General features: G+C 31.1%; 5 protein-coding genes, 1 long non-coding RNA gene and 2 pseudogenes across 7 annotated transcripts in view; 4 read left to right on the plus strand and 4 right to left on the minus strand.

Moving 5' to 3' along the window:
* Positions 1 to 12,600: 12,600 nt before the first annotated feature.
* LOC100527507 (uncharacterized) lies at positions 12,601 to 13,498 on the minus strand. The gene is made up of 2 exons (XR_001383434.2): positions 13,134 to 13,498; positions 12,601 to 13,036 (listed from the first exon to the last, which is right to left on the minus strand). It is a non-coding gene; the product is annotated as an uncharacterized lncRNA (long non-coding RNA).
* Positions 13,499 to 14,979: 1,481 nt separating this feature from the next.
* Positions 14,980 to 25,891, minus strand: LOC100794963 (WD40 repeat-containing protein HOS15). The gene is made up of 14 exons (XM_003539277.5): positions 25,556 to 25,891; positions 23,014 to 23,159; positions 22,563 to 22,896; positions 21,543 to 21,637; positions 21,386 to 21,432; positions 20,648 to 20,798; positions 20,131 to 20,194; positions 18,182 to 18,340; positions 17,935 to 18,056; positions 17,094 to 17,168; positions 16,859 to 16,912; positions 16,673 to 16,746; positions 15,699 to 15,773; positions 14,980 to 15,374 (listed from the first exon to the last, which is right to left on the minus strand). Exons 1-14 carry the CDS (start codon positions 25,614 to 25,616, stop codon positions 15,155 to 15,157), a joined length of 1,677 nt encoding a protein of 558 aa, XP_003539325.1. The 5' UTR covers positions 25,617 to 25,891; the 3' UTR covers positions 14,980 to 15,154.
* A 5,016-nt stretch (positions 25,892 to 30,907) lies between these two features.
* On the plus strand, positions 30,908 to 32,938 carry LOC100804509 (cytochrome P450 81E8). Its single transcript, XM_006590580.4, has 2 exons — positions 30,908 to 31,870; positions 32,189 to 32,938. Exons 1-2 carry the CDS (start codon positions 30,986 to 30,988, stop codon positions 32,792 to 32,794), a joined length of 1,491 nt encoding a protein of 496 aa, XP_006590643.1. The 5' UTR covers positions 30,908 to 30,985; the 3' UTR covers positions 32,795 to 32,938.
* A 1,555-nt stretch (positions 32,939 to 34,493) lies between these two features.
* LOC112997647 (cytochrome P450 81E8-like) lies at positions 34,494 to 35,477 on the plus strand (annotated as a pseudogene).
* A 113-nt stretch (positions 35,478 to 35,590) lies between these two features.
* LOC100805044 (cytochrome P450 81Q32-like) lies at positions 35,591 to 36,329 on the plus strand (annotated as a pseudogene).
* Positions 36,330 to 37,418: 1,089 nt separating this feature from the next.
* LOC100805584 (uncharacterized) lies at positions 37,419 to 38,780 on the minus strand. 2 transcript variants are annotated; one of them, XM_003538755.5, is made up of 4 exons: positions 38,246 to 38,780; positions 38,058 to 38,156; positions 37,754 to 37,897; positions 37,419 to 37,630 (listed from the first exon to the last, which is right to left on the minus strand). In XM_003538755.5, the coding sequence occupies exons 1-4, from the start codon at positions 38,468 to 38,470 to the stop codon at positions 37,574 to 37,576; spliced, it is 525 nt and encodes a 174-aa protein (XP_003538803.1). In that variant the 5' UTR covers positions 38,471 to 38,780; the 3' UTR covers positions 37,419 to 37,573. The 2 variants fall into 2 exon arrangements, with proteins under 2 accessions (XP_003538803.1, XP_006590645.1); XM_006590582.4 differs by having other exon boundaries at positions 37,419 to 37,639; positions 38,246 to 38,756.
* A 9,425-nt stretch (positions 38,781 to 48,205) lies between these two features.
* Positions 48,206 to 49,755, minus strand: MYB50 (MYB transcription factor MYB50). Its single transcript, NM_001251158.2, has one exon. The coding sequence runs from the start codon at positions 49,665 to 49,667 to the stop codon at positions 48,774 to 48,776; it is 894 nt and encodes a 297-aa protein (NP_001238087.1). The 5' UTR covers positions 49,668 to 49,755; the 3' UTR covers positions 48,206 to 48,773.
* Positions 49,756 to 71,401: 21,646 nt separating this feature from the next.
* LOC100802923 (microtubule-associated protein RP/EB family member 1C) overlaps positions 71,402 to 72,089 on the plus strand; it is a 2,060-nt gene continuing 1,372 nt past the window's right edge. The window contains exons 1-3 of the mRNA XM_003539280.5: positions 71,402 to 71,566; positions 71,683 to 71,838; positions 71,942 to 72,048. Of these exons, the coding sequence (XP_003539328.1) occupies positions 71,459 to 71,566; positions 71,683 to 71,838; positions 71,942 to 72,048 (371 nt within the window). The 5' untranslated portion in view covers positions 71,402 to 71,458. The remainder of the gene's footprint in view (positions 71,567 to 71,682; positions 71,839 to 71,941; positions 72,049 to 72,089) is intronic.

A 72,089-nucleotide genomic window follows, 5' to 3' on the forward strand; every position in this document is an offset into this window, starting at 1 on the left:
TTGTAATAACAACTATTACAAATATTTTCAATAATGTTTTATTTTATAAATAATGCATAATTTAAAAATTAATTAATTTTTTCTATATATTTTCATATTTCTAAAGTGTTAATCTCTTATTTTAATTTTTTTTTCATATTTTAAATTCTGAAAACAAATTAACACGATTGATATTAGAATATTTACTAAATATTTAATAAATCTTAAAATTTTATTTTTTCTCTAAAAAAATATTTTTTTGTCCTTATTAAAAATCCATCATTATCAAATCACCAAACAAATATCATCCAATTATGTTATCATACATTAAATATATTTAATTTGGTAGCCTAATTAAAATTTGGATGAAGCAATTAACCAAAAATTATTATCAATTACTTAATTAAGTCCTATATATATCTATATATTTTTTTTTACTATAGTATTGATACGAACTAATCTTAAAAAAAATGACTAATCTTTATCAAAAATCATAAATACATAAATTATTATTACTTATGTGAACAACGATTGGTTAAGCCTTATACATTTTATGCATATTAATACTGGCATGCTATATTGGAGGAATATTTTCATTTATGCAACCATAAGTTCTAATGAAAGACCGCATGGGTCATACTTTGAATAGGATGAAATATTGTCACTTCAGCAAAATTCAATTGAAATCAAAATGTATTTATTAAAAAGTCAAATGATTTGTACGCTAGATGAATAGATCATTACAATATACCAAAAACCCGAAATAATGGAAACTATTGGCAAGGGATAATTACATTAATTTCTCTACAAGTATTGTTACTTATATTTATATTCTTGTTAAAAACAATTAAACATGTTCCATCAATTTTTTTATTTTACTAATTTACTTTTAGGGTCCATTTAGTAGTATGGAAATTTTTTATGTTCTCGAATCATAATTCCAATAAATGATTAAAATAAATGTGGCTGATCATAAATATTTTTTAAAGATATTTATCTATATTAGTTGGAAATCAAAGATTTTCACCTTTAAGTTTAATTGAATTTTCCTAAATTATTTATCATAATAAATCATTTAATAAGAATAAACATGATATTTTTTATAATAATAGACTTTTTCCTAACTCAAAGAAAATTAGATTTCCACTTCTTTCGAGAACAATTTCATAAGAAACAAAGATAGAAAAATATTTTCAAAAAATATTATTTATGGAAAATGATAATTTTTAAATAATAAACCAAACATTCCTAATTTCATTTTTTTAAAATTGTATCAAACGGCCCCAAAGGGACTTTGTGTATGTTTTTTTAGGGGTGTATGTGCTTAATACAAAGATTTGTTTTTTATTAGTAAATTAAAAATAAGTTAAAGTTTTGGACTCCATTAAGGTTCATCTACACTCTAGGTGTCAGTATGGTTTCACAAAAGCTTCTTGGGATTCTTTCGATAACGACGTAAACAATATTAGATTGCCTTCATTTTATAATCCATAGTCATTGTAACTTATATATACAGGCGATGATGCACTTATTTTAAAAGTAATTTTTTAAAAATTATTTATCATATTTATTTTCTTAAGATCACAAATAATGATTCATCATATCACAAAGAACTAGTTGTAACCATAAATATAAGAAAATGAATATATATATATATATATATATATATATATATATATATATATATATGATACTATGCTAATTAATTAATGATTCCTCAAAGATGGCTAAGAGAACAACGTCATCATATGTCATGATATTGAAAAGGGAAATAATCCAAATCATTCACCTAACCTTTGTTTGAACTTGTATTTATTAAATTTTTGTTTGAACTTATTCTTAATAAAATATACATAACTCGTCTCATAATTGAGTTATAAATAATTGCTTTTTTCCACTTTTTAATAAAATTTTGTTTATTAATTTAATATATAACATGCACTTTCATGTCAGAAATTGAAGTAAAAATGCCTAAGTAATATTTGCAGTCTGTGTTAAAATAATATTTCTAGATTATTTGACACCATAATCACTTTTTTATTTGTAATAAACTGACTCGTGATAATATAACTATTTGTAAGTGTATTATAAGAAACACACATGATTTATTATTTTACTATAAAGTATTTTGACTAATATTGTCATATAAAATGTTATATATATATATATATATATATATATATATATATATATATATATATATATATATATATATATATATATGAGTGAAAGGATTAAAAAAGTCATGCGACATTCTCACATTAAATCTCAACTTTTTATATATGATTATACGATTTAGATTTAATTATTTCATTTTAATATAAAATAAAATAATTATTTTATATGAGTAAAAAGATTAAATCTAAATCATATGATTAAATATGAATGCTCAGGATTTAATGTTATGTGAGTTTTTTAAAAAATCATGTAACTTTTTAACATTAAATTTAAATCCTTCATGTATGATTATATAATTTAGATTTAATATCCTCTCATTTTCATATAAGATATTTTTTCTTATAAAATATGTTATATATATATATAGTTATCGTATATGAGAATAAGATGATTAAATCTTTATCGTATAATAAAATTTGGACAACCAAAATTTAATGTCATGTGACCATTTAAAATGAGTTTTTTAAAAAATTATTTGACTTTTTAATATTAAATCTCAATCATGTATACATGATTATACAATATAGATTTAATACTCTCACCCTCATATAAGATGTTTTATCTTATAAAATATGTTATATATACATATATTCACTAAATAAATTTATTTTAAATATTTTTTAATATTTTTTAAAATGATAGTTGAATTAACATTTTTAAAATGCTAGCTTTTAATTTTTTATATTTTTTACTAAATAATTATGATTTAATAAGTTATTTTAAAAGCTTTCGATTATTAATTTTCAGCTTTTAGCAATAAGTTTTCCCGACTTCTGATTACCTTTTTAACTTTCAAGATAGTTTTTTCAAACATAATTAATATATTTACAATGCAGCTGGTAAGTGGTAGTCATATGTTGTCATTGTAAAATAAATGTCTACTCTTTGTATTATGGAAGTATTCATGCTTGTTAGCTATACTTACAGAGATCCGGCGAAAAAAAAGCTATGCTTGCATAGATGGTTTTCTAGCTTGCTAAACTTCAAAAGACGTACAGTGGCAATGCTGTGAAGACAGCTGCGGTGTATTCTCGTACTGGCACTGCCACATTATTCAATATCCCATTTCTATTGTTGAAACTTAAAAGCTACCTGCCTCGATCTGCAGTCTGCACAATTAAATAAAGCTTTATATAAAACAATTTTTATAAATATAATTTATAACGGTTATACTTAAAATGTTTTTTATTCTAAGGTGTGTAATTTTTGGGAAACCTTAACATTTATTATTATTTTGACAATTCTCATGATACTTTATACAAAAAATTAAATAAGGAAACACAACATTCTATGGTAAATGGTTGAAGATAAACCCTTTGATTTGGTTGTGTTCAAATTGAAAAAAAAAAAAAATGAAGTTTTCAAAAATCACGTGAGTTTCACACTTTTATTACTTTTATTATAATTCAAATATTTATTCTTGATTCTATTATTTTCGATTCCATATATTCCACTCAACCAAATCCTCCCTAAGAGTCGTTTGTTTGAGTTTTTCTTTATGTAGAAAAGTACTTTTTAATTAAAATAATGTTTAGAATATAATTACGAAAACATTTGTTAAATTTTTTTAAAACTATTTTAATACTTTTACATAAGAGAAAACTAACAGTTTTTTTTTAAAATGTTTGAAAAAAAAAACCACAGAAGCACTTATTAAAAAAAATATATACTGCCCTAATTCGAATGAAATATTGTGCCTTTCTTGGGCTTTTTGATTTGCCTTTTTGGGAGAGATCATGGGCCTTTTCAAATTATATGATGTTCGAGTTTTTAATTTAAGGATTATCAGTACATTTATTCCCCTTCCAAAAAAAAATCAGTACATTTATTCCAAACATGATTATCTCATGCTTTTATGAGTGAACAATGCCCTACATTTTCTTATCAAAACAATCTCCAAGTGCATGCATGCATGTCATAATGATTAGGAATTAATAGAAAGAAAATTTCTTGGACATTGGCCGCACAACAACTTTGCAATTCGTACATGTTTGAATACTTGCACACAGAATGGGAAATACCGATTACACTTCCCGGCCTCACCAACATGCGATTGCGGTTGAAGGATATGATGAGTCATAAAATCTTTATGTTAACGGCAATTGCAAAAAAAAAATCGACTGATACGACAGCAATTGTGATCATTATGCAGAGTGTTCAAAAACCTTTACGTTATACCGAAATTACGACTGCAACTACTATTTAAAACCATGCGGCAACATCTTATCCTATCCCTAATTGCTCTTAGGAAGTCACCTACCGAAGCTTTTGATCCAATAATTTAAACACATTCCACCTAGTTTGTGGGAAACTTCGCGGAAAGATTTAGAAGGGTATAACAGAAACATGCAATTAGCATCTAGTGAAATAAATAGGGAAGGTATGGGTCGTATGGCAAAAGATAAGATGCCATACATGCGCCAATTTTGAATGCACCCTTTTCTGCTGCAATTTCTAACGTTGATTTGGAAAGTTTCATCTTAGAATACCACTGAACATAACGTGATCATTCTCATTAGCATAACTACCTGTCATTGTCCTCAGTCTCAATCGGAGAATTTTTTAGGGTAGCAAATAATTTGAGTTGCACCCGTGCAAGGTGCAGCAACCACCCAGATGTTACAAAAAAATCAGCATAAACAAATAAGAACTAATAAATAATTAACCAATTAATTAATTAATCCTACCAAGTTTCCACCCTGGGAAACCTCTTGTCTTACAATTCTGAAACATTAACCGGACTTAACTTCCCTTTGAGCAACAAAAGAATTAAAGAAACATGGTTTCTTTAATATATAGAAAAATGGTCAAACCCAACTGGCTCTAGAATATTGTTGACTGGATTTTTACGTGAAACAATAATTACGTAGTACTACAGAGTACAGAGTGTGGTGCCGTCAAGAAACCTATTTTGGATAAACTTCTCTGTCATAAAATACATTAATTAGACCAGTCCTTCCACACGACCATTTCCATAACCATAATTGTGTCTCTCTTTGACAAATGATGAGTTGTTACGCTAGACCATTCAAACTTCACTCACACACATTCACCTGTTGCAGAGTCTTGAAATTTTGGAAGCAAATTTGATGGGCTACGTACATATATTCAATGATGTGACTTTCTCATGCAAATATGCAATTAATTAAAGGGCATAATATGTAGCTCTTGCATAAAGTCTTCAGCTAGCATATATAGCAAAGTAAGTGCGTGCAAGATCATCACTTACCATTATCAGAAAGCAGAAGCCTCACATGCATTGAACAAATGAAAACGTACAATTAAATAAGTTTAGAAACAAAGGAAAAACATAAATAATTTAAAAAACGAAGAAGAATGAACAATTGCAAGCTGTTAAAAAAAAAGGAGGAACAAATCTATATATGTACGACATACGAATCACTATTAAATATATGCAGTATAAAAAGTTTGATATGGGTATGAATCACTATTAAATGTGCAATATAGAAAATTTGACCTAGCATGTTTAAGGTTTAGACCATTAGGATAGTTGGCTCATGATATATAAATCGTATAATAGACTATATACACACGATATAGTTTAGAGTTTGATCTCTTCATTAATTAAGGATTTTTACATGATGAGAAGGCATAATAGATATGTGATATAATATCATTCATATAGTTTCTTCAAAAATTTAAGCATTAGTTAATGTGGTTCACGAATTGTGCCTTTGGGCATGTAATGGGCCAAGTTGATGGATTCCGTGCATGGTAAATATGATAGTGGGGGTGGTCCTGCGTTAAAGAAGTGAGAGAGGGAACCAACAACACATCTTTATGTCCGTGACAACTAATGTATGTTTTGCCAAATTTGTCAAACTTCGAAGCCTCGCGTCTAGGTAGACAAGGGTTTGAATTAGTGAAGCAAAACAACTTGGCGAAAACAGAGAGTCAAGGACAGATGCACGCGTGATGATGGTGGGGGCATTATTAGCTTTATCATCAAGAATAGTGACAGAAAAGATACAGGGATTATTGCATCAGTAAATTTTGTCTGTTAGTTCTAGGAATTGGCTTTTCACAAGTTGAATCAAAACGTAACATATATACACTGTATTGGGTCGTGGTAAAGGAGAATCGATCAGCTAGCTAGCTAGCCTGAGTTAAACTTCAATATATAATAATAAACGGGAGAAAAAGGTTTTTTAAATAATATTGATTATTCCTTATATATTATGTGACATAGCTATGGGGGAAGGAACCAATTGATTCATTAAGAGGGTTTTATCAATTAATTCTTTGATCTTACTAGCCAAGTTGCCAAGTTGTAAATGAGGAATTTTTTTTTATCCATAATAATTAAACACAATACCACAAAATTTACAATACTAATACAGTTAATCAATTGATGAACTAGACCCCTTAATAATGAGGATGCAATTTGAGTAAAGATCACATGTTTATTCTCCTTGTTAATAAAAATGAATAATACTTATACTGTTGTTTTCTTATATTTTTCAAATCCACTACAGTATTAACTTTAATGTAATAAATTTCACATGAATATGTTCGTTTGTTTTTTTCCTTGATTCTTTTATATGTGTGTATAATATTGATCAGTAAAAATAGAATATTTTAAAAAGGAACATATTGCACGATTAATTTCCTCATAACAATTGTCACATAATAGTTGACTACCTAGGGTTATAAAATATTTATGTATTCAATTATGCATAAGTATTGTGTAAAAATTTGGTTGATTTCCTTTGTTTTTTATCTTTGTATATAGGTTTGGTTACCTTTGTACTTGTACCCTTTTTAATGAAATTTCATAATCTTTGTCTATTAAAAAAAAATATCAATGGATAAAGCTCATATTGAGGACAATGCTTTCTCAAATAGAGCAAACTATCTAATTTTTATATTGTATTGAATGCGAAATGAAGAATTAATATTTAAACTCGCAAGTGATTGATCATGAATTCTGATAATATATATTATCATACCTGTGTATGGTTAGGATTCTTTGCAATGGACGAAAAAAAAACTGCAGAGCGTGCAGTGTGTTTAATCAGGTAAATGTCAAATATTATTACTCAATGTATATTTCGTATTGCAGCAAGCAAGGGAGAGAAAAATATTAACAACATGTAACACTGTATGCAATGCTTTGAGCATGATTGGCCGTTAAATAAAATTTGTCAATGTCATTGTCATTAGTTTTATTTAAAAGAATAAAAACTAATTAAGATCACTTTCAAGAAAGAATTTTAATTATCATTGCCCTTGGTTTTATCAAATATCCATAAGAGATTCCGTGAAGAATCAAATCCATGTGCTTAGTTAGGTCCAGCAAAACATTTCGTAAAGCTAATAAAAAATTGGAGCTAGAGAATTGTACGTTGAGGAGATAATCACTTTGAAAAGTAAGCTCTATCTGTTGCGTTTTTTCAATGTCATTTGGTATAATCATGTGTTTTTTATTGGAGCCGCAGTTACTTCTTTCTTTCCAAAGTGTGGTCCACACCGCGAATGACGCTCACTAATTTAAAATCATAAGCCATGTTTTATATATACTATATATTCTAACATAAAATTTATCTTTAAAATTGATTTAAATCCACATATGAATTACGTTTAATTAGTAATTTAAAATATCCTAAAAAAATTAATTTAAATTGATTTAATTCCACTCAACTTTAAAACAACCATATCTTTAAATGCTTCACATGCAGCACAATACACACACAGGAATTATAGGGGGGCTTGTTATTCCCGTGACCGTGAGATTTCACTTGCCAATGCCTCATCTAGTCATCTACATGCATTGCTTAATAATTGTGTCATGATTTCTACAAAAATATTAATTATAGTTTTTGATAATTAAATAGAAATCAAAGCCAGACAGGTGAAATATTTATTATTACATGTCAACATGCAACAAATATCTTTCTATTATATTTTTTAAAAATCTATATTCCCCATTAAATGCATGCTCTCCCAACCAGAACAAATTAAATTTATATATGGTCAGTCTTGCAATTTTATTCTTGTGGATCATATGGGCATTTCTTTACTTTCCATCAATCAAAAAACACTCCTATCATGCATATGAGCTGATGTAGTAGTGACTGTTGGGGAAAACTTGTTTGTATAAAATGTTTACATATGTTTAAATTAGTTTTAATACATACCTAGTTTTAATTACATATATATATTCTAATTTTTATTGGAATGCTTTTCCAGTATTAATAAATTTTAAGTAATTTTTTAATATTTTAGCTTTCGTATCTCAACCTTTGTCTACATTTACGGTACAGCAGTCCCATATATGCTTGCTAGGACACATGAAATGAATATTGAAACAATGATAAATGCATTCACAAAAAAAAAAAACATGAAAAATGTTTAGTAACACCTCCTTTAACATGTCAATTAATTAGGCCGTATGAAATCATGATAGTCTTCACTGACATTCACATTTTTTTTGAGAGGCCTCACTAATATTCACATAACACATACTTAATTAGTTTTTTATTTTTATTTTTTTAAAATGAGAAGGATCATATCATTTCATTAACACCAAGCGAGTCTAAATCAGTTAATTGAATAAAAAATGTAAATATTGTGAATCACTTCATACTGTATTTAATTTTTAAAGATAAAAAAATATTATTTCGTTACCAATCAAAGGATGAATACATGATGGAATATAGTCAAGCACTTATATGATTACTAGCATAACATCATGTTGGAACCACAAGATTTGCTTAACTCCCAGCATAAATCACTTCACAAATTATTGACTTTCCAAGACAAATTATATTTCAATATTCACATATAGGTTAGGGATGAATATTCTTGTTAGCCCCTAAGATTTACTGCGCCACTTAATTTGTCCCCATTAATTTTCTCTCCAACATATGTCAATTTTTTGTCGAAAACAATGAAAGGAATATAAGCCATGAATATACAGAAAACACGTCCTATATGGGGATATAATTATACAATTGTCTCTTTCATTTAAATTTAAATTAAGTATACATTTTATTATTTATTTATATAATGCAATGCAATTTCAAGTGACGCTTCGAAATCTTAGGTAAATTGGATACGAGCTTATCCGGCATCACAATTTAATAAGATAATTATATAAAAAAAACAATGATTAGATTAGAAGTCATTAAAAATTTTAAAAACTTTATAGCATATGTCAATCCCAGTATTGTGGGCTTGTATAATAAAACAAAACATCAACGCTATCCAATAAAATAAAATAAAAATCGTAGAACTCATCATGTATTTAGGCAGTAGTGAAATAAGAGAGAGAAAAAAGTATTGCTCGATGACAAAAATACTGTAGCAGAAATACAGAGAGGAAAACAATTACTTCTAGGGAGTCCAACAGGCAGGATTGTATTATGTGAAAAAGGCATAAGGAATCTGGAATCCGATGGAGGCCGAATAAAAATAGCCTGTCAGGGAGGTTAAGTCCTCCTCCAATCAAACTTTATTTACCATATTTTTGTTAATTTTAAATAAAAATAGTTTTTTTTGTCAAAATTTTTATATTTCTATTTTTTTAATCAATTTAATTAAGTACATCCTTACATTAGAATGCAAAGACATTGCCAAGGAATCACTTGTGCCTCAAAGTGGTAACTAAATTCCAACTTTTCCTGTCGATATTTTATGAATTAAACGTATTTTATATTTACATTGCTTGAGATTTCAGAGCCTCTTAAAATCCCTCTTGGAAAAATTGGAATGTATAATAATGCCAGTGCATTTAACTTGCATTTTTACCCTTATATTGTATACAAAGAAGAAAATACCGGACTGGTTCAGATTGTTTCACAAAAAATAGTGAATAATTGGTCAAGTAAAATCTAAATCCTTAATTAAAAACACGAGAAAGAATTTATATAATATTTTTTTTCCAAGGCATTGATTTCCATGTTGGAAAGTTCATGGTTTTGGGAAAAGTTTGTTAGAAACTTTTGTCCGAATCACGTTTTCAAAAGATTCCAAACGAACAAAAAGGCCATTCTATTCCATAATTTGTTCAAACTTCCAACTTCAAAGATTCAAACCTGTCGGCTAACCTAACAAGTAATCCTGACTAACTGTAAGCCAACATCTGCAAGCAACGATAACGAGTTCTTCTTTTTTCTTCTTTGATCATCAACAGTGACGAGTTCTAAAATGGTCATGAGGAATCTCCTATGTGCCATGGTTAGCATCTGTCCGTTTGATTTAGACTATTGAAACTTAAGAATAAAAATAAACTAAAAGGTGGAAAGGAAAAGAAAAGCGAAAAAGGGATGACTATTTACACCTTTTTTTTAACCCCTGACATCCCTCAATTTTTTAGACATTTTGAAATACCTAAAATACCCTCCTCTCCACCATTGTACCATCCACCATCTGAAGAAGATTCACCATCCCCACGAAGCTTGTTGTTATGTCGCACATTCCTGGAAAAAAAGTGAACGGGGGCAGCACAGCAGCTGCACGAGGCCATATATGATCACTCCAGTGAAGAAGAGCGAGCAAGAGAATGGGAAATAAGGTGAAGAATGAGAAAGAGAAAAACAAAAATGAGGAAAGCAGTGGGTGGTGATACGTGGGGGGAAAAAAAGAGGTGAGAAAAGAATGACAAAAAAAAAAAAAAAAGATGTAGGAATTTACAGGGACAGATTTCCGTATTGTAAAATTTACACCACGCATTTTTTCAATATAAAAACTAGTTTTCATAAGATTTGAGGAGGGGGGGAATTACATTTACAGAAACTTTCGGTAATGTATTCCTACATGATCGAACCAAATAACTGTTCAAAGTGGTTTTTGATAGGTCATCCACCGATTTTGTGATTAGCCAATTTTTCGGAGTTAAATGGACCAAACACCTTCACAGTTCACTGATTTTCAAGTTAAAACACCTGCCATGGATTTTTATCAGTGTAAGCTGGCTTAGATTAATCTTTGACTAAGGTTATGTTAATAAAGAGTGACTCTCCCATTAAAAATTGAAAAATGTCAATGCATACTTTTTAAGACTTTGTTTTTTTTATTATATTCTCTTCTACCGACTCAAATTTATTAAAAATCACAATTTTGTGAATCAAATTTTTTATTGAACAAGTGCCATTTATAACTAACACAGGGCTGGTTATGTTAATAAAGAATGGGCCCTTCAAGAAATCTCTACGCATACATTTAACTCGACTGGAAACTGCACAGAATCTGCACCGTAATAAATTGAACCGAAAATACGATTCAACCTCTTGTACTTTGGCAAAACCAAACAAAACTGATTATTTGTTTCGGCAAACTAAATTTTACAGACTGCAGTTAAATAGCACAAGTTCTTGTTTCCTCGTGACGTATGCATTATCAATAAAAGACAAGACTAAATTGACAGTATCACCACTCACCAATAAGTTGAGGGAGCATCACTAACCCAAACCAAAAATGCCACTAATTATGTAAATTGTAATCATTCAAAGAAACCTAACCCAAAAATAGATTGTGAAATTTTTTATTTCAATAATTAATATGAGCTAATATTATAATATAATTATATTAACTATTTATCATTAATGAATTAGTGAATTTTATTTTATGTGATCAAATTAAATAAGTTAATTAAACAACTAAATCAGATAATATGAACTTAAATGAACAGATGACAATGTTGGTTCACTGGGGTATATATCGAGCCATAAAGAACCATAAAATCACCGATTACGCTATTAGCCAATTATTTATTGTCTCTACAACATCTTGTAATAGATCCTAAGAAGAACATATAGATGAGAAATCACCTAAGAATTCAGATTTCATTGCATTTGTTTGATCAATCATTATGAAACTAGATATTCTTAAAACTCTTCCTGATAATCTATAGTCTAACATAATTTTGGTGATTATTGATATTTTATACAAATCCCTTAAAATTCTAACATCTCTAACTAGTAACTAGGTGATCGCTCAATTCACTAATTGAGAAATTGAGACTAGTCATATCATCAAATCAATATCATAACTGGAACTGAGTATTGCAGAAAAGGTAGAAAAAATGTAGTAGTTAAGATGCATTGAATTAACCCCTGTTTGGAAAAAGCCATGTGGTTACACTACAAGTGCAACCTCCACTAGCCATGCTTCATAGGGTCCAAAAATATATGGTTGGGTATTATAATAGTATTATATACTATATACGTGGAATGGACCTGTATGTAGGTGACAACCTGATAATATTAACCAGTAACACTGATTCGACTAGCGTCATAAAATAATAACAAAACAAAACCATTGATAGCAACTACTTAAACGAAAGAGCATCCATGCTACCAGCTATCACCTATACAACACTTAATTTTAACATAAATTTAAGTCTTGAACACTGTTATTGTTATTACTATCTGATACAAAGTAAAACAACGTCGATGCCGTTCAATTAGCCTGAAAAGTTTCTAACAGAAGAATACATATACTTATTTCTCTTTTATAAAAATGATAAAACACTTATAATCACAACTGCATATAACATTTATCATTATCAAATACACAACAAAACCTCCTCCACAGGCCTCCTGCTACAAAGCATTAGCCACAATTTTCACATCGAGCCAAACGTAAAATCACAACTGATGCTGATTGTAAAGTCTATTCAAGTACCAGTTAAACACACAAAAACATTTAAAATAAATATAATAATGAAAATACATCATAATGACAGAAAGCATGCCTAATTAGGGCAAGAGAGATAGAAATTTAGAAGGAACAAGTACCCTGCGAGAATTTGCAGCAAGCGCGCGATTCGATGGAAATGTGAGAAGTGAGACGAGCGGAGGCGTCAGCGCTGTGTAGAGGAATCAGCGACTACGTGCACCCGAGAATTCCCACAGTCCTTGTAAAATAAAAATTTCGATTCAGATAGTAAAAAGAAAAAAGAATAATTATGAAAAAAAAAAGTTAAGAAAGAGAATAAAAACAAGTCACCATACCTAAGGAGTGTAATGAGGGGACGGCGAGGGTGGAGAAGATGAGAGCGTAGGGAAGGCGAAGAAGGACAGTGAAGGAGAGAAATGGAGGAACGATTTGGAGTGGTTCTCGCGGCGGAGAGCAACGACCGAGAGAGAGATCCGCAGCGCCACACCGTGTTTTTGGTTTTGCTCCGTGCGAAAATGGAACCCACTGATTAGGGGTTTAGGCAGCGTGTGAGGAAAAAGCTAAACCCTAGTGTGGTTATTGTCAGAGCACCCAGCCCACATTGGACTGGACTGTGGCCCAGGCATATTGTTCAAACTGCAAAGGCCCTTTTGGACACCATGTGTTTAATTACACGGACTTTCTTTCTGCACCCCATACATCTCAGCTTACACCCACTTTAAGTAGAGGCCCTTTTTATTAGTGTGTTTGGATGAACATTGACAAAATTAATTTTAAAGAACTGTTATTTATATTTGAATGTTTTTATTATAAAAACAAGTTAGAAGTAAAACTCACTTCAAAATTTTAGATCCACCATAGAAACTATTTAAAGTTGTTTCATCTAATAATCAATTCAAAACTCTTTTCTAATGTGAAATTAAACATGTGAATATGTATTCAAAATTAATTTTGGACTCAGAATTAATTCTCTAACATGAAATCAAACACTAAGAAGATTCATGATTCATAAAAGAATACTATATGAATCATTTTTACAATAATAGTTCTCTGAATAAACTTGGGGACAACTACGGATTATGACAAGCTCGGATTCATAAGTTGTAAATATTCTTGATTATAACTAGTTACAGGAAGAGAAGTTCTTAAGTAGATAACTGTGGTGATTTATACTGACGGAGATATTGACAAAAAAAAAATCAACGGAGACATAGCTAAGTTCAATCCAAATGCTATATAAATTCACCCCAAAAAAAATAAAATCAAAATGCTATATAACCCTTCGAGTTTGGAGCTATGACGTTGATGAGTAATAAAGCCTGTAGGAGTAGGATGCGTCATGCGTCCCACTTTAATCCAGGCGAGCGACAAAACTTGTAGTTGAAGGATGATTGAGTGTAACGATGTCGAAAGTTCTTAGCATATGTACAATCCATTGATTGATATTACAACGGGAAAAAATATTCCAATTTTATGTGGAACGTTTACATTATTATTTAGTAACACAATAAGTGTAAATATTAAATACTTCAATATTAAGAATGTTTTCATCTTTGCTTCATCAAATCAAATAATATTATCTCAATGATTATGTAAACAAACTATTGCACAATTTTGACTTTCAAAACTATGTAATGTAATAGTAGTTATTTACTCATATTTTGCACCACATTTTACATATTAAATTATATTAAATTTTGACACTAACATCATTTTTTATTAGATAAAATTCGTGTAAATTCTATTAAACCTGTGAATCTCATTCTCTGTTTGCCAAGTCTCATTTCCTAATTAATTAAACTTATATAAATTTCAACTAATATGAAGGATGTGTTAGAGTATATTCTTTAACACTCCCCCAATGCTTTTCGCCAAAGGCTGAAAAGCATTGACTGCATTGCATTACAAGATAAGATAGGGAGTACATAGTTAAACAACTTAACATTTAATCATACAATAACTTGTCATAAAAACTGACTTTATAAACTTATTTAGATAAAATTTCACCATATTTTTTTTAAGAAAAGAAGATATACGAAAGTCATAAGTTCCTTTCTCGTGTTTAACTAAACACTTCAAAATGTTAATTTAAATACTTGTATAAGATAAACTCAAATAAACCATATAAAGTTATTTGGCCACCCTCGTAGTCAAGAATAGAGAGAATACCCAGGGGCAATCTAGCAGCTGGCAGAGGATGCTGCCAGTAGGATTGTTTTAACGATGTAGGCCAATTAAATCTATACATTTTTAAATCAAGAATATACTCCTACCAGCTACCTCTTACTAATGATTCATAGCAAAAGTAAGGAGGGAAAAACAATTAAATAGTCAAAATAACTTGGTGCTTCTCAGGTTACATTCTGAAATCCAAAACACAAACTGTATTATTGGCAAAACAGGCAGCGATCTTGTCACCCTCCTTATTCCAACAGACCTCAAAAATGCCTCCATCACCAGTGTAGGTTTTAACGATCTTGCCTTCCTTCAAGGACCATATGAGCATCGATCTGTCAGGAGACCCACTGGCTATGTACTCACCATTGGGACTGAATGCAACAGAATATACACGATCTCTGTAGGAACAAATAAACAAATTGGAATAAAAGGGATAGGCTATATTAAGAAAAACAGCCTCTTAGCAGTCTCCTTTACTGCATAAAAAATGTTTTCCACAAAAAGAATCCATTTTCCAGGAAAAGAATCCATTAAAAAAGTTTAGAACGTAACAAAATTCAATAAAAAGTTCTGAAATACAAAACAGAAGTTACAAGCTTCAAGTTAAGGAGTGCCGTATCACACTGTTAATCACTTTCAAATAAAAAGGAAAGAGGCTGGGAGGGGGAATTTTATGCTTTCTTCCATACATAAACAAAGCAAAGCTAAAAAAACAACTATACCTGTGTCCATTCAAGCTGTATAAAAGTTTCCCAAGTTCCACATCCCATAGCTTTACCGTTGAATCAAATGATGCACTGCACAAAAAGATGAGTAAGTAGCTTAAAATAAACAAAACAAACTTTTCATCTGGTATTAAGAAAAATATAAAAACACAAGCAAGCATGATTGCATGTATATGCACTTGCACATGGGACATTGGTCAACATAAAACTGCATGACAACAATATTTTACCAAAGACAAACAGCAACAATTTAATAGAAACCTTGCCATATACAGTATGTAAAATGGGTTTGACTTTTCATATAATAAACATGCTAGAGGAGCAGTCACTTGGCAAGACCTCCAGTCCTAGGTCCAAGCAAACCACCTGTGTTACAGGTTTAATCTAGGAGGCGCATGAATTGGAGCAACTCCAATGTAGTGGCTTAATTTGATTCTTAAAACAATGTTTTGGTGACAGTTACAGGACTAGGCAGTTACGTGTACAGAATATAATGTGTAACTTCTGTGTGAATGACAGTAAACACAGCCATCATCTGTGCGTTAGATTGCAAAGAGCATCACTCTGAGCCATTGTTTAACCCTTTCAATCTGTCACTGATTGTTATTGGAGCTAATTATAGGAAAGTAAGAAATTAGTGGTCACATGCTGCATCACAGTTATCTGTATGAGTATCTGAAACTCCGACACAACATGATAAATTGCTGTATTTTTGTGTGATTTAATCAAATTTCGATCAGTTTATCACTAGTCTTCTATCATCAATCAAGAAGTCTAACAACTGAAAGCATCAACTGGAATCAGCAACAAGCCAAAGATGGCACAAGATTCTATAGTTAGCACCAAACAAGGCCATTTAGAGCATTTGCCAATTTCAGCTGAACAAATTGTTCAGCAACTAAGATTCGGGTTTCTAAATCATTAATAAATGCATGGAAAAAATCAAGAAATGGAATCTTCAAGCAACATACCTAGCCAACACCAAATTTTTATTAGGGTTATTTGTACCGGGACCAGTTGGGCTCCATCTGATAGTATATATCTCCTACAAAATAATTATTTAGTTTTTCCAAATTCCAACTATCTGCATAACACATGACAAAATCAAAAGGAAATATAAATTACATCAGACATTGAGAAATATTCATAATTGGTACCTTGGAATGCTCCCTAAACTCATGAAGATATTTATCTTGTTTCATACTCCATATCTACAAAACAAGAAACAACATACAGAGTACAAACACAATAATTTTACAAACAGTTCAGCAAAATACATATTTTACCTGATAAAAATATTTCATAAAATGTTTGATTGCAAAATCCAGCACCAACAAAAAACAAGCTATTTTATGGAATGATAAATTAAATCAAATCAGTAAGTGATATTACCTTTGCAGTCATATCATCAGAACATGAGGCTAATAATGAACCAGTGGGATCCCATTTGATACAATTAACTTCACTCTGAAATTGCAAAAGGTCATCATTAGACAGTAAAGACTTATCCAAGCATTATATTGCATTTTAATGGAATATGTCAACTTAATGCAGGACCTATAAACTAGTTAAGCAGAATTTAGTAATCAATCAGGTTACTAACTACTGACTTTGCTCTCCAAATAATTGTTGTAGTGCTGCAGATTTTTATAAGAAATCCACCTAGGTAATCAGACAACATGGAAAGTCGGGATTTCTTAGCACTACTTCTATAGATCAGAATCAGACTGGGGTCCTTCCAGTCCAGCATTTCCACCCATATTTGATAGGCCCAGGTTTATCCAAACATATTCTACAAGGTACAAGTTAGAGAAGACCTCAACCTAGACTGTAGAAACAGAGAGAGAGAGAGAGATTATGTGTGTTTGGTGAGTGGTTATATAGGTAGGGAAGTAATATGTGCGAAAGTACAATCTCTTTATATTGCGCTTTCTTGCATTTCAATTAGAGAATCCTTGTTTCTATGAGGATTCATCTTCAAAGGACCATCCCAGGGTTGTCCATAGATTCATATGGTTAACCAAGCTAGACAATCTTAACTTGTGATCAATAAAGTAGGGGATGGATTCATTGTCAAAGCACCATCCCAGGATCATCCATCAATCTGTACAGTTAACCATGCTTTCCATTTTTAACTTCCCCCCCCCCCCCCCCCCCAACAAAGGTGTACTCTCAGTATCATAAGTAACAGTGCATAGCATAATCTTCAAAAAACATGGTCAGGTGTACTAACCTGGTGCCCAACAAAAGTTCTTATGGGGAGGTTTTCCCCAATCTTGCAAACATGTATCTTAGTGTCTGTTGAGCTTGTTGCAAATGACACATTGTTGCGCCAGTCAACATCAAGAGTCCAACCTAAACAACATAACAAGCCCAAATTTTAAAAATAATTTTAAACATGGTTTAAAGTATTCTTTCCTAGAGTTCTTCTTATATAATAAAATCCCCCCTTGTAAGGAAAAATGTGTTTAAAATTTTACCTGAATGAAATTCAAATTGTTGTTTCCATTCCTCAGCTTTCACATCCCATACAATTGCAGTTTGATCACAGCTTCCAGTGAGAATATAATCACCTTTCTTATTCCATTTCAAAGAGAATATGGGTCCCTTGTGTTTGCTTAATGTACTCTTCAGTTCACCTGGTCAAAGACACCACTACATGATCAAAATAATGATTTTGATAGAAGTCATAAGAGCAATTCCAAATACACACATAATATGACCTGCTTTAAGAAATCAACAATATAGTTTTTTTGTTTTCCATTGGAAAAGAACCTAGCAATGTTTTAACCAACTCAAAGACAAACTTTTCACATTTCCTCCCCCATAACATATGCAACAGCTTTCCAACGGAAAACTAAACACAAACCATAAAATTAATGATTTTACAAATAGAAAAAATATAACTAAGATATCAACACTTATAACAAACAATGAGGGTATTCACACAAAACAGACATGCAGACAGATGGGCACACATGAAAAAATAAATTATGTAGAGATAAAAACAATATGATGTGTCAAAATTTAAATTTACAAATATAAAAATTTTTGGTATTAACATACTTGATAAATTGGGATTAACTAAATTTATGCAATAATATTTAAGAAAAATAAAATTTGAAAAACAATAAAGTGTGAGACTTGATATAATTCTGTGGCACATTGAGAGTATAAATAAGTCCTTAGTTTTAAAATGAAGACTCAAATTTAATATAGTTTATTAATTTAATTATCAAATTTTATATATTAAATTTGAGTCTTCATCTTGAAACTAAGGACCAAAAGGAATTAATAAACTATAATAAAAGGGTTATAAAAAATTTTAAGTCCCTAAAAATAAATCATCATCTTTTGGTCCCTCATTTATTGTGTCAATGTGGTCCTTATTTGCATGAATGAGGGACCAAAAGGAGACAATTTTTTGAGAAGAACAAGGACCATATCTAACACATTTCTATAAATGAGGGATCAAAGGAAACAATTTATTTTTGTGGATTAAAAACGAATATTGCCCTATTTCCTGGGACTAAAAATATATTGAGCCCATTATAAAATTGTATATTTTATATAAAAAAATTAAAAAACAATGTATATAATTTTTAAAAGAAATTTTTGGAGGGGGGTCAGGATCCGCCCCATGCCCCCTTCTATCTATCATCAAGAGTATCATTACTCATTATTAACCAGATGAAATCCATTGCTGGTTGATGACTTCTAGTTTATTTTCAAATCTCATGTCCATCATCACTACTAGCCCCTCATCAAAGCATCGACAAAAAAAAATGCATTGCAGCTTTTGGATACCAACACACATCCATCAGTTTCCTTACAGTATAATACATCTACCAAACAGGCTATGTTACAAAAGCAAAGATAGACTAGCATAGAGGCAACGGTTTCTATCTGATTGCATAAGAATTGGATGTCTACTAGGAGAAAGTGGAGGGAAGGTATATTTTCTTAAGAATTAGAAACAAGGAAGGGAAACAAGTATTCTTCATTTCCATTTCCTCTTTCAGGTAAACATAGTTACGAGTATCATGCCCCATTACTTTTTCTTGGTTCTGTCAACCAAAATATAACATAGCTAGCATGATACGAAAAGGAACATCACAAGTCATAGTAGGGACGGAGAAAGACTTGAATGATGGGAGGGACCAAGTTGATAAAACACTAAAAACATAGTTCTCCATTGGGCTGGTGCAAGAATATTAGTGTTCTAATGAAATATTATAAAATGATATTGGCAGTAAGCTGCTATGAAATATTATAAAATCAGTTCCCCATCGGAATCCCCCTCCCCCCATTCCCCACAAATACACAAGCGCCCACCTGGGTCATAGCATCTTTGAGCTCTTTTCATCTTAATCATATATAACTCCCAAAATGCATTACTGCAAGGTCGGAGATATAAGAAATGACCTACCATTGGTGGTCCAAATTCTCGCTTGCCCATCATATGAACCAGTTGCAAGTAGTGTCCCCTCCCCCTGCACAATAGCAACTAGAGGTCAAGCTTTTCAGAAAATTAAAAATATTTACAAATGAATAAACATATTAAATTACAAACAATAGCCATGAATTTGCAAGTGTTACACTAGCACAAAAAATACCTAAGCATACTTAGAGAGAGAAAGAGAAAATATTTTCAGTCAAAAGTTCAGGGAAAAAAATAAAAAGAAAATGCTAAATCTCCCATCTATTTTTTTTACTTTCACATAACAGACCTACAAAAACATCCCTTGGAAGTGGAACATATAAAATGTGCCCTAAAAACCTTGAACAATTTCCTTCTCACAAACATCCCATGCTTAAGTGAGATCAGTGGGGATTGGAAAAACATTGAGATGTATGTCAAAAATCAGAAGAAAAAAGGAGGGGAACAGGGGTGAAGTCACTATCAGTGATCTTGTGTTCAAATTAGAATATGCAATCAAACTCACATTCCAATCAAGTGTAGTGACATCGTTACTCTTTTCATTTGTTTTACCCCTAACATGCTTCAACACCAATACATTCGGAGGGCCATTCAGCAAAGCAGATTTGCATCTCCCTTCTGCTATTGTCCAAATACGAGCTGTTGAATCCCCAGACCTATAGTTGAAAAGATAGAAAGATGGAAAAGAAAATTCATAAGAAGCCATTTATATGGTCCCTATTTCTGAAACAGTTTACTATCTATGACATTGCTTTTTATGATATAATTGCCATAATGACACCATAAATACAGTTGTTCATGCAACACCAAATTCTTAAACATTTTAAAATCGTTGTAATTTTTTGTTTTATAAACAAAAATCAAAGTTAAAGTTGCAGAAACTGAATACCAAAAACACATTTTCAAACATTGTATATATTTTTCAAAAACTTACAACTTCTTTTAAGAACAGGAAGCTAATAAACCTTAAATTCCCAAAAGTATACACAGTGATACAAAATTACAAATATACAACTAATGCAGAATTCTGACTAGACTCGTAGTCATAGCAACCACTCCTACTAACATCCTCAAATTAAAGATGAACAAAACACAAAATCCAACTATAGCCAGCATCTCTTCATCAAAAAGGAAGTATAACAAATGGAGATGCAAGATGAGCAATATAGTGTACAACTATAAAATACACACATGAATACATAGTTTACGCAAAAATTAAATCAACCATGAAGAAGATACCTACCCTGATGCTAGAAGAGATCCTGTAGGACTCCATGCACAAGCACACACCTAAGTGTACATTAAACAGGGCTATTAATAGAGTTTTACAGAAGAAACAGTAGATGAAAGCAAAAGCAAGAAGTTTAAAAAACCAAAAAAACATTGATGAAATACTTTACCTCTGAAGTATGCCCTTCCAAAACTATCACATCTGACCTAGGAATTTGACATGGTTGCAATGTTGATGTTGTAGAGACATCCATTGGTTCTGTCCCTATAGAAATGAATGAAAACTTTTAATTATTTTTTTAGAAGGAAAAATATTAATTGAAACAGAAAACTAGTTTGCATTTGCTACATACTCTCACAGAGAGCAGGTGGGTTCCAGTGTTGTAAAAACTTGCAATTAAATTAAAAAATTCATTGGGATATTCCCAACGAAATATAAAGAAAACAAATAAAAAATTAAGAACTTTCTACTGGAAATAATCAGGATATTGAATAAGGAGATACAGGTAGAAATACATGATATCAAAGAGAACATTTCTAATCCTAAATCTCACAGAAGTGGCTAATAATTCATTGAAACTCATCACAACACCAACCAAGATACATAGTTTTTAGTGGATTTATAAAAACAAGTCAGATAGTCAATATTTTTAGAAGTATGGTTGATAGAGAATGAATAATAATAATTAATAAAATAAAAAGTACTTAATGAAAATAAGCTGAGGTACTATCAGGAACTCATTTTTGTATTCATCAGTCATTACACTATTCATCAACTAATCACTAAAAGGGCCACCAGAGCACAAGGCTTCCACTAGGTGGGGTATAAGGAGGGTAGATGCATGCAGCATTCCCCCTGACCTACAAGCAGAGAGGCAGCTTCCAGGATTTGACCCCATCACCTTCAAGTCACAGAGCAGCAACATTACCGTTCCACCAAAGCCCACCCTCATTCATCAGCTAATCGACTAATCACAACATGCAAGAAAATATATTACAATTCTACAAATTTTACAAGGAGCTAACCTTAACACTTGCAAAAAAACTTGTGCATGAACAAAAAATGGTAAAAGTTAACAGAAGAATATAGGATTATAAGAAATAGACATTTAGGGGAAATCATTAATAAAAATAATGCAGTTACCCTGCATGAAATGACAAACATGCAACAGAGAACAACAGGTGATTACCTCCAAATGCTTTGTTCTCTGCATGCTTTACAGTAACCAAATCTTCTTGATCTATGACCATTTCTCTACAGCTCTGATTGTAATGCTGTTGTTCTAGCTCTTTAAGATTTTCTGCCTTCTCTCCATCCCTTTCACATTCTTTCTCCCTTTCATGTCTTCCCTTTTCTTTTAACCATCCTCGCCCACCTTCATTCTCCTTTTCAGATTCCTTATTTCTATTCTTCTGTAGTATTTTCCTTCTTTCATTAACCATTTTCCTAAGTTCATGCACATCTTTTGTGATAAGATCCAAAGGTTGCAAGAATGAAAAGTCTTCATCCAGGTCTGCATCACACTGGCAAGCTAACATTGATTAGCATGCACCCTAGGGTACAAAAGCTTAAATACTATGCAAACACATGGATGTTATGCTGATAGTAAAAACTAGAGTTGAAAAATAAAGAATGCTAACATTACTCAAGTTTGCTTCCATCTCCAAGTACTGTAGCCCCTTCTGAACAAGTGTAATAAGAGCACCTGGTGGTATCAACTTTCCATCAATGGGGCTTTTGTTAATACTAGCCTCGTTTCCAAATGCAAAAGCAGCATGTGTGAAACCTGCAGTTATAACAACAATAACCAAAAACCAAATCAGTTGCTTTGAACATTATGGCCTACTCATCAATATAGAAAGCTTCATTGGAAAGAAACTAACTTTTTGGTTTTAGTAAAAAAATTTGATAATTATATCAATTATAATTATATTTCTGTCATTAATTGTATTTATTAATGGATAATATTGTTTATTAAACTTGTTATATTACAACATATTTAATTTGGTTTTATTTTTAACATTGATTATTGTATGTTATGAGTATTGAGTAATGAGTAATGGCATTTATAAGTGAAATTTAAATTTTAATATTATCAGATCATGAATATTAAGAGGGCGTGCCCTGGTGCAACAGTAAAGTTGCCCTTTGTGACCAGTTGATTTCAGGTTCTGGAAATAGCCATAAATACTATGTTTTGTTTTGTTTAATATCGCTTGACATATTATATTAAAAATTAAAATAAAATTTGTTAACTATTACAGGTTCCTTGGTTATATCATTAAACCTTAAAGTTGCCTTCACCAGTTTAATAACCAGTCCTATTTTAAAAACCTTGCACTTGCATATAATATAAGGGACTGAAGTAAGATGCTGCTTGCATTTTAGTAGATAATAATCATGACTGAAAACCTTAACACGTTTGGTTGCAGTGGAAGTAGACTGCAAACATAGGTGAAATTTGGTTGCTGTTACAGGGGTGATAGAAAGCAATTTTCTATCTACAGAAAATAACCTGAAGATTACTATTAAAGCTATAAAAGACTAAAGAGAATAAGATAAAACTTGAGATATTTCATTCACTCCTTGAAAATAATAGGTAAAGATGGATAACATAATCCAGGTGTCGACATCATATTATTCTAAAACAAGTAAAATAAAACTATAATTTATAAATTAAATATTTAACTCCAAACAATAAAGTCCTTAAACCATTTAATTTTCTTTCTTTTGGGCCTCATTTGGCCCATCCTATCATTACTCACCCCTTCACATTCAACCTTGTCCTCAAGGTTGGAAAACAATAGGAGATGGATGCATAAGTTAACTGCAACGGTTAAGTGTGGTGGGACTTGGGCATTGAATTCATGAAATGGTGGATATTTCGCATTTGGGAACAAAAAAATGAATTAAGGGTGAATTGTGGAATTGGTGACAATACGTAAAGTTGAGTGGCAAGGAGTGGTTGTAGTGGTATTGGTTTTGAGGGGTTATCTCAGTGTCACCACACAGGCTAAGCACACAACCGTCTTAGCAGCCACCATGCTCCAATATCGGCAATACTTGGCTAGGGCAACTTAGCACTACAACATATTATGGCCACGTGGCTCCCTAACAACTCTAACAGTTTTTCCCGCCAATCTATCCCTATATAAATGGTTCCACTTGACAGGTACCTAACTAACCGGCTTAGCAGCCACCATGGGCCCTATATCGGCAATACTTAGCTTGGGAAACTTAGCACTACAGCACATTGTGGTCACGTGGCTCCCTAACAACTCTAATGGTTTTTCCCGCCAATGTATCCCTGTATAAATGGTTCCACATGACAGGTACCTAACTAACCGGCTTAGCAGCCACCATGGGCCCTATATCGGCAATACTTAGCTTGGGAAACTTAGCACTACAGCACATTATGGCCACATGGCTCCCTAACAACTCTTACGGTTTTTCCCACAATGTATCCCTATATAAATGGTTCCGCTTGACAGGTACCTAACGGTTTTTCCGGCAAACGTATCTCATAATTTCACTAAGTAATTTTAGCATCAGAGTCACTGTAAGTATCACAAGCGGAGACTCCACCAGATACTTGAACCACTGCAGTAACCACCAGCCAGTCATCCAAACCTCACCGGAAATCCCATGACCAGCATACATACTCATGATTTGCTCATCACAGTTGCAAATGAGGGTGTTTGGTTACTGCTACGGTAAGAATATTACCCAACTGCAAGTCCCGTCCCAGAATCGGGTGAGCAATTGATAATACCCAAAAACTCACATCCCAAAACTAAAAAATAAACAGAGATTTCACTTAAGAACTATAAGATTGTAGTCTCAAAACCAGAGACCCGTCTTTCAGCAACAAATCTAACAACCTTCACTCTCTCTACCTTTAACCATAAAAAAAAAAAAAAAAAAAACACTCACAGGTCCATTTTGGGAACTACAATTGCCGCTAACCCTAACCTAGTTGCAACAATATGTTCAACGCTTGGTCAAACCAACCAGCTCAAAACCGTCAGCATTCCAAACCTCGAAATTCGTCGAAACTCTAAACCGTTTACATTTCAGGGACCGCAAAGGAGCAATAAAATAGCGAGCGAGCAGGACGAAAAGCATATACACCGAGGAAAATCGTAATAATGGAAAGAAAAGGATGAAGGAAATGAAAGATACCTGATTCCTGAAAGTAGCGAAAGACGAGAAGGTTGAGTTCGACGGAGGTGACGGAAGTCATGTTCCCTCCCTGACTGAGGAAACAAACGGCTTCGAGAATGAATGAATGCTTATGCAAACAGCATGGGAGCGAGTGAGAAAGAGGTAGAGCGAGTGCCAAAACAATGAATGCTTATGAATTCTGATTCACGGTGGAGGAGGAGGAGAATGAGCCTTGCGAATGCGAACGGTGGTCTGCAACCACAGCACAAAGCACCACTCTCTCTCTCTGTCTCTGCACAGCAGTGCACAAGTCGATTTGTTCCCTTCGTTTATGGGTACTTCGTAATTCTTAATTTTCGCAATTATCGAATGTATTTACATGGGTGCTTGGGGATTCTTTTTTTTTTTTTTCTTAAAGACAGTGCTTGGACATTGTATTGGATCCAATTTGAAGAAAAAATATATTTTCTTATTTTCTTGTTCAATTGATTTCGTTTAAATTTTTAATTCAATCTGATTTAATTTAAAGTTATTTGAATTTGATTATTTTTTATATTAAACATTTTTTAATCATTAAATAAATGATAGATATGTCATAAATATAATAAAAAATAATTAAAAGCATCAAATATCAAATATTATATGTCTTTTTTTAGAGGGTTATATATGTCTTTATATAACTAGTAATTAATAATTTAATAATAATATAAATTTTTAAACATGCACCATATAAAAAAAATGTGAAAGACATGAATATCAAAATATATTCATTATTTTGTCAGTGTATGATACGGAATAAGAATAAATACAATGAGAAACAGAATAAATAGATTTCTAGCCTTGCTCTTTCTGAAGGTATATAAATTAAAGAAGCATCACAAGTTTTATATAAACAAGACGAGGAATTTCTTATTAAAATTCAAAAAATGTAATTGTTGTCTTTTTTCTCTTCCATCAAAAATCAATAATGAAATAAAAATCTTTAATTCTATTTATGAGTCACATATATGTTAACAAAATGTATATAATATAATAATAAAAAATTAATAAATATAAAATTAAATATGAAATTTCGATTCAATCCAATAATATTTTTTTTTTCAAATTTTAAGTAACTTCAGTTTTTAGTTTATTCGGTTTTTTTTTTATTGATTTTTTAATTTCATTGAATTAGATTTCTTTACGAACCCCCTAATATTTATATACTTTATTCTTCCTCGATGAAGCAAAAAAAACAACTCCTTCCTTCCCCTTCATTTTTAATTAACTATTTTTTAGATAAAAATCTAATTAATATTTAAAAAAATATGAAAATTTTTATATACCATCTTTTTTATATCAACCAAATCTCCTCATTGATATTCATTTTTCTATTCTATCATTTTACAAAGAAATTAGTTAAAGATATAAATACAATTTTGATCCTGGCTTTGAGATTAAAAAAATAAACTTATTACTTTTAATTTTGTCAGATAATTTAGTCGCTATGGTTATTTTTAAACTAACTCCGTTAATAACGTGCTTATGTAGACATTATTTGTCTTGTTGCCATTCATGTATACTCACATGTACCTGTCGTCAACTTAAGATAAAAGTAATAATTTGGAGGATTAAAGAGCGCAAAGTTCTTCTACTTCTTCTACTCCTTATTCCTTTTTCATCACAATCTTCTTCTTCGCCCACTTAACCAAGACACCTTTTCTTCCCCATCACCTTTACCTGCAATGTCACTGGCAAATACATGATCGACATTGTACTGTCACCTTTAGCCAAAGGTCTTCGTTCAAAAAATTAAACAAACATATTATTCCATTTATCTTTTCTCTTTGTTTTGATTGCATGTTCTGTAACACTCGCATTCCATTTATTTATAACTTTGACTTGCTCTCCTTTGCTAAGTGTTTTTTCTCTTTTATTTCCTCTCCTCTGGTCTTTTATCGTTGTGTTTGATACAATAAAAATACCGTGAAAAAAGAAGAGAAGAGGGGGAAAAAGCGCTTAAGCTTTGAATTTCAATCGTCTGGTAGTAGGAAAATACATATGAAATATTTGAAATTTAACGTAGGACTCACGGGGTGCAGTGTTTTCACTTTGAAACGAGAAAAAAAAAAGCGCATAAGCTTTAAATTTCAATCGTCTGGTCGTAGGAAAATACATATGAAATATTTGAAATTTTGCGTGGGACTCACGGGGTGCAGTGTTTTCACTTTGAAACGAGAAAAAAAAAAAGTTGAAATTGCCATTGCTGCAATGAACTTACAATACTATTCTTCCTGTCTCGTGACTCTCATGCATATTGACGCTCCAAGAAACAAATTTTAAATGTTAAAATTATCATATAATCGATTATTTGCCATAAAATCGTTATGTGGCCATTTTTTTTAAAAAAAAAAATTACCCCTGACAAGGCCATATAAACGATTATGAGAAAATGAAATATGATATTCTTAGTACAACTCCTGTCAACCATTTTTGTAGGGATAATGGTTAAAGATTAAAGAACTAAAAACATAAAAAAGTTATAATATTTAATATTATTACTATATTCCTAATAAAACATTTTTATTTAGCAATTTCCTAAAATAATAATTAGTAAAGTTAATACTATGTGAAAGAAGATTTTGTCCATGTGAATCATATGCAGAGACGATACAAGGCATATAATCATTCATTTTTTAACATTTCAATTAGTTAGTTATATGAAATATTTTCTTTGGAGAGAGGGTGCATATTATAGAAATTTAATTGCAATACACTATTTTTCGACATGGGAAGAAAACTCGTATCTCTGGATACCCGCATGAATCCCTCTCGACTTTAACGGGTAATATCCGAGTTGATCAGGTATGGATTCGGGTTCGGATTTTTTTTTATGATAACCAAAAGTCGGGTACAAGTATGAGATTACTAAACCCGTCTCGACCCCGACCCCGAACCGAACTCGTCCCGTCACTTAAAATATTTAGAATGTTTACATAATTTAATCAAAAGACATAAAATTTTTATTACTAGTTAATTTTATTTTAGAATTTTTACATAATTTAATATTATTTTTTTAATTATTTTTGTAAACACACGTGCTATAATAAATTTATTGATATATAAGTAGTTAAAAATAAATGTTTAACCATCAATTTATTTTTTTAAAAATAAATTTTTAATATTTTTTTTTACAAAAAAAGTATTTTTTTATTTTGAATCGTGTATGAGACGGGATCAAGGATACCCAATACATGATGGGTATGGAGATGAGACTATGTTGGAGGATCGGGATAAGGGATTGGAAAGACAATGTCCATATCCGCTCCACCTATTACCATGTCTAGTCATTTATCTATATATGGGATGAATGGTAAATGCATTGGATCAAGTGCAATACACAATTTGAATATAAGCAAAATACATTTTATACTTTTGAGTTTTGACTTAATTTTCAAATTTTATTCTTTTATTGTATTTGTCTAGATTTGTAAAATCAATCAAGCTAAAGTAAGGCTGATGTTCATATGGCACGTGTCAACTTTAAGTTAAATGTTTTGATAGAAATGGCAACAAGCCTATGTTCATATTCCACGTGTCAAATTCGTGTAATCTTCTTTTTACCATGAACATCTATATATGTAGAAATTCCAAGCAAGACATGGACATTTGACAATTTGTCTACGTAATCACGTTTTTGTAAAATTCATATAAAAACACAAGCATTTTATTTGACTGGGATTTTCTGATCCATTTTCAATGATGGTGTAGAAATTTCAAGCAAGACATGGACATTTGACAATTTGTCTACGTAATCACGTTTCTGTAAATTTCATATATAAACACAACCGTTTTATTTGACTGGGATTTTCTGATCCATTTTCAATGATGGTGTAGAAATTTCAAGCAAGACATGGACATTTGACAATTTGTCTACGTAATCACGTTTCTGTAAATTTCATATATAAACACAACCGTTTTATTTGACTGGGATTTTCTGATCCATTTTCAATGATGGTATGCAAACAATGCACTGTCTCGAGCCTTCTAGAGTTTACTCACATTGACTGATCAACGTTTGTTAAACTTCCGTATCAAATCAAAATATTTTTTCCACTTTGATTAGTGTTTGATTAAACTTTTTTTTTGAATTAAAATTATATAATTAATACTAATTAATGAGTTTGACAAATCAGTACAAAAAATATTATTAATCAGACATATTAATTAAGTCAGTTAGGGGTATTTATGAATTTAATCGGATTACATTTGACAGAATTTATTATTCAACCCAAATTAAATATTAATTAAGTCAGTTAGGGGTATTTATGAATTTAATCGGATTACATTTGACTGAATTTATTATTCAACCCAAATTAAAATTAGCAGATTGGATCAGATTTGTGTAAATTTTTTTTATATATTCGATCCAATCATAAATAAGTTGGATTGATTAGGTTAATTGAGTTTAAATATTCAAAAAAATATTTTATACTTTGTAATTAAATTTTTTAGAATAATAAATTATTTTTGTCTAAAATTTGGCAAGTGTATAATAATTAAATGTACTGAAAAATTAAATTATGATATCATTTTATTAATAAAATTAATGATTTTAATTTTAATATAATATTTTCATTTTAAATAAAAATAAAGCATTATATTAGGATGAAAAAACATAATCAAAATCAATATATTTTAATTTAAATTTTTGGTATTTTGTTAGTTGATCATGATATTAATAAAAAGTATTTACTACTAAAAGCGTAATTGATCTTTTCAACAACCGTGACTACACACAAGATGATTTTTTTTTCATGTAATCTTTTTCATACTCAAAATTAGAATTTGAATCTCAAACTAATAAGTTAAAAAATACAACTCATTATCACTCTTGTAAACTAATATTGATTTTAAATTTTTGCTATTGATAGTAGCATATGCTGTCATTACATTATCAATCATACAATTTATTTTTTATTTCGTATCACATCAATAAAAATATTTAACAATAAATTATTATTACTTAAAATAATATTAGAAACTATAAAATTAAAAGTGAAAATTCACCAAATTAAGAAATGAAACCTACACAAATTTATAATTTTGAATAATTTTAATTAATACTAATAAAGATTGTATACAAAATATTATATTCCTATTATTTATGTATTATTTTACTTATTATATATCCATATATTATTTAAAATGTCTTAATTATATTCCCGTTTGATATATGCAAATGAAAGAACAAAAATATATGAAAAAGTCAAAAGTATTTTTTAAAAAAATGTCTTCATTCCTGTCCGCCATCTTTTATTTACTTTTCAAATCACCAATACCCAATAATTGTTATAGATTTTTCTGGGTTTAATTCCTTTTTCGTATCACAGTTATTCGGAAAAAATAGCATTGCTCATATATATATATACACTTGTAATCACGATCAGACTTGCATCATACTTTAACATGGAAGGCAACCTTATCAACATCCTTTACCTCTTAATTTTTCTCATCAGTTTAAAACTACTATTCTTCAGAAAAAGGTTAAAAAACCCAGCACCAAGTCCACCATCTCTTCCAATAATCGGAAACCTCCATCAGCTGAAGAAACAGCCACTTCACCGAGCCTTGTACGACCTCTCACAGAAATATGGCCCTAATAATATCCTCTCTCTGCGGTTCGGGTCCCAACCCGTCCTCGTCGTTTCGTCCGCATCCGCAGCGGAAGAATGTTTCACCAAAAACGACATCATCTTCGCGAACCGTTTTCGCTCTTCATTGACAAAGTACATCGGCTTCAACCACACCATTATTACAGCATCATCGTACGGCGACCACTGGCGCAACTTACGTCGTATAAGCTCGCTCGAGATTCTCTCCAACCACCGTCTCAACTCCTTTTTAGGGGTCCGAAAGGACGAGACCATGAAGTTGCTTCGAAAGCTGGCTAAGGGTTCTGATAAAGACTTCAGGAGAGTGGAGCTGAGGCCAATGTTTTCGGAGTTAACGTTCAACATTATCATAAAAATGGTGTGTGGCAAACGCTACTACGGCGAGGAATACGATGGGACCAACGCCGAGGAGGCTAAGAGGTTTAGAGAGATCATGAATGAGATATCGCAGTTTGGGTTGGGGTCCAACCTTGCAGATTTTGTGCCGCTTTTCAGATTGTTTAGTAGTCGCAAAAAGTTACGAAAGGTTGGAGAGAAGCTAGACGCGTTCTTCCAAGGACTCATTGATGAGCATCGGAATAAGAAGGAAAGTTCAAATACCATGATCGGCCATCTGCTTTCCTCACAAGAGTCACAGCCAGAGTATTATACTGACCAAACTATCAAGGGCCTTATAATGGTGAGTTTTTAATTTTCTTAATTTGCACTGATTCATGAAAAATTATTAGCTTGTTCGAGCCATCATTACAATTTATTTTTTTATCCACGATGTTGGTGTGGAATATTTATTATTCTTCTAATTAAAAGGAACTTAATTTGAATATTAGTACTGAAATTACTTGGGAGCATACAGAGACATTTGATAAATCAAGATTGCTTATATTTTTTTCTTGATCTGCACACAGTCTATTAATTGATATTAATATATAGAATTCATAGCTGTTATGAAATTTTGGAAAAATGCTGCAGAATTTAACCTTAAATTTTGGATTGGCAGGCGTTATATGTGGCTGGCACAGAGACTTCCGCTGTAGCATTAGAGTGGGCAATGTCCAATTTACTGAACAGTCCAGAAGTGTTGGAGAAAGCAAGGGTTGAATTGGACACTCAAGTTGGACAAGACCGTTTGATAGAGGAAGCAGATGTTACTAAATTACAGTACCTTCAGAACATTATCTCCGAGACTCTGCGATTGCATCCACCACTGTCAATGTTGTTGCCGCATTTATCATCTGAAGACTGCACCGTGGGAAGTTATGACGTGCCACGTAACACAATGTTAATGGTGAATGCATGGGCCATTCATAGGGACCCAAAAATATGGGCTGATCCAACGAGCTTTAAGCCCGAGAGGTTTGAGAATGGACCAGTAGATGCTCACAAGCTAATCTCTTTTGGATTGGGGAGGAGAGCGTGTCCTGGTGCAGGCATGGCCCAAAGAACTCTGGGCTTGACTTTAGGTTCGTTGATTCAATGTTTTGAGTGGAAAAGGATTGGTGAGGAAAAAGTAGATATGACCGAAGGGGGGGGAACTATAGTGCCCAAGGCCATTCCATTGGATGCCCAATGTAAAGCACGTCCGATCATTAGCAAGATTTTCTAAATTTCTTGCAAGTTTGAACTTTGGTCGACGTTCAAATTATCACATTAAATTAGTAGCCTTACAGCGATTTTTATTTGTTATAATTCTTAAATTTACAATGTGATTCTTTAGTGAGTATATGCTTTAATAAAAGATATTCGTGTAGATTTCTCTATAGACAACAAATTATCTAAACAAAATTAATTAGTAGAGAATATACATTATCATTTTATTTGTAAAATGCTTGTAGCTTGAAAATATAATGTGATTATTTGAAACAAGTAATTATAGATTGATGTCTGTAGAGGGGTTTTTGTCTTATTTCTATATATATATTTAAGTGAATTATAATTATAGATATACTAGCTAGTGTTCCCCCTACTAGAAGTGGCACCACTAACAATTCCTAAACAGAAAGTTCCTGGTGTTCATCGATCGTATAAAAATGGACCCCTGCGTATCTGACTCTGACAATGAGAACTGCCAACGGGATCCTTTCAACGATTGCATGAGAAGCAACAACCATAAGAGAATTGCACCATGCATGGTCCCTTCTTCCTTCTTAGTGTCCTTTGCCGTTGTGCCTATTACTCATCTACCTAAACGTGTCACAGTCTTCTTTTTTATCTTCTGTAGTTTTTTATTTTTTATTTTTAGGAAATTAGCTTCTATAGTTTAAAACATCCTATTTTAATCACTAGAGTTATATTCTATTTTATCCTTTTATTTATTGTTGCCATTTTAGATTATCCTCGTTTGAAGAAACAAAAATGACATTAGTCAAAATATGACAACGTTTAATTACACTTAAAGCTATTTTTTTTTTAATTTCATTCATGTACCTTTTTAATTGTATTAGTTGAAATTTGGTTGTGAGAATTAAAATGATAAAAAAAAATTAAAACTATAGTCTATAGGGATTGAAATAGGATATTTTAAACTATATAGAGTAGAGACCAAAGAGAAAGTTGTAATAACCACACGGTAATTAAACCTATTTGATAAACTTTAGTATCAAATCAAAATTTTATTTAATTAAACGAACATTAATTTTAAAAGTAAACTTATCTAATTAATATTAAGTAATAGGTACTATGAAATATTTATAATTTATTTTAAATAAATCTTACTAATCAAATTAGTTCTTTAGTTTTTTTAAAATTAAAATCTCAAACCCACGTATTTTATATTTTCTAATTTGTATATCTTTATTACTGTTAAAAGTATATGTTATTAATTAAATTGACACTTTTAAAATGTATTTTTAAATTTATATATTTTACATTTTATCTGATATATGAAATGATTTCTAATTATTATTTTTACATAAATTATGAGGACAAAATATAAAGAGGTGAAAAATGTAGACAAAAATATTTTGTATGTTCAAAGTTAAAGTCAAAGAAGAAGTAGTATTTTTACTTTTCTAAGTTAGAATATTATTCGAAGCCAAGGATATTGGAATAACATTCTGGGTTGTTCGACCAGGATTAGAATAATATTGAGAAACTATATACACATATGCATATTATGTATGTTCAAAGTTAAAGTCAAAGAAGAAGTAGTATTTTTACTTTTCTAAGTTAGAATATTATATTCGCAGAAATGGATATTGGAATAACATTCTGGGCTGTTCGATCAGGATTGGAATAATATTGAGAGACTATACACACATATTGGAGATTAGATTTGTATTGAATCCCATCGTCTGCCTCAAAACATGAAAGACATCATTATCAACATATTTCTCCTCCTTATTTTTCTTATCACTCTAAAATTGTTATTTTTCAGAAAAAGATTTAAAAACCCATCACCGAGTCCAGCGTCTCGGCAACCTCCACCAGCTGAAACCGCCAATTCCCCGCACCCTTCACGCCCTCTCGCAGAAACATGGCCCTATTTTCTCCCTCCGCATCCGCGGCACCAAAAACGACATCGTTTTCGCGAACCGTTTCCCCTCCATCCAGACCAAGTATCTCGGCTAGAACAACACCATGCTCTTAGCAGCATCCTACGGCGACCATTGGCGCAATCTGCGACTCGAGATCCTCTCCACTCACCGCCTCAACTTCTTTTTGGAAATCCGAAACGACGAGACACTCAAGCTACTCCGAAACCTGGCTATGGCTTCTAATAATAAAAAAGACTTAACAAAAGTGGAGTTCAGGTCTATGCTCGAGGATCTGACGTTTAACATTATCATGAGAATGGTGTGCGTTAAACGCTATTACGGCGAGGAAAACGAAGGGACCATCGCTGAGGAGGCTAACAAGTTTAGAGACATCATGAATGAGATGGCGCAGTTCGGTTTGGGATCGAACCTCGGAGATTTCGTACCGGTTTTTGAGATGGTTAGATTTGGGTGGTGGCCGCAAGAAGCTACGAAAAACTGGGGAGAAGAGGACGCGTTGTTTCAAGGGCTCATTAACGAGCATCGGAATAAGAACGAAAATTCAAATACTACCATGGTAGACCATCTGCTTTCGTTACAAGACTCATAGCCTGAGCATTACACTGACGAAATTATCAAAATCAAAGGCCTTATTATGGTATGGAGTTAATTTTATTCGTTTGCAGGATACGTAACATTTGGTTGAGAAATGGAGGGGATTAAACTATTTCTATCCAAATTTGACATAATTTAACTCAAAATTTTAAAATTCAACTTTATTTTTATATGATAATCAACTTTCTAATTTTTACTCATGGGAATTCACTCCAACACGTTTGATTGTAAATAAAAATCAAGATATATATATATATATATATATATATATATATATATATATATATATATATATATATATATTAGTATTTATTGTGACTGGAACAGAGACTTCCGCTATAACATTAGAGTGGGCGATGTCAAATTTGTTGAACAATCCAGAAGTAATGGACAAAGCAAGGGTTGAATTGGAGACCTAAATTGGGCAAGAGCGTTTGATAGAAGAAGCCGATATTATCAAATTACAGTACCTTCAGAATTTAATTAGCGAGACTCTAAGATTGCATCCACCAGCGCCGTTGCTGCAGCCCCATTTCTCCTCGGAAGATTGCACGGTGAGAGGTTTTGGCGTGGCACGTAACACGATATTATTTGTGAATGCGTGGACTATTCATGGGGACCCAGAGTTGAGGACTGACCCAAAGTGTTTTAAGCCTGAGAGGTTTGAGAATGGTCCAATTGATACCCACAAGCTAATGCCTTTTGGGTTGGGGAGGAGGGCGTGTCCTGGTGGAGGCATGGCTCCAAGAACTTTGGGATTGACTTTAGTTTCGTTGATTCAATGCTTTTGAGTGGAAAAGGATTGACGAGGAAGAAGTTGACTTGGCTGAAGGACGGGGAACTTCCCAAGGTCATTCCATTGGAGGCCCAATGCAAAGCTCGTCCAATCATCAACAAGATTTTTTGAGTTTCTTTCAACTGTCCACGTTCAAATGATTATGTTTAATTAATTAGTAGCACTATGAGTATGACAACTTGTTTATTTATACTTCAGAAACTCACAAGTTTTTTTAGTGTGCATGTGACAGGTTAATAAAAGAGACTTGTGAATTTTTTTTATGGATAATATATTATGCAAAGCAAATCAGTTAGTAGATTTGCACCCAAAAAAATCAGTTAGTAGAGAATACGTTATCATTAATTTCAATTGTAAGGATTGCGATTTAAAAAAATTATGTGATTGTTTAATACAAAACAGTGATATGTTGTTTTGTTAGTTTGACATAGATGTGTAGAAGGCTCTCTCTCTAACTCAAAAAAATATAGACATCGACTGATTGTTTCAATATATAAAATAAGGCTTACATGAGAATATTTTTTTATGTAAAATGAGAATAATTAATTACAGATGTTAAATTATGATTTAAAATAATAGGCGGTTGAGATTAAAATATTCAAAAAATTAAATTAAAATTTAATATAATCATTCAATCCTTAAAAGATTCATCAAATAAATTATTTTTTAAAATATATCAATTATTATTAATACATTACCATGATTGTTAGCACCTTCACTGACGATACAGGTGGCAGTTGATGACGACAATGGTGACAGTTAATGATGGTGATGGCCGGTGACGAGCACACTCATATGGTGACTGCAACTGTGGTTATAGTAGTGACAACGATGATGACGAAGGTCATGGACAATGGTGGTGGTGTCAACGGTGATGCGGTCGTAGTGTTGGAGGTGGTAACAATTGATGACAATGATGGTAATAGTGTAAAATCATGGTGAAAATTACAATGGTGGTTATGGTGGTAGCCGCGATAACAACGTTGAAGAATATCATAGCTGTAACAATGGTGATGATAATAACAGTGATAGTCGCGACAATGATGAATTAATTAAGATATTTTAGATAATAATAATTAATATTTTTTATATATTAAATTTTAATTTAAAATTTTAAATATTTTAATCTCAATTATTTATTATTTTTAATTTTAATTGATTAATTATTCTCATGTTCTTTAAGTAAAATATTATTTTCATGATAGTGATAGTCATATTCTTCTCATATATATATTGCGTGTATATTGGTGGTGCTTGAATGAAAGAAGTTATCCAACCGATTCCTTAACCATACAGAAGTGTTGAAAATGGAATTGAACAATGTAGAAGAAAAGTGACTTGGGTTAGGTGTTCAAAAGGCAATCATATAACGGGAAATTGTAGCATTCTGAAACTCCTTTCTCTTCTAGACTACAGTATTACAGTGTACAACAACAGTTGTACCACCCCATCTTCTGTAAAGACCAAATAAGAAAAGCTGGTATAATAAGATAAATTTTCACCTAGCAATATCATCAAGTACTCTCCTCCTATTTGGCTTGGACGAGACGAAAACCTGTCAAAACTTGCAACACAAAAAGCCATAAGGCTATTTAGTTTAACATCATGCTACACTCCATACATAATGTGTGTGTGTATATATATATGTATCTACTAAAATCTCTCTCTCTCTCTCTACCTGATATTCCTCAGAGTTAGGAACCCAGTCGTTGGTGGCAGGGTTGCTTTTATAGCCTCTGGGTTGGGTTTCAGCAGCATTAACATGAATCTCATATCCACCTTCCCCTCCTTCTCTCACCGCCTTTATGAACCCACTCCCTGTCTGTTCAACGTCGAAACACAAACCCAAAAAACAGAACCGCAAAAGAATTAGAAAAAAAAAAGAAGCACAAAATGAAACTCCCATAGTTTAATTTGATTCAATTTAATGATAAAAAGAAGCTTAAAAAAAAAGCGGATCCAGATAGGGATTGATCTCGAACCGTGTGATGCTGTTTGTCAATCGCTGCCAATTCTTTATAGTACTGCGTCTCCACAAACTCATCATGTGCATCCACAATCCCCGCCGATGAAATTATAGCCTGCCAATTTTAACGGTTATCAGAGCTGCACGGCAAAAATAATTTATTAAACAAACGAAATAGTTGAGAGGGAGAGAGTGGTTAGAGACATGAGAGCGAGATTGAAGGGATCGAAACTTGTGAAGCTCAGGTATATTATTGACGGAGGCGTCGGGGGGGTGTTGCAAAACGGCGTCGGGTTCGCTTCTGTTGGGTTTGATGGGTCGCTTTGGTTCCAAGGCATCGAATTCGGCTCTGATCTCATTAGCGATCCTCACTTGCACCTCGTCGCTCGGCCGGCTCGGCTTCGCCACCGCCAACTGTTCCACCATCATGTCGTTTCGCTCTCTCTCTCTATATACCAAACGAAACACGTAATTGGCTGGTAAGTGTGCCTTATATATATATATATATATATGCAGAGAGTGAGAGATAGGGGCAGAAAGGACAATGGATAGCAGGAAAATGAAACCATTGGCCTAGCCTAGCAACCGCGGTTTTCGTATCATATAGTTACAGCAGAATGCTTTAAATGGGCTTCAAAAATGCTCTCTTACAGGAGGACACATGACATACATGAGTGTTGTCATGTTAATTCGGTAGCAATTGCAAATTTTCTTTATAAAAGAATTTTAAATTAAATTCCCAGTTTTTTTTTTTTTTAGTTATATTTTTATGATTTTATCTTCAGCCATAAATCCCTCTATTCTCTTCAAAAGTTGCCTTTCATGAATCCCGGCTGTAATTTATCAATGCTCTTCATTCTCCAAAGTTACGATTTACCAACAAACGTGATATGGTTCAATTTTGTTTTTTTTTTCTTCTTCTTCTTCAAATTAATATGCTATGAAATATTATTTTCTGATTTATTGAAAATTAATGCCCCGTTGATATTTATTTATTTTAAAATCTTATAAAGTAGCTATATAAAAATGAAATTTGAAATATTGTGAATATTAAAAATTTAAGAAAAATATAAAAGAAATAAATGAAAGTTAATGACAGAAAGTAAATAAATAAAGTGGTAAATTAAAAAAAAAATGGGCAAGAATGTTTTATGGCAGAAGAGCTTTTCTATTACTCATAGATTAACAAGGCAGAGAATTCTACAGAGTTTATGATTTACAATGAGTCGTTTAAAACTTTCTTGAAGTATGTATGCATATATGAACTTAGGCACAAATGAATTTGAATGCAAATCTAAAAGGAGTTAGATATGTAATTTAGAGCATGCTTCTCCTGCCTCAAAATTACCTTTGTCAAAGCAACCCAGACCTTTCTTATGCGATAGAAGTGCATTAGAATGTGCCCTGCAGCAGTTTGGATGATTTTTTTTAGTGAGGAAATATCAAAAAATCACACAATGTTTTGCCAAACAACACTGCTGCTGAGTATTCACCAAAAAAAAAAAAACACTGCTGAGTGCTAAGACGTACTTGGACGCAGAGGCTTGAAATTTGCATTGGAGCTGCTACTGCTAAAGGTATTGGTTTATTAACTTCATAAAGGATCCTGTGGGAGCATCACTCACCGCGATGTAAACTCCTTAAATACAGTGCTTGATGAAAACAGCGTGGATAGAGTTGCTGACTTTGGCCTTTCAAGAACAAGTCTCTCGATCAGCAATCACATGTCACTAGTTGTTTAAGGCATATTCAATTGAACAATGACTTTTACACACTCCATTTTTTTTTAAAACTCTCTACTATATATCATCAATTCTCATTTTTTTTTTCTATTTCTCTTTTAATTTACTATCACATCATATTATCTTTCATTTGACCAAAAACTCTGCTGTCTATTTGTTTGGCTAGTCTTTCTTGAAGTGTACTATGTCTGAGATAAGCCATTCATACAAATCTTTTGCTTTCCAAGGGAGCAAATAAACTTGGCTGAACGGGGAATCCTTTGCAAGAACAAACGAGCAAATTGAATTATTTTATGACAGTTTAAATGGAATTAATTAAAAAGTATAAATAAATAAGATTTTAATTTAAAGAAATTTTTTGATATAAAAGTTTAGAATAATATACTGTGGAGATTTAAGGGAGGAAAATCTTAAAGTAAAATAATAAAAATAATGATTAATTTTAAAATTTTAAAATAATAAATAATGATGAAGTCATAATTATCACAAAGGTAAACTATAAATGTATAATAAGATATGTTCTTTTGAAATGAAAACGCGTATCTATAAGGGCTCATTACCCATTTACTTGACTTTGACAATTACAATAAACAAATTAATTAATAGGGATGGAGAAAATGAAAAGAAAGCATTCCAATATTTTATTTTCCATTTGACACGTCCCCCGCAAGAATTGAGCCAAACTATATAGTAAGGTTGTTAGGGTTATATATGTGGAGACTTATATATGATCACTAGATATTTAAATGGTGATCAAGTTGGTCATTCGTATTAATTCCTTGTTCCGTTATAAGTGAAGACTTGTAAAGCGCTTCTTCTTCTTCTTCTTCTTATATAATTGATGCGCTTATTCTTTAATGGAACTTACGCATATTGAGTCACATAAACAACTATCTTAGTCCTGTTCCGGACGTTATACACTTATACCATGCATACGGTATGATGAGTACATAAAGCACCTCATTTGGTCCATCTACGTACACAATTATTCCAAGCTTACAAGTTATTTTATGTGCAAAAAGAGAATCGAGGGTAATTCATATTTTTGCTCTAAGAAAATATCAACATCTAAATATCATACAGAAAAATTTACAGTTTTACACAATTTTCATCATTTATATGTACAAGCTGATCTGTTATATGTAAACGGGTAAAGAAATTAACAGTAGCAATCATCAAATGAAACACATAATGTTAATGACCTGAACCTCTTCTGCTTGGCCCTGAAGACATGGTGTTGACTTTGCTACTAATCAAAACTCGGGTGCTTATATTATCCTCAGTGCTGGTCTTCTCTTTCACGGGTTCATGAATGGCTTTTTCTTGTGATGCAAGGACTCTACAATTTACAAGGCTTGGCATTGTCACAGCCAAAACCATGAGGACCACTACAAGTGAAATAGAGCGTTTCATATTCTTCTTCTGTTGCCTTCAACCCTCTTCGTAAGTGTCATGCGTGTTTATACCCAAATAAAGAGCCCGTGGGGCCCAAAAGATTACTTTTGGCATCTCGAACGACCAAGCCAAACCAACGGTCTTTACGTTTTCACTTAATGAACGGTTGAGGGCTTTGTTGGGGTGGGACCTATTAAGGGATGTTTGGGTGGATGAAGAGTTTTTGAATAGAAAAGGAAAAATAACATTCAAGAGGTGTAGATATTCAAGAAGAGATAGGAAAAGAAAACAGACAAATAATTAATTAAATGGACCGTGTGATGTAATGTTAATAACAAGAAGAATGAGATAGAAAAAAAAGTAAAATGTATTTTAATTAGTTAAACTTTTTTCAAAGCTTTGTTTGGACTATTATATAAGTCTCCGGTGCCCCTAACTTAAACCTTTGACAATATCTAAAATTTGACCGGAGAATATTTCTACTTGTCTGGGAAACAAGGAGGATCTTGCGTTCCAAGATTTTAGTGCAAATGTTTAGGGTGGAAAGTGACTAAGTGAGTACCAGATGCAAAAGTGAACGTGGGATCATTGTGCTAGGGTCATTAGTAAGCAGAGAATTTGTACTTGGGTTCACATTCCCCAACTATCAAGAAAGATTGCAAGATATATTCTCAGTTATTTTTCTCACGTGGATGCCAAGTTGTAGATCAAATTTCACCGGCTCTCATGTCTTTCAATATTTAAGTGTGATTTTTTTTTTTAAGTATGATATATATTTTTGGTTTAAATATATTCAATAACTTACACTAACATCCTTTGAGGCTTTTTCCGGATTGCACGTACTATTCCTATAATAACCACCTTATAAGGGTGTACACGGTGTATGTTTTTCAGTTATTTTTTGACGTATGCAATAACCGCCATATAAGGATATACAGTGTATGTTTTTCAAATAATCAAAAAAGAGAGTTCCTATAATGTGTAAGGAATGCAAAGGTAATGCTTTCAAAAAATTAAGAGGTTTTTTAAGGTCTACAAAGAAGAGAAATATGGGGTAAAAAAACACTCATATTTTTAGTTATCAACAAATCATTAATCTCAATGAAACTCAACTTGCCACTTAATATTTTGGATTGAAACTTTATGAATGAAAAAAATAATAATTAAATGCAGAGATTTCAGTAAAGATAAACAATTAGGACGTTAATAAATATTTTATAACAATAACATATGGTAACTAAAAAAATATATTTTTAATTTTATAATATTTTTTTTGTTTTATTCTTTATAACAATATTTTTAAAAAATGACCCGTATAATATTTTTTTATTTTATTTTTATCCTTGTAATATAAAGATTGTTTTGCTTTTAGTCCTATTTTTTAAAGAAGCTAATTCAAACTTAATAAAATATTATAGAATCTAAAATAAAAAAATTGATATATTAGAAACACAAACAAAACAAAATAATAAAGAAAAAAAATCAAAGATCATAAAATTCTTATAAGGACGTGAAAAACAATATATTATAGATTCCAAAAATACATTTAACTTTTTTATTTATAAAAAGTTTTTATGAAGTGAGTTTTAGAGGTTCCAAAATTAATGCAGACTCATTCAGGCCCCAAATTTTAATATTAAATTCTGATATCTTTAGTTTCACGTATATTTTCTTTCAACTCTTCTTAAACAATCTTATTTGAAATATTACTAGTTGTTAAACCTTTTTTCTTTTTCTTGTTAAAATTTAAATAAAATTAGGTAAAAAAATGTGTCAATTTTATTTTGGTAGAACATGCAGCTACGTAAGCCACACTGACAAAAGTGTGATTGATAAGAAATGTGACAACAATATTATCTTACCTGAGAATAAAAAAATAATTAATAATAATCATAAGTGATCCAACTTAAAATGTATAAAATTTTAAATAAAAATTTAACATATTATCAAATCTCTAAAACATCAATCAAATAATAAGAAATTTACAAATATATCAATTATCATTTTCTAAAATATTTCAATTGACTCATCATCATCATAATTGTGATTATTATCATTATAACTATCATTGCAGTCATCATCATCACCATTAGCTATTGTATTATGACTTTCATTGTTATTGTCAATACTATAATTACCGTTACAGTCAATATTATGATTATCGTTACCACCATCACCATCTTCATTGTTGCGACAAAAATGTATGGTCAGATTATACAAATTGATTAAATGACGTGATTATTAAATACATGTTAACTTGTGTACTTATTATTATTAAAATTCATATTAAGAATGTATTGGAAATTACAGTAAAAAAATTACTAATGATTTTTTTTTTTGCTTTGAACTTCTTAATTCGCACTCGTTAGCATTTATCGTATTTTTCCTGTAAAAAAAGAATTTGTCATATTTAATATATTATTAAATGCACCCATCAATTAGAGTAGTTTAATAAAATAATAGCAATCAATAAAAAATAAATAGCGTTGTATAAGTTAAAATTAAATTCAAAATTAATACACGTGTTAAAGTTTATTTTATATATATATATATATCACTAACTATATGGATTAATTCATACAAAATTATTTTAACTTAAATAATGATCTTTAGTTGTTTTTTTTTCTACAGCACCAACGATCTTTAATCTGAATAATGGGAATGTAACTGTTTAAAAATTTTAAATTTATAAAAAAAAAATATTATTACAACAAAACTTATCCGAACCTATACTATGAATAAATAAATTTTAAAATTTGTCTTAATTTTCGTACAAAAAAATCAAATAAAACATTTTAACTATTATCTTACTAAAATAAATATTTTCTCAAAAATGAATTGTAAAATATAGCTATGTTGATTTTACTTTTTGTTTGGTCATCGCAAAAACTTCCTAATTTTAAAATGTTTGAACTATGACAACTTGAAATCTTTAATTTTTATAGATCATAAAAAAAAGGGTTATCAGTGATAGAGATTTATTTGTTCCTTGCTTCTTTGGTTATTGTGAGAACCCTATTTTAGAATGTTTGAATCGTGACAATTTAGTAATCTTTTTTAATGAGATGGGTGATTTAATATTTTCAAAAAATTATTTAAATTAAAATGAATAAAAGAATTTTTAAAAAGTTATGTAACTTTTATTTTTTTATTGTGCTCGAAAATATGTAGATGTAAGAAAACACCTTTGTGAAAATATATTTTCATAAATGAATACAGAAATACAAAGCAGTATTGGCTTTAATAAATAATTCTATTTATAATGAATTAACTTACAATAGATTTTTTTATATTATTACAAAAGTATATTTAATCTTAAATTATTATATATAATAATATTTCTTAATTTTGTAATAATTATATTTAAAAATATACATAAATAATTTTTAATTCGTTGATCGTGTAGAAGTTTTACACAAATATTTTATCAAAACTAAACTCTTAACAAATATCGACACATTTGCTTCCGCACTTAAATTTAGTTATTTAGCCTGGTATTTATTCATCTATAATTGCATATGCATTTATATACAGATAAATAAGAATCGTATAATTATTTGCTTATTGTTTAATATAAAATGGAATATTTTGATTATTTAAAATAAACAAAATTATTTAATTTTGACGTAAAATAAAATAAAATGTCACGTGAATAGGATTAGATTAAGAAGAATCTTCATTTTTTACTGCTTTAATATATTCTAATTAAATAAAAATATGGCATGGATAGCAATATATAATGATATGGTCTCCCTAGTAGGAATAGGATCCTCTGCGTTTGAAAAACTCTAGGTCGTGCAATTATAATCCAATAATTTAATATATTTCCATCTTATTTATGTTTATTAAATTTTAATTATAAAATGTGAAATTAAATTTTGTGCAGTTGAAAAATCAACTGGATCCAAATCGGTCTCCCTAATTTACAAATTTTGCCGTTGGGTCACGAATAGGTGCTTTTCTCATGAGACTTTCTTTGGGGGTTTGATTTCATGGGGGTTGAACTTAGGGGTTATCACTCAAATACGGGCCAAGCCCAAGTCAAAATAGACATTAGGATATAGAACAATTACTAAGGGCATCTCTACTCGCACTTCCAAATTGCTATTAAAACCCCTCAGCTTTTAAGAAAAATATTTTTTAACAAAGACACTCCTGATATTTGACACTTCTAAAAAAACATTGGAAATGTATTTCTTGGTGTATATTTTACTAAGTTTAATTAAAAATACATAATAAAAACTAAAAACTTGTTTAATTAACAAAGATACTGCCTTGCACGACCACAAACATACTTTTCATTTTCATACTCCCCTTCCGATTTACAGTTTACTTTTTTTTTTTTACTAAATTTTCATTTTGGCGGTTCAGATCTCCTCCACTCCTCTTTCTGTTTGCTCTTGTTTTTTTAGTGGAATTTCTATTTCCCGTGACTATATGTAGTTTTAGTTTTTTTTTAGGTAGATTATTTGAGTTTCTTTATTATCTAGTCAGATATATAAATACTGGCTAACTTTTACTCTAATATAGAACTAAAAAAGTCTAAAATTTAACTCAAGCTCTTAACTCTTTTTAGTAGGTTCTATTTGTTTTTTTCTGCACAAAAATCCTCATTTTAACTGAATTTTTCTTCTAGTTTCTGAATAATCTTGGTGAAATTTATTTATATAAGCGACTTATATAAGCTTCAAAAAAATTCATTTACTCTTAAAAGTATTATTTGCAAGTTGCTTAATTTTAGATAAGTCTATTACATTCTTATCTCGGTAGTTTTTTTAAAAGGATTTTGGATCCTCTCCTTTCTACTTTTAAAAGAAGAGGTCCTGATAAATCCCAACAATTTATTATGTAAAGAGGTGCTTTACTACACAATTTGTTGCATCGACGGAAATTTAGAAACTTCGATTGAGTTGTGACATCTTTTTGGCTTCAAAACGTGTTACAATACTCAAGTTTCATATTACTAACACGTTTCAAGCTTCAAAACGTCTATTTGGCATCACTCAGTAAAAGATTAGGAATCCAAAAAGAAAACTTTCAATGAATTAAAATCAAATTTTAAAAAATCACAGAGATTAATACTTATTTAAGCTTTATTGGGAAAATATGTATATTTTTTCAAACAGCATTTTCAATAAGATTTTAATTAAAAGTAATTTAATGAGATATAAAATTAAGACATTTTTTTATAGATGCTCAGGTAAAAGAAAAAAATTTATAAAATCAAAGACTAGCTCAGTCGATTGAGAAAAAAAGGAAAAAGGAACGTGGAATAAGATTGATCAATAAGAATAGTCACAAGCCAATACTTCAACAGTAAAAAAATTGATGACGTTTTATAAAAAATTTCAATATATTAGAGTAACAATCATAAGCCAATACTACATATAATTGATTTGGTTTACTGTCAAAAAGAAAACTTGATTTGATTTTGCTTGTGGATTAATCCAAATCAATAAACAGTCCCACCTAAGATTTTGGCACGTGAGAATTAAAGCGGAAACATTTAATCATTTTAGAAAAATTAGCAATTTCTTTAAGTAAAGTATTGAATCTAACTAATTATATTTTTATTAATGGATAAAATAATATATTAATAATATTTTTTTATTAAAAATTACATTAATTTTAAGTATATTAATAATATATTTTTTAGTTTTAATTTTTTTGTGTGCGTACAGTGACGAGATCAAAATTAAGTCCTCAAACATCTATTCTAACCCTATTACTAGACCAATCCTAACAGGTTGAATTTTAAGTTTGTAGTCCCACAAACATTGATCTTGATTAGCCTTTAGATGTTATTATTCTAAATCACTACCGAAATTCCATTGCTTAGGGAGAGTATTCTGTTACATAATGCAGAATTACTTTCTTTTTTTCTGAACACATGATGGTTGGTAACTTAGTCTACGTTTAGTTTAAAGTTACTCAAATAATTATTCAAATTTCAATACAAAATTGTAAGACCCAATGCTTAAATTGAGAAGAAAAAATTTGTTACTTCTAAAATAAAAATACTTTCAAACCCTCTCAAATTTAATCCAAACATACACTCAATTCTTTAATTTTTAAATTTGACTTTGTTGTGTTTACTCTATACACCATTCTCTTATTAGAGCTAGTAAAATTATCGTAGTCAATAAAATTTTCTTATCAGTAATTAATAAAACTCTCTTTTTAGTATTTTAAACAATTACATACTGATAATTCAAACACGAAATTACTATTTAAGTTAAAATAATCTGACATAAGTTAATTTGCGACTTAGATGGTACATTAGTGTGTTTTTGGCAACAAATACAAACTTTAATATCTGTCATCCCAAAAAGGGAAATATTATCTCCAAATAGGGAGCGAGTGTAAGGAAAACCAAAGGTTTACCTTGGAGGTTAATTAACTGTGATGCCATGACGTTGAACAATTGGATTATCTACCCGTACTTTGTTCATGGTTTGGGAGAGTCAACTTCACTCTTTTCCTGTGTCACGATCTTTTTAGACGGCAATGGACATATGAATTTTACACTAAATTGGATATCAATGTCATTAATTTGTTTGAATTTTAAAATGGAAAAAATATCAAAGGAATTGCAAATCATGAAAGAAACTAGTGGTTTAGAATGGCCTCAGCAATTGTTTATACTTTGAATATGGACTGAAGATACTGGCCCAGCTTCTACATTCTTCGAAACCGTTATAATTTATTTGTTTCTGTTCCTGGGCCACTTGAATTTTATAATTCCTTCCGTTACAACGAGTCTTAAACTAATAATACATTTGAAAGAAAGCAATCATGAGCTTTATTACCCAATTTTTCAACGCTTGATGCATGAGAAAGATTTATTCTCTGGCTGTTCTAAGCACTGTACCAGCAACTCAATCTTATCTCTCAAAAACACATGGGGGCCACGCTCTACTAAACTGTTGTTCCTTGCTGAACCATCACTTTTTATCTTTAATAATCAGAGCATAACAAGGGATTACCGGCTATTCTTGTCTTCACCAGTTTTATATTTGTATTTGTTCAAATTTTACTCATTCAACCAATAAAAACACTATAATTCAATCTGACTATTTTGGGTCCCGACACGGGAACTGCATCAAAACTGAAACCAGCATCGATTCAGTAATATTCCCTTCACTAAACTATTTTTATCTACTTTCAAATCCTGCTACTCGGTTACCCTGCCGCGTCAAACATCATGAGCCTAAATTTCTTTTAATCCGAACCAATTCCAGATTGAAATATATGTTTTGAAAGCAAGAAAATAGAAGATTTTGTTTAATATAAAATTGTATTTTCTTTTTGTTTTCACTGGAGAACATGACCAAGAGAGGATTAAAAAAAAAAAAAAAGTTACAACATAGATTTCAGATTTTATCTAATGGGTAATAACACCTATCTATCTCCCTCTTTCTTCCGATTACCATTCTCCTTCGGATCGATCGAGTTATGTCTCACTGTACATTAACCATAATTATTGCCTAAAAACATTGATTAAAAATAAAAAAGAACAGGGAAAAAAACAGATTCTTCTTATTTTTTTCCCATTAGGAGGAGCAAATGAACATTCTTTTCTCCGATGATACTATTTACGAATCAACCCTGCTAATTCCAATACGCTTGACGGAAGCGTTCCTAAACCCATCATTCACCGCAGCCTGAAAACACATCCCATTCTGATTGTGCAACTCTATATAACTCCTCACCTCCTTCCTTATCATTTCCTGCATCACCGACCGAAACTCTGCGCTAAAATTAAACGGCGCCATCACCGTCGCTGAAACCGACGTCATCATTGGCAGCAAAGGCATAGTATTCGACCGATGTGGCATTGGCGGTGTAAAATGAATCGGCTCAGTTGTCCGATTGGAGACTTCGGATGAGTCAACAACACCAACACCGGGGAGTGATAGAGAAAGTGAAGTTGGAGGGTCATTGGAGGACGACGTGGTTTCTACGGGTGGTAGAACCTTGACAGTTCTAGGCACGGGACGGAACACGTGCGAAGAGGATGCAACCGGTAAGCTGGACTCGCTCACATCGGATCCGGAGGGACTACCCGGTGTGGGCGGGTTCATGTAGAGTCCAGTAGAGACTGGAATAGCCGCGCCGGCACTCACGGATCTTTTCAGCGGTTGGGTGTTGTCGTCGATCATGGTTGAAGAGCACTTGCGCTTCAAGGTGGAGTTCCAGTGGTTTTTGATAGCGTTGTCGGTTCTGCCGTGGAGGAGGCGGGCTATGGTGGCCCACTTGTTGCCGAAGCGGGCATGGGCCCGGATTATGGTGTCGTCCTCTTCGGCCGTGAAGGCCCGGTGCTCCACCTGGGGGGACAGCTGGTTGCACCACCGGAGCCTGCAGGACTTGCCGGACCGGCCCGGGATGGACTTGCTGATCAGAGACCAGTTCCTGGGCCCGTGTTTCTCCACCAGCTTCTGCAGAGCCTCGTCCTCCTCCGGACTCCATGGGCCTTTGATCCGGTCCATGTCTTATCTCGAGCTGGTAAGGTTAAAGCCTGTGAGAGGAAATTGAAACGGAAACGGAAACACGAGGCGACTCCTGTGGCGTAGTGGTGTGGAGCATTGCAATGGTTTGGTCGCTTATATGTGAGAGGGAGTGGGGGAGTGGATACCGGTTTGGCAAGTTAGGTTTTGGAGTTGTCAGCGAGCGTTATGGGCAATCGGTACCGCTTCTTCCAGGGAAGCGGTTGGCTTGGGATTTGGGATACAGCTGTCATAGGACACGCGTCACTTCTCAGCTGCTCCCATTTACACAACTCACCACCTTTCTTCTGTTTTTTTTTTTTTAATCAAAGTTTACCATCCAAAGAAACTCAATTAAAAAACACACGCAAATTATTTCCCCATGCAACTCCATGAGCGCGTCTATTGCACACACAACGCTCCACTTAATTATACCTTCCACCTTTGCCTGGGGAGGCGAGTCCTTCACCTCTAACCATTTTCACTTCTTTTATTGCATTGTTTTTTCTTTTCTTGGTTGTCTCATTTATTTTATCATATGGTCCTTTTCTATTTTTATCTGTCTTTTCTATAACTTATATAAATATAAATAAATAACCTTTTTTATTTATAAAAGACTCAAATTAAAATTTATTTTAAAAACTCAAATATATACTGCCCGTATCAATTACTTTCATATTTTATTATGTATGGTACCTAATTAACCGCTCAGAACCTTTTTTTTTTTTTTGTGAATACTCAAAGACCTTATTATTACAACACCTCAAGACATTCTTTTGAGGGTTTTTTTTAGACATCACATGATATCATGTATAATAAAATATAGCCTAATACTCCCCAAATCAGATTAATATTCCTTTTTTTTAAAAAAAGAGATTAATATCCCGGTTAAAATATCCGAAATCAGATTTTACAGGTACCCTATGTTTTCCGTTTATTTCTTAAAACTAATTTTGCTGTAAGTGAGAGACATAATTTCACCGACGAAAGGAGAAGGTAGAAAAGTTATGTGAATAGAAGGGTTTTAGAAGTTAATAATATCCAGAGAGAGAGACATAATTTACATTTTAAAGAGAAAGAAAGAAAAGGATGAGATAACGATGATAACGGTTGGGTTGGAGTTGGGTGAGGTTCCTTCTGCTTTGGTTTCAGTTTGACTGAGGACTCCAGGCTGTAGAGCATTTGGTGTGGGATTTTTAAGTTTCGTCCTTTTCTTGGGAAAATAGTAACAGGGCCCCACCGGTAGGCTGAGCTGGCCAAAAACGACAAGATTGGTCGCCGAATCAGAAGGCGAATCATTACTGCTTTTCTGTCAGTCCAGCCTGTATTCTATACCTGCTACCCCCACCACCATATCATCCTATAACGGCCTACCCTCACTCACACGTGCCGGTCACTTCCGTTTTTCTCCTTTTAAACAACACCTGCATCTTTGTACGGAACCGGTTCTCTCTCACACTCCCCCAAGCCTGCCCACTTTCCTCTCATCTTCCTCAGTTCTTATTCTGCCCTTCACCCTCCAATCGTATAATTCAAATTTCTTCAATCTTTGCAAATTGTTTTTTATATTATGAAGCCCACGTATTTGTCAGTTATAAAATGTTAATTAATTGATTATCTGAAAGTGGAAGATTAGGGGGATGGATTAAAGAAAGGTATGGGGAAAGGGCGAGAGAGAAGATTGTCGGATAGGATCGGGTATTCAAATGGGAAAGGAAAGATATCATTATTATGATCAGATCCGTATCCATTTCTGTTACTCGTACGTCGTACATATACTACCTACCGCGTGGTCCTCTTCTTTTATTTGTCTCTCTACATTGTACTCTACACACAAATAATGACTCTTTCGTGTACACACACACAAAAAAAGACTCTTTCGTACTCTATACTTTTCCTCATAATAAAAATATCAGTTCACCTGATAATTCATTAACTTTGGCATCTAAACCATGGCATAAGTGATTTCATATGTGGATCTTTCAGTTAAAGATTGGGATTTCATTCTGACTTGGATATAGAGCTACGAGGTATTGTTGATTAAAAAAAAGTTACAAAGAGGTAAGAAAAACATTAGCTCTAGGGGTTAAATAACAAAAAAAAGTGCAAAAGTGCAAAACTAAACCAAAAGTAGTACATATTCTTTTTTTATATATATACATAAAGTAGTACATGTTCTAACAACACAGGTAGAATTCTTAATCCATAAAAAATCATACGAGTAGTTCAAATTTACTACAGTACATAAGTGGTATGTGGAAATAGCATAAGTTAATAAACAATAACTACGGTATGCCAAATCTGTCGTTTTAAGTGGTCAAGAAAATCCCAATAGGGAGATATAGGGGGCGGTAGAATTAGAAGTGGAGTCATAAATGAAAGAGCTGGGTGATCATTGATCACAGTATCCATAATTTCAGATCTGTATTTTGCTTTGCAGCTGTATTCACCTAAAATAACCGCGAGATGGATCGCCAAACAGGTTTTTAACTCTGCAGACAGAGGATTCTTTTCCTAAAATAAGAAAAGCGAATACGGAGAATTGTACTTTGGCACCATTGAGTGGGGACAGCCGGACAGCTGTAATTAAGGGTATTAATTAATCAAGTCACGTTTTTTTTTTTCTAAACTACAATCACATATATCTTTCATTACAAATAATTTATACTCAAGATTCAAATGAGAAACTTCTAAATTCTAATCATGCTAAAATATCTTTATACCAATTTATTTACGTGTGTGTTTGATGGTATAAACCGGTCACTTTAAAAAGAAATAAAGATTTTTAAAAAAGAGATAAAAAAATAAAAAAAAACATCTTTGATTCATCTGCATAGTTCACACTCCACCGTTTCAGTGATTTTATTTGTTAATCCTCTTACACGTGGTTAGAACTTGATCACATGCTTGAGCATCGAGCAAAGCAGACACACATGGCACCTGCGCCCCTTGAGGCGGCAATACAACAAGTTATACTACATAAAATTACCAAAAGGCCCTGTCTTCGTGATATTTATATTAGTTGAGTTCCCTTCCCCGAATCGTTCACGATTATTCCAAAAGGAATTATAGGAATATATCTACAACACGTTTTTAATTTTTTTTTTATTACTAAAAATTGTCAAAAATAACATATTTTCACCTTGTTAAAATTATAAATTCCAAAGTTTGTCTTCCTTACAACTAATATGCTTCTCTACTGTTGGTGATACAAGACCACATGAAGCGCGATTGGTATGTTACTCCCCAATATGTCCTTCGCAAAGCCAATGTCGTCGCTCACTGCCTTGCCAGCATTGGAGCTGGTCAACCTACCCTTTTTGTACTTGACTTAATCCTTCCCCTCATTTATCTACCCGCGTCTTGAGCAACAGCATTTCCTAATTGTCTTTTCTTCTTTTTCCAATTAAGTAAAAAAAAAAACTACGATTGAAATTAATTAGTTGAGGAATGAAATTGTTGTGTGGTGCTTATAAGGAAGAAAATTATGGCTAAAGGACAATGGTTTGCGGTCATCATCAATGGATAATCATGATAGAAACATGGACTCCAATGATCAAGTCAAAAACATGTTTAAAACATTAAAGGAATGAGTGAAGTTATCATACTTATGAGGAGTCCTCGCATATATATGAGTGTACTTAGCATAAAAAGTTGTTGGATTTGTTAAGCATCACCTGTAAGGTCATAGTTGAATGTATCTAGTTGTTTAATTACTTAAGTTCATTAATTACTTCTTGTTTTTTTGGTTTTCTAAAAGTAAGATATTTCTATGGCGGGAAATTATGAAACTAATTCTTGAGATGTAGAAATCATCAAAGTGAGTTTTATTTTTTTTAGTAAACTTTTCTCCATATATACGATTAGGAAATTAAGTCATTGTTGGCATGCTTAAAGAACATAATCATCAATCAAGTATGTTAAACCTTGTTGACATTACTTTTTCCTAGCCATCATAGGTTAAGCTTTAAGTATGGATGACAATAAATCAATTAAGTCAGGTTTGTGTAAACATGTCTAACTTTTTTTATATAAAATCAAGGCCTATGTATCACATGATATCTCAAGTTTTTTATGTACGATTTAATTTCTTTTAAAAGTTTGGCCTATTAGGTTATTTAAAGGTCTAATTATATTAAGTCAAAGTCTAACATTTAATTAAACAAATCAAGTCTGATTGGACTTTAAACATGTCATAAGTTGGTATCGGACTATTTGACATATTTTCACTCCTAAGCATAAATGTCAATTTGAGCTACGAAGTTTGGTGCTTTTTAGGATAGGTTGCATCTATTAATAACATCCATGTGCCTTTAGTCTAGAGTAAATAATTAAGAAAATTTGATATAATCTTCATAACAAAAAAGAGCTACAATTTTATAATTTTAAAAAAACTAAAAAAATATACTAAAGCATATATTAAAAATAGGCTAAATGTTAATTTTAGACTCTCTTGAATTCTTGGTCTACGATTTTTGTTTTCTTATTTTTTTTAAACTTTTGTCCCCTGATTTAACAAAATTATTCGTAATTCTTGTTCAATTTTTAATTTTGCATATGTGTTTATTATTTTTTTGTTTGCCTCAATTGAACCTTAGACATAAAATATTCATTTAAGATAAAAATAAATAAAATATTAAAAATAAAATAAATAAACATATAAAAATAAGAAATGCACTGAAATTATATTTTTTTATAATGTAGTAACCAAAATTGTGAAGAAAAATTAAAAGATCAAAATTGTAAATAGAAATTAAAAGACCAAAAATTATAATTAATAAAATATATTTTTAGTTCCAATATTTTTTTCATATATTAAAAAATTCTCAATCTTGCATATCACACAATTTAATTCCTAAAATTTATAAAAAAAAAATATATTTTTAATCTCTTCTCACAACCTAAAGTAAACAATATATAAAAATTAAAAAATAAGTCCCATGACTAAAAATATATTTTTTATATAAAATTCAAGATATAAGTTACACGATATGAAATATGAAATTTCAGAAACTAAAAATAAGATTTAATAAAAATATAAAAACTAAAAATAAGCCTTAAAGAAATATTATATAAATTACCTATGTTAGAGTCAAAGATAACAAAATTCGGTCTAAAACCGGAAGCGCGGTACGGAAGGGGGATGGCTACTCACGAGAAAGGATCACACTGACTCAAGGGATTATATGCACCGTTATGCTTATGCTATTGTATGAATTAAAAATTAACCCAATTATACCAGTGAATAGTATTAGAAATTTATTTTTCTCTCTCTCTTTCTCTTTTTTTTTTACAAGAGTATTAAAAATGACTGAAGTTAGGTTATGTTAGATTTTTTTTAAGTTAGTAAAGTTAGGTTCAGCTTTATTATTAATTAATTTGATTTAGATTTGAATTAAGACTTTTTTTAGTCTTGAGATACATACAATTCTTTTTTATGTAACTTATATACTTATTTGATATGTGCTATTTTATTATTTTTATCTGGTCTAATATATTTAAAACTTGGTTAATTTACAATTTTACTTGTCAATTTCTTTAGATTTGAAATAAATAAGAAAAAAAAAGAGTTAGTGAAAAGAAATAAAGTAAAAATTGTGCATTGTTTAGATGAAATGAGATAAAAATTATTTTATATTCTATCTCCCCTAAATGAGAGACATTTGTGTAAGATTTACTACTATTTATTCATTTCACAATCTTCTTACATCAACAAGGTTTAAAATGTGAACTATTTTGACCTTAATGGAAAAAAAAGTGTTAAAAGATCTATAAAATAATAATGCTCAAAAAGATAAATGTGTAATTTGGGATCGTTACGAATCTTAATTTAATGCATGAAACGTTTTTGTTAAAGGTAATGCATGAAACGTTGTGCAGTCCTTACCCCAGTATATAGTATATACTCCATCCGCCAAAAAAAAAACAATTACTATTTTAAATTATTTTACACAAAATAATAAATAACAATAGAGAATAATAATTTTATGAAATTAAATTTATAAAATCATTAATTTATTTATAAATCATGGTATCCATAATATTATAAGAGTTATAAGTGGAAAAATATAATAAATATTATATTAAAAAACTAAAATAACAATTATTTTAAAATATATATTTTTTAAATAATGATTATATTAGATGGATGAAGTAGTTGTTATTCTTTATCTCGGTCTTAAAATAAGTATCCTCTTAAATTTTTTATACATGCTAAAAAATTAATAAATAGATGAAAATAATAACTTTTAAAAATTAACATTATTATTAATATTATATTAAAAATTAAAATAACACCTATTTTGAAATAATTTATTTTTTCAAATATGAAACTTATTTTGGGACATAAGGAGTTGTGATTTGATATTATATAAAGATATAAATGTAAAAGAAAAAAACTAAATACACTTTTTGTAATATTTTCCAAAAATTTTATTATAATTACTTTGCTGTTGTTAAAATAAAATGGAATGTTTCTTTATTTTTCAGCAACTAATGTACCATTATTATTATTATTTAATATAAATGAAAATTTAAAATATGTATTATGAATTAATTTATTCTATAAAAATAGAAAAATACAAATTGTTTTCATATTTTAGAAAATGTAAAACTCACTTTTATCTTTTATATAATAAAATAAATAATTAATTCATGAAGATAAATAAAAATTATTATTTTTTTACATTTTAATTAACATCATAAATTTATTTATTTTTCTATAAATATTTACGAAACTAAATGGTAATTATAGTTTTTTACTGCTATGGTAATTATACTTAATGACATACTCATAAATGAAAAGATGTTTTTTCCACCGACAAGTCTAAATTACATTGTAAATATTTTAATAAACAGAGTTTTTGTTTATTTTAATAAACAGAGTTAGTTCCATAGAGAATGAGTTATGAGTGTTTGTCTTATCGATAAACTTCACAATCAATTATTATAGACATAAAAAAAAAATGCATATGAAAATGTGCCAACATTTCTTATAAATATAAAAATAGAATTATTTATCTAATATATGAAAAATTAGAGGAAGTATTTTTTTATTAACATGATTTAATAAAACATAAAATTGTATAACATATACAGTTTCACTACAGAAATTCCTACAATTGGAACGTCAAGTTTCAACATGTTTACCACGAGACAAATTCTTGCGCTGATATATTGGCTAAGATGGAATCATCTTCAGATTTAGATATTTTGGCTCTAAACTCTTGTCCTGATGTCACAGGGACCGTGTTCTTATGTATGTGGTTGTTCTATCTTTCTTACTCATCATGTGTTATAATTAGGAGGAGGTGTAAAATTATTTACCGATAGTGGACAACATGTTAATAGATTTTAATTATTTTTGTTTTTCCAAAGAGCGGGAAATGGTTGTTTGAGTATGTGCGATCTGCCACGTCCAGACAGGAAGGCCCACCAATTTCATCCGCCCAATTTAAACCTAAGCATCTCTATCAGAGCTATTTCTCTTATTTCTTGCCGGTGTCTGTCTTTGTATATTTATTAATTTTTTATATTAGAATTAGTTAATACAGTTTTAAATCTTATAAACTTTACCCATCTTTTTTGCATTGAAAATTTTAATGAGAATGATAAAAAAAATTTTAGTCAGAAAACTAAATGAATGAAGAGAGTAGTTTAAATATAATAGCAGTTAAAGGGAGAAGAATTTTTTTAAAAAAAGTATACATTAATGGAAATATTTTTTTTTACATGAGTAATGGAAATATTTATTTTATTATTTTTATAAGGGTAAAAATATTTTTTTTATTTTAATATAAGAAAATTTGAACTTGGATATAATGGTTTAAAATGTAAATAAATTTTAACCAATTTTTTCCTATTAAATGAAATTAATGCTAGTTGAATTAATTTTTTATTTACTTCAGGTTTTACTTGTAAGTGCTTTTTTTTATTCTTGTTATATCAATTACGTGGCTTTCAAAATGGGAAAAAAAATCTATTTAGAATGTTTTTTCATAGAATTAAAATCTTTTATCAATTAGTATGAAGAGTAGTTTAAAATTTTAAATTTACTTTTCAAATAAAATTAAAAAAAACATATTTTTTTATTTATACATGCATTTAATAAAGGCAATACTCAAGTTTGATTTCCATTTTAAAGATCTATTAATTCTTATTTTTTTGACATAGACCTATTTATTCTTGTTTGTAGACCTATTTATTATTTTATTACTATAAATCACTCACTACTTTATTTGTGAATTGTGATAAGTGAAATGACTTTTTAAGTTGTTTAATATGAAAGAGGAAACGAAAAAAATGATATATATATATATATATATATATATATATATATAATTTCATTTAATTATGTAGAAAGTGAAAGAAAATTTATGTACATTAAATGACATAGATATTTCTAATAAAAAAATAAAAGCAAGTGTATTTTTATATTTTTTCTACATCAACCGACTTTCTCTTGATGGGAGTAAATAGATAGTTACCGGATGTCCGGATGATCATCCTTTCTTTGTATTCAGCATCTTTGGTACCTCTCGTATAGTTTTTAATAATGTTTCGTTCTTAGCCGATTAAAAAAAAAAAAACATTTTTTCTTAAATTTTGGGTGGAATTTTACACCCGTGAAACTCATACACTTCTCAATCCATTCTTCTGTTTTATTGATATATAATATAACACAAAAATACTTTACCAGAAATGATTTTATTGGAGCTATATGAGAATATTACCAAAGAGCAAAGAAAAAGCTCATTTCGAATAAAAGTACTTTTCCTTCGATTGTCTTTCTAATATCCATTTTCGGTCAAAGCAAATGCCAAATGGATCATTAGTTTTCCAGATCTTTCTTACATCTCTTCTTATTTACCAATATATATATATATATATATATATATATATATATATAGATATATATGAATTTTTATATAAAAATAAAATAAGAAAAATAATATGAAAAATAAAAATAGAAACTATATTTTTTTTAAAAGAAGAGTATGTGTTCTGTCTGAGTTATGGTTGAGTTTCGGCTGAATTATGGTGAGCTATGACCAAACTCCAATTTCCTAATCCAGTGACGAGAGAAGTACTTACAAGAAGGACCCCAACGATCAAGTCAGTTGGATACCAGGTACTTATTTATTGATGGATGAAATGATTAAAACGTTCTTTGTTGTGTTTTTTTGAATCTATATATACACATTCGACCTTGAGGATGTTAGACAGATTAACTGATCTTCTAAGTTTCATACATAATCGTGGGGAACTAGTGGTCACTACTAGTAGAATAACTGCCAAGGGTTCACAAGTTGTATGATACATAAGCATCACAAGCCGAGTAACCATGAGTTTGTGGGTTGTACGACGCATAAGTTTTCTAAGCTCTAAGTTCATTATGAATGATAGTTTTATGTGTTGTCCCACCACGATGGAGACCTTGGTCTTTTGATCATGTGCTGAGCTCGTGGGTTGTACGATGCATAAGTCCCATAGTGGGCGTGAGTTGTGATGGGCTGTGATCGAGCGGAATATCTAATCTCCTAACCTGGTGTCGGGGGAAGTATTTGTAAAAAAAATTTAATGATCAAGTCAGTTGATTCCGAGGTACTTATTTATCTATGTATGAAGTGATTAAAACATTACTTGTTGTGTTTCTTTGATTTTATATATACATATTCGACCTTGAGAAGGTCATACTAACTAAGTGATCATCTAAGCGTTGTACGTGACATGGAAAACTAGTGGTCACCATTGGTCGAATAGTTGTGGAGTTCATGGATTGAATGGTACAGTACGTATTACAAATATTTGATGAAATACACCGAAAAGAAAAGTATTTGATGAATAATATTTCTGGCACGTGAAAAACAACGGTATTGGTGTCAGGGTCAGTCGCTGTGCGTGGTGCATGGTATTCCCTAACGGACAAGAAAGACAGTTGTTACGATGGCTCCCCCAAGTATGTGTTCCTCCCTCATCCATGCCACGTATGTGCCTGAATTGATAGTTCAACCTCAGACACCGGAAGCGATCCCAAAATTAATTTGTTAGAATAAATTGATATCAAGCTACATACGATATAGTATGAACGAAATTTTCAGACTGGCATTTAAAATATTTTCATATGAACAAAACCGAAACCTTACTGGCATTTAAAAAAACCTAAACCCGAAGCCAGCAAAAAAAATCTAAACCTTAATTGGTATACTATTTGTATTCTATTAGGTTCAGAAGAAAAAGTAATTTGGGAGAGGAAATTTTTAAATTTAGATTATATATAAAATAGAAGGAGAAAAACATATTTTTTATTTTATTTTTAATTAGAAAACATCGTTATTCATTTTTTTATCCTTGATTTTCTCTCTTTTCATCTATCAAGGCACTAGTGACAAAGCTAATTTGGGAGTATATATTTGCACTTAGTATTGGGACTGCTACGATGTGGATTGCAATATAAAATTATTATATGTTTTATATTTAGTGTAAAAAAGAACTTTACAATTATTTTGATTGTCGGTGTATCTTTTATTTATAAGATAACATAATTTTTCATTCACTTTAAGATTTGGTATCCCCTAACATCCTATGTTGACATACCCAATCGATTATTGATACTTAGAAGATTAAAATCTATGTCTTTTTCATAAAAAAAGTGAAATAGAATGGTGTTAAGGTTCCATAAAGGCTCCAATACAGTTCCGTTGCGACTACCTAGCTTGTGGATGATGCATTACGGGCTGCGGAATTTTTTGTGATTAAAAATTAAATCACACTGCAATTACAAGTTGATGAGGTTGTGTACACCGCAACAACAATATTACGGATATAATTACGGTTGTGGATCACAGTTTAAAATCATGATATGAAAAATATAAAGACCCAAATTATTGAAAACAAATACTCCTAGTAATCTGGTAGGGGGATGTTTTAATTAAATTTACAAGTTTATGGATATATATACTTTAGTACACTTTATAAGTCAGCACCGGCATGTTTATTGATTATGTAAGGAGCCGTATGAGCCTCGGGTAAGGTAATGGTTTGCGTTTTACTATTATTTGTTGTTGAGGTTGTCTGTGTGCGTGATGAGAGCTCGATTGGCTTTTTATGGTGGAAATTGTTTCTCTGTCCGCTTTCGAACCGTCAATGATATTAAGCGTGGGGGTCACCTTGCCAGCTATATCGCAATGCCAATAATTTGTTTGCTTCTGCAATTTTATTATTATTATTCTTTTGTTTGGGGATTTGAAGAGTGGAATAGTCTGATGATAAGTGACACTGACACCCTCGTATTCATATCCCATGATTCCCGCTATCGTAGTAAAGCCCTCTGTGCCCTCATGCGGCATCGTTTTGCTCTAGTAACGCCTTGAATATAATCTTGATATCGGGAATCTTCTTTTGCTTCTGATATTTTAGGACGTTTACTTTCCACTTTTCTCCTGCTTAAGGAGTAAGGCTTTCTTTTTTCAGCCCTTAGTTTATTAAAAGGAAATTCATCTTTGTGTCTCTCCCTAAACAAATTGGCAATTTGGCACATATTATTATCATGAACGCAGATAATTGCCTTTGACTGCCCAAAAACATGCCAATTAAACACCATCATGCAAGCTCTTTTCAGTAAATTCATCGCATTTTTGATCGAATTGTTCTTCAATACTTAATTTATTAAATCAAACAAATACCAATATTTTAAGTATTGGTAATATTATATTTTGATTACAAATAGAGTTTTATTTTAATAACACATGTTGAATTTTAATTTTAATTTTTCATATGAGACTAATAGATGAGACTGGTTTAGAGGACCACTAACCTACCGAGAAAAAGAGATAGAAAAAGATAACTCATGATAATTTTCATTTTCTAGCCTTATTACATGGATTGATTATTTATAATGCATAAAAGATAACTAACTTTATCTTTTTATGCTAGTATAATCCTAACAGAATTACACCATTAAGAGAAAAAGGCAGACAAGCTAAGGCATTGGAGATTTTGATGCTGGGAAGGAAGATTCGGATGCATACTCGGCACAAACCTTAGATAAAATCCTTCAGGGGAGTTGTTGTAGTATTGTTCCTCTTGGGCCTGCTTCTTGCTATGTGTACCTCCTATTGGCTAACTTCTGGTTGCACCCCTGGATTGCTACCATTCCCTATCGCTTGCGGAAACACCTTGTCCTCAAGGTGGTAGTCAGCACGAAGCTGATCCCAGTCTTCCCAGGATGTGTCATCCATGGACAACCCAGCCCATTGGACCAAGACCTCCCATTTGGATGGAAGGGAGCCCAACACACGTCATCAGTCTAGTATGGTCAGTGGTGTCACAAAAGGTTGATTGTCCACGGCGATTTCAGGTAGAGCCAACTAGGTATCGTTGATCGGAGATCCATGAAATGGTTTTAGTAGAGAAGAGTGGAAGACGGGATGAATTCGTGCCCATTCTGGTAAATTGAGCTTATAGGCCATCGGCCCAATTCTCTCCACAATTCTAAAAGGGCCATAAAATTTCTTGGCCAATTTCGAGTAAGCACCCTTCATGCTTGAGATCGTGGTCTGACGAGATGGACGAAGTTGCACCATGATTGGGTCACCCATGTTGAACGCTACATCTCTGCGTTTGAAGGTGGTTGCCATTGTCGAGCATGACACGTAGCGGGGGAGTGGTACGAGTAGTGAGGCCCAATTCACGCACCAATGGTTCCTGGATAAAATTATGGGTGCTTCCCCCATCAACCAGGATTACCAGTTGGTGATTATCAATATGGCCTAACAAACGCAAGGTCTCAGGCGCCAAATGACCCTAGAGCGAGTGGATTGTGATTTGGGTTTGTGTCGGGCTAATGGTATCAAACGGGTTGGGCGAGCACTCTAATTGGATAAGGTCATCCAATGGTACGTCTTCTTCATCAGCTATTAAGAGAAACATTCGAGAGGCACATTTGTGCCCTCGCTGAAATCGTTCATCGCAATTGAAACAGAATCCCTGTTCCCGTCGAGAAGCCAACTCTTCCGGAGAGAGTCTCTTTAGAGGTACTAGCATTGGAGTCTTCATTGGGGTTGGAAGTAGCGATGTCGTGACTGATGACAAGGGCCGCGGGGGTGGCTTGGCAAGAGTAGGTGCACGCGCGCGACTCAAGAAACGAGCATCAAGCAGCTTTTCCTCCTGAAGCCTTGCTAAGCCCGCTGCGTGCACTAGAGTAAGAGGCTGGTGCGCTTGGACCTCCTTGCGTATCTCCGGCGTCAACCTCGAGATAAAGCAGCTCAAGAAGAACGACAGAGGCAAACCTACTATGTGGTTCGCAAGGTCTTCGAACTCTGAAAGGTATGTGGTGACTGTTGAACGCTATGTGAGTTTGGAGAGGGCACCAGTGGGATCCTCGTACTGTAACGGGGCGAACCGAGTTTGCAACGCCTAAAGGAATACTGACCACGAAGTGAACTGACCATTACTAGTCATCCACTGAAACCAGGCCAAGGCACACCCCTCCATGTAGAAGGAGGCGATCGTCAGTCGCTCATTCTCAGGTTTGGCATGGTAATCGATGAATTGGTTGATCTTGAAGATCCAACCATTAGGTCTGGTCCCATCAAATCGAGGAACATCGAGTTTCAAGCGATGCGGGGTGGAGGTGGTCACAGGTTGAGGGGTGTTGGAAGCGGACGAAGAGGGTGAAGAGGTCTCAGGTTGGGATAATTTGTGGATTTCATCGAGTTTTAGGGTCATGGTGTGGACTTATTCGATGAGGGAAAGATGATGAGGGAAATTATTATATGAAGTTTACGATTAGTAAATTTTTTTTTAATCTACTCATGATGTACAATAATTTTACACTATCATTCAATCATAAACTACTATTTTGAATTATTTTTAGATAATTATTTTAGAAGTTAATAAACTTATCATACATAATATAGTGTGGTTAAATGATCATTTAAAACTTTTTACGCTTTTCGGTATATAATCTTTTTGCATAGATAATATTGTGCATCTACATACATTACATATCATTGCATGTTTACTTTTGTCAATTAATGGTCACTTCATATTTTTCTTTCATCACTTAATTTCTCAAAATAAGAGATTAGTTTTCTTAAAAGAATTTGAGTCTAATTTAACTCCAAAAATTAGTTCATGGTGATAATTTTTTTTTAGTTATATATTTTATCTTAATTCTATCTTTAACGTTGTCTCTAGTTAATGTCAGACTTAGATGTCCCTTTCTCCTTTTTTCATTTCTAACTTATTTTCATATTTAAAAAAAAAAGTGTTTGCCTCAAATAAAAAAAATATGTTAACCTCGTATAAAAAAAAAATAATTGTCCCGTGATAGAAAGCAGGGACTTGATCGAAGAAATATGTTGCTCTAGACCAAAAGTTTTTCTAAAGATTTTTTATTCTTGTGGATGAAAGATGCAACCGGATGCAGTGGGTGAAAATTAAAGCCTCAGATATACAATCATTATTCAAAGAAGAGGGACCATCATGGATACCATCGAACTAAAACGGTGGATATTAAAACGAAGATATCATTTTTGATACGTCATACACGTTAGTGGATGTGGAGCTAATTATAGACCCATGGCCAAAGAAAACAAAAGAACATAAAAAAAAATTTGATTATCCATTTAATTTTTATAATTTTTAAATATAATTTATTTTAATTCCGATCGTTAATAAGTACAATTTTTAATCTTTAAAACTTAATAAATGAATTTTTAGTTGATGAATTTTGTATTTTAATTTTCAAAAGGTTTCTTTTGTTAATTTTTTTTTAACTTTGTTAGTTAAAGAAGTTTAAAGATAAACCTTTTTTAAATTAAAATATAAATTTTAAGGATTACAAAATTTATTTATTAATTATAAATTAATTATAAGAACTAAAAAAGATAAGTTTTGAAATTATAGAAACTAAATGAGTAATTAAATAAAAAAAATTAAAATGTAATTTTTATTTATCTTTTTTCTTAAATTTGTGTTTTTAGTTTTTCTATTTTTTAATTGAGATATTTTTAAAAAATTTCATGATTTAAGTTTTTCATTTTTTAATTGAGATATTTGTCTTCTACTTTACAAAAAATATGTAATTTTAATGTCTTTATGATCAATTTTAAATATTGATTTACGTGTTGATCGACACACATGAACCTGACATGTTTTTTTTTTAATTATCTAATTTTATTAAAAAAATAAAACACCAACAAGAAGTCTAAAAATGATCAAAAGGACTCAAATCACATTTTTTTTAAGTGAGACAAAATATCTCAATTAAAAAATATAGGGACTAAATTGATAGATTTTTTAAAAGTAAATGACAAAATGTTTCAATTAAAAATTGAAAGATTAAAATAGTGAATTTAAAAAAATAAGAAGAAGAAAATTGCATTTTAATAAAAAAAATACAAAATTTGAAGAAATGACTGGCTAACCTTAAACCACCATTAAGTTTATATTTCGTACCAATCTCCACATCACACACGTAATCAAATATTATTAATTATTTTTTCGCCTATAAAATATAAATATGCATTAGATGCAATTCCTAATGTGGTTGAGAAAACTGAATCTGGCTAAAGTCTATTCAGGATCGGCATTAACTTATAATACTCATGATTTTAAAACATTCATAAGTGCTAAGTGGTAATTTTATCATGTCATTAGTATTGCAACTGTTCATTATGAATGTTTTAATGAAAAATTATATTGTCAATAATTAATTTTTAAATGAAAGTGTTCATTGTTTTTAAATCTCTAAAAATTGATTTTAATAAAACTGTTTAGAAAACATCTTGAGTGTAGAATGTAGAGACATCATGCTCCTCCAATAATATAGATTTTTTGTCAAAGGGTGGAACCCAGTGTTCCCTGTCTTAGGTGGTGTGGTTCGGTGGGGGGTCTCCATCCTTTCAATTCTGGGAGCTTAGTTGGTCATTATTCAGTTTTATCTTAAACCGTTAACACAACCACTACCCACATACATTAACAAAAAGTAGTCATAAGAGTTTGTAGGACAATATTCTAAGTTCGAATATTATGATTACCACGGCTGTTCTTTTGGAAACAAACCATATCCAAACTCTTCTATAATATGTTATTAAGTTTCTACCTATTTAGTTCATTCAAAGTTGCAATCAATGAACTAACTCAATTCAATAAACTTCACTTCCAAAGAGTTTTAAGTTTACTTTCTTTTCTTTTCCCTTTTAAATGACTTTAACCGCTCTATCATATCGACATTCTGCGGTTATAGAATACTACATTCAATTGGGCATTTGGGTCCAACAAGTACTAGGAGCTTAGACAATTAACAAGTCCTAAAGATAATATATCATTTTATTAGATTCATACTATATATGAAATTAAACTTTTTTTTATACCGCAATCCAATTAAAAATCACCATAGAGTAAGCTTTTAACTTTGATGATGATTACTCACTTCACAGATCATACCAAAGATGAGTTATAGTGTAAAAACTTTTAAACTTATGAATGTGTCTATTAAACTTTTTTTTTTTTTCCTTCCACTTACAGAACTCTCCCGGCAATCAAAGAAATTGATGCCAAGAAGGCAACAACCCAAATAAAGAAGCCGTCCAACTGAGTAATGGTCTAAATTTTCAACTTTCAATTGTTGGACGTAGGTTTGGTCGCGTGGGACATGGGTAGCCGAATGTGAATGGGAAGATAAAGTTTAGGCTGTTCGTAGTCTACCTGCTTTGATCCGTTCAAAATGTAGGGTCTAATTCTAAATGCCTAGGCTGGCCCTTCCCTCCCCCTTTTGTTGTTCCTGGGCTGGGACCCTGTGATTCCCAATATAATTGTTAACAGCCCTTTTTTCTTGTTTTTTTTTTAGTTGTTCAGTTTAATATTCTTGATAATGACTACTAACTGTTAAGTTGTTTCTTGTTTATATTCATTCCCCCACCATGCTTGAAGGAGTCACCTTCCTTAGATAATTATGATTATTTACTTCTATTAATTTTTTATTATTAGAAGTCAATTTATCAATTTAACTATTGAATTATGTAAATTATGTGTTATTTTTGTAATTATCACGTGGTCAAAATTTTACATGATTTATATACTTTTAAATATATAATCAAATAATAGTCATTTATATATTTTAAACATGCCATATCTAAAAACAAAAAGGAACGATGCATTGGTGGTGTTAATTCATTTGTTAATTGTTAAATATCATTACAATTATTATTGTTATCACTACAATAATTATACTTGTCATTGTTATTATTATTGTTATGATCACTACCATGATGATAAAAAATAATAATAGTAATAACAATGATAATATGAAGATTGTTATTATGATAGTAATTTAATAAAATTTCAATTTATACAAAAAAAAAATTAAATATTGAAGGGATGCAAATGCACCCCCAAGAGAAAAGTAAGAATATATGTAGTGCTGTTATTTTTTGCACCTCTATATTTATAATTTGACCCGTTTGCCTTCAACTTTTATATTTTATTAAATAGTTTTTTTCTTATATTTTGTTTCTATTATGTGTTATTTGGTTAGACATTTTATATTTTTTTCATATATATGGTAATAAATATTTTAATTTTTTTAAAAAAATGTTGCCACTAATTTCGGGTCTTAGATCCTCCACTATTTGTATGTATTATTTTTTATTTGTATGAATTTATAAGTAGAGAAAGTATTTTGTATGAAAACATGTATCAATTTTTTTGTCAAATTATGTGTCCATTTTTTTAATAAAATATATGTTTATACATAAACGACCTCCTTCTATAATTTGGCTTTGAGCACAAAACATATCAAGATCAACTCTGCATGAACAAGCTTGGGTTTGGTCAGTAGTTAACTTTTTGAGCTAGACTAGGTTTGGGTTGGAAAAATGTTTGAAAGACACCCATATGCTATTTTACACCTAAATAGAGAAAGAAAAAAAAATGAGAAGAAAATATAAATATAAATATAATATGATTTATGATGTGATAGAAATGAAAAAGAAAGAAATGAAAAATGTTAGCAACATGTTTAAAATGAAGAATAATTCACATATCATTATTCTTTGGGTTAAATCAAAATATATAATTTTGAATCTAGATTTTACTAGTTCAGCCATATTTTATATTGGGTTAATCAAAGTTGAACGATTTTAACACTCATATGCAAAACAGTATAATATACAATCAATGTTAAGAGTTATAACTTTTCTTATGTTTGACACACAGCTCAACTAATTCTTTTTTTTTAGAAAGCTCAACTAATTCTTTTTTGATAGAAAGCTCAACTAATTCTAGACGTGATGAAACACGATATTAGACTGGTACGTACTCAATTTGGCTCGCTGTTTCTTTTTGTTTTTAATAGATGTAGATGGGATTATGCTAAATTGATAAATATATTGATTTTTACATAGTGTTGTAGGTTAGACAAAAAATTGTTCTATAATTGTTGAGTAAAAAATATTTATACTTTTATTCTATAATGATACACAGTAAATACGTACTTGTACACAGGAGTTATCTTTGTATACAGCTAGGAGAGTATACAGAAACAGCTTGGTAATGGGTGGGGGTATTGTTTTAGAGATACGTTTTATGTTTCTTAACTTGGGTCGGAGAGGATAAGATATTTTATTTGTTGATAAAAAAATACATAGTAAATATTTTTATAGTATATGATTTTTGTAAAACAAATGAAATGCATTCAAATAACGTACTTGGAAAGAGTTTTATCTCACCTGACTTAATTTAAATAAATTAAGATTTAATGTGACTTTTTAATTCTGAAGGTCTAAGAAAAACAAAATACATCTGAAGAATTTCAGTTTATCAATAGTCTTTATATTATCTTAGATGGAAAGGGGGATAAAAGGATAGAAGGAAAAACCATGGGCCGCGAAACTTGCATCCATTTCATCTACGCAACAGTGTAAGATTCATAATCCAAAACGAGTCTATACTCTATAACAACGAATGAGTTCAGAAAATAAATGCAGAAAATTACAAGTTGATCGATAGTGGAGAATGTGAAATTTCTATTCTTGCTAATAAATAATATTGCAGAAACGTCCAATACATCAGCATCAAGCATGACGAAAGCACCAGATACATAACGTTTCTCTCAGAAAGCAAGAAAATTTTAATAGTTTGAGTCGTAGAAAAAAAATTGGTCAGCATACCTGCGTGGAACAATCAGACTTCAGTTTGAAATTTCATGGGCTGAACGAATTAAGGTTGTGCAGGACACCAGCTAACGTATCTCATGCAAATTCAACTTCAACCTCAATTCAAGCTCAAACTCAACCTCAATTTCATGTTCTGTATGGCGTTTTTTTTAACTATATTATATGTGAACTGTTTACTGACTTAATTGATGATTAAATTCTCTCTCTCTCTCTCTCTCTCTCTCTCTCTCTATATATATATATATATAAACATGACTATAGACAACTTTAGTTGGATTTTCTCTCCTATCTGAAGTCTAGATTTTTTTCTCTATGATACTCGAACCGAAACTTGTTTGAAAGATCCAATAAACATCTAATTTCAATATATCAAATGTAAAGTTTTTTTTATAGATTATATCAAATGTAAAGTTATTCACCATGGAATTATAATCTTTCAAATGCTCCAAAATTTAAAGTGTCTAAACTTTAGCTCTCATGGAATTATAATCTTTAAAATGCTTCAAACATTTATTCTGACATAAAGATATCCCTCCATTTAAATTTAGGGTAATCAACGAATCAATTATGAAATAAATTAATGTATTATTAAAAAAAATTAGTGACAGAATTCCCTTTTTGTCATTGATATTAGGCATCACAAAAATTTGAGTGACAATTTATAAAAAATAACGTGTAATTTCTTTTTTGTCTTTAATGTTAGTATTTTTGGGGGAGGGGAATGTGTTTTTAGTCTCCATACCTACATCCCAACATGATTAAAGTTCCTATATTTTCGTATTGATGAATTTAATATGTCCCTTAGACTTTAAAGTTAAATATTGATCAAAATATGTGAATTCATTATTTTCTAAAAAAAAGCATCATGTTCTTTAAATTTAAGAAAAAATAAATTTCATTCTTATATGCTTCTCTCATGTTTAATGTGGAATAGGAGATTCTTGCTGCAATTCGTAATTCAGTTTTTTGGGACATTTGCATGAACAGAGATTATTAAAATATATAAAACCCCACAGAACGTATACGTATAGACAAAATGCAAATAAGAAATAATGAACAAGCAATGGTGGGTGCCAGTGTTGCTTTCAGAGGGTTTTAACTAACAAAAACGTCAACGCGATAGATTGGAGGGAGTTGTATATAATCTATGGTTCCACTCATACTATAACCAATTAGATTGCACCCCTGTTAAATATAATAAAAAGTCTGCCAAGTTGGTCTTTTGGATGAATAAAATCCGTTTAAGCTTTTCTTTCTCCCTTTTGTTTTTCAATAATCGACCGTTCAAGCGGGTATCTATGCATATCAAATAAATATCCATATGGTGAAAGTGAAAGAAATGGAGATGGATTGTAGCAAGAAATGGTGTTAACTTTAATGGACAGTTCATTTCCCACTAATTCAATCATCATAACTGCCCAAGTAGCGTGACATTCAACAATTAATCTAATATGATTATTAGTCATGAAACCGTGCGTGACACATATCCTAAGAATCATATTTATAAGACCAAAAAAAAAAAAATCAAATTTATATATTTTATTTTATTGGTAAAACTTAAACAATATTTTCTTTAATTTTTAATTACAACCAGAAGTTTATCTCTTACAATCAATACTTATTTCTGATGTTAATTTTTATAAGAAGAGTTACCAAAATAAAATTTAGATTTTGATTGAAGAATAAAATTAAAAAATAATTAAATGTTGCATTCTTTTATTATTTTAATATTTGGAAAAAAATTAACATTTTTTTAATTTGAGAAAATGAATTTTACTTAAGTACTCAAAAACCACAAACTATGTTAATTTTGAATTTTTATTTTATTTCAAAATTAATATATTTGATTTAACAAATCTTAAAAGAAAACGACCAATAATATAAGACATATTGGTCAAAGTATCTTATAAAATCTCAAAAATATTACCAAAATTTTATTTAATTACAAAATATCATGTATAATAGGTTGATTAATTTTTATAATAATTATTTTAAAATTCATTCTAATGATATTTTCTGATCAAATGACAGTGGATAAGATTTTACACTTATAATACATAACCATTAAACTCAAAAAATAATATATACCCATAGATGTTAACTAAAACTTTGAAATAATAATTAAAATTATAATAAATGATTAAAATAATTTTAATTGCGTCAAATTGTAGATATTAAGGAATAAAAATTAATAAAATATTTTTATTAAGAAATACTATATTAGAAATATAAAATATTTTTTAATTTAAGTAATTTTTTATTTTTCATATCATAATCTGACTAATGATTTATTATTCATTTTTAATTAAGGTATTGCTAAAAAAAAAAAAAGAAAGAAAAAAGAATGGCTAGATAATTAAGGTCGAAAGCCCAGTTAATTTATTTTTATCTGCAAAGCCCACTACGCTACATGAATGCCCCAGACCCAGTCACGCAAAGGGAAGCCCAACAACTGAAAAGAGTTTCGGACCACAATCGACTTATTAAGACAATTTTGACACGTTAATCAATCAAAGGGATTTTGAATTTGAAATACTACCGCTCCCGTCTCCATATATATCCTTTCTTTGTGAAAGAGCCGTTAGAAGAAACGAGAGCGAGAGAGAGAAAGAAATGGCGACCAACATTGGGATCATGGATGCGGCTTACTTCGTCGGCAGATCTGAGATTCTTTCTTGGATCAACTCAACTCTGCAACTCAATCTCTCCAAAGTCGAAGAGGTTTTATTTTCGATCCTATTTCTCCATCAAATTCAATCAGGTTTAGGTTTGTGTTTAATTTCCGATCGATGATTTCTTACTGGACCTTCTATTTTCTTGCATCGTTATACTTTCAGGCTTGTTCCGGCGCCGTTCATTGTCAGCTTCTCGATGCCGCTCATCCAGGGATCGTGCCTATGCACAAGGTCAATTTCGACGCCAAGAGCGAGTACGAGATGATTCAGAACTACAAGGTCCTTCAAGATGTCTTCAACAAACTCAAAATCACCAAGGTATCACTCAACTTCTCTCTCGTCTTTTAATTTCATCCCTGTTATTCTTTAATTTTGGACGATCTTGATTTCAGTTACCGAATTGTTCGTTGTATATTTTCAGCACATCGAGGTCAGCAAGCTGGTGAAAGGAAGGCCACTGGATAACCTCGAGTTCATGCAATGGATGAAACGATACTGCGATTCTGTCGATTCCGGCCTTCAGTACAAGTAATATTATTAATCCCTAATATAATATCATTTCATTCGAA

This window comes from Glycine max, chromosome 11 (genome assembly GCF_000004515.6).
Source record: "Glycine max cultivar Williams 82 chromosome 11, Glycine_max_v4.0, whole genome shotgun sequence".
In the NCBI taxonomy this organism is placed as follows: domain Eukaryota; kingdom Viridiplantae; phylum Streptophyta; class Magnoliopsida; order Fabales; family Fabaceae; genus Glycine; species Glycine max.

Bases quoted from the DNA above. Each gene is read 5' to 3' on its own strand.
- LOC100794963 (XM_003539277.5), bottom strand. From the start codon at position 25,616: ATGACTTCCGTCACCTCCGTCGAACTCAACCTTCTCGTCTTTCGCTAC. The intron at 22,897-23,013 runs GTTAGCATTCTT...TTAGCTTGCCAG, and splicing joins TGGAAGCAAACTTGAGTAAT to TGTGATGCAGACCTGGATGA. The intron at 15,375-15,698 runs GTATAGTTGTTT...TTGTTCCTACAG, and splicing joins TACAGCTTGAATGGACACAG to AGATCGTGTATATTCTGTTG.
- LOC100805584 (XM_003538755.5), bottom strand. From the start codon at position 38,470: ATGATGGTGGAACAGTTGGCGGTGGCGAAGCCGAGCCGGCCGAGCGAC. The intron at 37,898-38,057 runs GTTCGAGATCAA...GACGTTGAACAG, and splicing joins TTGACAAACAGCATCACACG to ACAGGGAGTGGGTTCATAAA. The intron at 37,631-37,753 runs GTAGAGAGAGAG...AAGTTTTGACAG, and splicing joins CTAACTCTGAGGAATATCAG to GTTTTCGTCTCGTCCAAGCC.
- MYB50 (NM_001251158.2), bottom strand. From the start codon at position 49,667: ATGGACCGGATCAAAGGCCCATGGAGTCCGGAGGAGGACGAGGCTCTG.
- LOC100804509 (XM_006590580.4), top strand. From the start codon at position 30,986: ATGGAAGGCAACCTTATCAACATCCTTTACCTCTTAATTTTTCTCATC. The intron at 31,871-32,188 runs GTGAGTTTTTAA...TTGGATTGGCAG, and splicing joins CTATCAAGGGCCTTATAATG to GCGTTATATGTGGCTGGCAC.